This window comes from Ambystoma mexicanum, chromosome 2q (assembly GCF_040938575.1).
Source record: "Ambystoma mexicanum isolate Mex_15411 chromosome 2q, UKY_AmexF1_1, whole genome shotgun sequence".
Lineage (NCBI taxonomy): Eukaryota > Metazoa > Chordata > Amphibia > Caudata > Ambystomatidae > Ambystoma > Ambystoma mexicanum.
In genome coordinates this window covers 986617666-986689754 of record NC_090924.1, presented here as the reverse complement: position 1 = coordinate 986689754, position 72089 = coordinate 986617666, and positions in this window count along the sequence as shown.

Genomic DNA, 72089 nt, shown 5'->3' with positions numbered 1-72089 from the left:
AGTACCAAACCATGTGTGTGTATGTTTTTATAAAAGTAACACAAAAACTGTAGACCTAACATACTAAATAGAAGACAATGAAGATTCTAAATGGTTTGAATGAGCTCTCTACTTTATAGCAGAAAACAAATATGAAATAACTAACCCCTTAATACTTTGCAGCTACTGCACTATAAAACTTGACAACAACCAAACTCCTTCGCGTGCTATCACAAATAATTTGGAATTATTCTCACTACCAAAACCCCTACAACAACTCAATTTATATGAGAGCATCATAATTCAAACAGTGCACCCCTTTCAAGCAATAATATACCTTCAACCAAAAACAGCAAAATTACCTCCCTCTGAATTGGTGAAAGGCATTTGTGGCAAAGTAGTGTATTTACCATTGGATCTAAAACAAAATGTGCACACTCTGGGAGTGCAACGTCCAATGGAGCAATCTTTAATTATCTTAATAAATGGTGTACCTACAAAAGACAAAACAATTTGGCAACAACTGGTAGACTTACCTAAAGTTAGACAAGCCTTGCAAAATCTAAAAGACAATAATGAATACTACAAAGAAATTAATATTGAAGGAAACCACTGAAATAATTCAAGAGTCACCAGAAACTGGTCAATTTGAGCTTCTAGATCCTGCTAAAGTATCCAATACTTTAGACCATTATACAATTCATCCATTGTACTCTAATGACACCGTAGAAGATGCACTAGAAACGTACCAAATGCGACAAACAAAAGGATCACCAATCAGCATATGGGAAAAAAGTATAGAAGCACATGCTTTTCTTCTACTCTTTCCTACTGGCAAAGGAGGAAGGTACGATGAAAGACCTATTCAAATAACAGCATCAGAATACCGCTCGTTACGGATGTATTCTGAAGATCCCAGATTTAGACAAAATGTGTAATATATATTCCACCTACTCTTTGAAAGTGAACTAGCAACTCTATGTTACAGAGTTGCACACATATTAAAATCAGGAACCCACTTCCAAAATATGTCAGCTACACAATTATTACAAAAAGTGCAAGAAAAAGATGAGGTTTTACAATCAAGTATTACAAATCTATTAGCAAACATGCGTTGTACTAAAGAGTACTGGTTCCGATGTCATGGAGATGTATGTTGTATGATAAGAAACCTTGGCACACCCACTTGGTTTGTTACATTAAGTTGTGCAGAATATGCATGGGAAGATTTACATGATTTCCTACGCATATCAAACAAAAACAAAACAAACATAGATATACTAACACCTGGAGAACTTTGTTCTCTAGATCCTGTTAATGTTTCAAGATATTTTCATCATCACTTCATTGCTGTGCTACACTTTATTTGTAATAAAACTGTTTCTCCCCTCGGAGAAGTGCAACACTTCTTTTGGAGAAAAGAATACCAAGCCAGACGAGCACCACATATCCACATGCTTTTATGGATTAAATATGCTCCTAAATGTGGTCAAGACAATGATGCCACTGTGTTACAGTTTATCGAAAAATATGTCACTTGTGAAATTCCATCGGAAGCAACAAATAGTGATCTTCATGCACAAATTTTACAATTTCAAAGACACAAATGTGGCAAATATTGTCGTCGCAAATACAATAACAAAAGGAAAAAATACACCAAATGTCGCTTTGGTTTCCCTAGACCAGTTACAAAAACAGGTCAAGTGAACAACTTCATGTCTTCAGTTAGACATACTGTTAAAGGTAAACCACCTAAAAATACATATTACATAAAAAGAACAGAAGAAGAAAAATATATCAATGATTACAATGCAATCATTGCCCTCTTATGGAATGCAAACATAGATGTGCAGTACATTGCAGACAATTCCACTGCAGTTGCACGATATGTTTCAGCATACTTAACCAAAGCAGAAAAAACAGAGCTTCAAGACTTCTGGAATGACCTGTCATCAGCCAAAACACTGTCTCAGAAATTATACAGCTTGGACATAAAAATGCTCTCCCATAGAGAATGTTGCTCCTATGAAGCAGCAGATTGTTTAACCAGTACTGCTTTGTACGGAAAATCTGAAAATATAGGATGGCTAAGTCTTGGTCCTGCTAAATCTAGAAAAAGAGTTCTGAAATCACACGATGACATAAAAACAATAGCCAAAAACGATCCCAACAGCCAAGACATTTTGAAAAACAATTTGCTGGACACATACCACCCAAACAGAAGTACCACTTTGGAAACCATGTCTCTATACCACATAGCCCAAAACTTCACGTACAAAAACAATATAAAACCTGATAAAAGAAAGGTAGATACAGAGTGACAAATTGTGAAGGCAGCTTAGTAAAACTCACCAAACCAAATTTAATTAATCATATCAAATTGTCATTAAAAATCCTCAACATAAAGACCTATATTACATGTCCCTGCTACAACTCTTTAAACCATGGAGAAAAGAAGAAGAAATACCAGATAACTATGACTCCTATGAAGATGCTTTCAAAGCAAATGAAAGCATTATAACTGATGTAAACTTTACACACTACAAAACAATGTTGCACAATGAACAGCAACACGAAGAAGAACTCCAGGCCCAACTAGAAAAGGACACTCCTGACAGTAGTCAACCTTCTGTAACAGGAAGCCAAGAACCACTGGGACAGCCACTAATAGCAAATGAGGCAGAATTAGCTATGACGGAAGTAGAAAACACCATGTGTCAGTATGAAGATAAAGAAGACTTAACTATACTACAATCAAAACTAAACAATGAGCAGCATAGCATTTTTCAAGAAGTAACAAAATAAATTGTTCATGGTGTACAACATGAAAATATAGAATGCACCTGCCAAAATTACAAACCTATACTACTATATGTCAGTGGTGAAGCTGGTTCTGGCAAAATATTCTTAATCAAAATCATCAGCAAATTCCTTCAACAATTGACAAACAACAAACTGTCAGCTGTTGTCACTGCCCCAACAGGTTTAGCTGCCTACAACATAGGCGGTGTCACTTTATACCGATTACTACTCCTGCCAGTAGAACACCAAAACAAATTAGACTATTACAAACTTTCTACAGAAGCTGCAATGGAACTACGCAGAGTATTAAAACAAATGAAAATTCTACTATAGATGAAGCGAGCTTGGTCTCCAACCTAATGTTGGCTTTGATTCACCTCAGATTACATGAAGTACTTAAAACAAACTACAAAGAGCTCTTTGGAGGAAAACACATTATTGTTTTCGGAGATCTTCTTCAATTGACACCAGTGAAAGGTGAGCCTATTTTTAAAACCTTAGGATACAAACTCTGCCATAAAACTGTTGGCAGCATAGGAAATGTCAACCTTTGGCAACATTTCCAATACAGAGAATTAACAGAAAACATGCGGCAATCTGCAGATCTCACTTATGCCAACATCTTAAAAAGTATTAGAGTTGGTATACTATGTCAAGAAGCACAAGCAATATTTAAAACCCAGCACATTCATGCACTTTATGGCGATAATGCATGTGCTATGGATGTTATGGAACAATTAGCGCATAAAAATGTCAATTGCATGGCCTTAATGCCAACTCTTGCAAGCTGTTTCAAATTCAATGAAACAATGTTAAAAAAAGAAATGCAACCAGTAATTGAAATTAGCACCACAGACAAACTAGACGTACATGATATGACACTACCCATGTGTGAGCAAGCCACAACAAGACTAAATAGTTTAGAAAATTCAATCTCCAACACAGCTGGATTGGAAAAAATATTAAAACTGTCCTTAAATTGTAGAGTAAGGCTTAAACGTAACCTTGACGTGGACCAAGAACTAGTTAATGGAGCACTGGGTACAGTTGTTGGCTTTCAAACATACCCATGTGACAACAACATTAAGTTTGTCAATATTCTCTTTGACAAACTTTCAGAAGTGAAAAGGATAGGACGCTCAACAGCTTGATTCCTTCTCTTCAAAGACATGTATGTACGCAGAGAACAATTTTCTCTAACTCTTGCATACGCAGTCACCATTCATAAATCACAAGGTCTTACCCTAGACAAAGCATTGATAGATATTGGTAACACAGTCTTTAAAGAAGGTATGAGCTACGTAGCACTATCACGCTGACATACACTTGACGGTCTATTTCTAATCAACTTTGATGCAAGTTAAGTAAACTATTATATTCCATGCATTTTAGAATACAATAGACTTCGTTCACTATACACCCCCCATCTGAAAACATATCCTGTTCCACAAAAAGTAAAACGTTGTAAAAGAAAACTAAATCAAACAGAAATACAACAGGATGTCACTGCAAATCCTCCAAAGAGAGTAAAAGAAACAAATACTTCATCAAGTACCACACGCAAAAAAGAACCTATTAGGGAAAGTAAACCAGGTACTTCTTCAAAGAAGGAAGACAAACTCCAAAAGAAATCACTCAGATAGAGAATTACCTGGTCCATTTAAACTCTCAAATATAATTGGTATAAGTTGCTATGCAAATGTAGCAATGAATATTCTATTTCAACTACCACCAATTGTTGACATCAATTACTTACACAGAACAGACCAATTGTGTTTGCAAATGTTAGTACTTCATAGAAACACAACAAACAATCCTGACAACACGTATAGTGTTCATGGAATAAGACAACAATTGGACTACTGTGCTGGAATGGTGAAATTCACTATAAACTCACAGGAAGATCTACAAGAATTTCTAATGTACTTACTACAAGTAATGGAAAACAAAAACATACCTATAAATGAAATCTTCCAGATTTCATACATGTGGAAACATACATGCACTCTCTGCAACAATGTGACACAAGAACAAATCCATAATGAACGCTTTGTGTATGTGTCAATACCTAATTGTGAATCCGTTCCATTTCAGCAACTTGTGCAAAATGAAAACCATGTTAGATTATGAACTACCTGCAATTCGGATAATCGCTCCACCTTACTAATACAAACACATAGTAAATACGTAATACTAATGCTTCTATGTTACAATGCAGATGGTACCAAAAACAACTGCAAGCTGACTGGATTCACACATGGTCAAGTATCACTTGGTAAGAAAACTTTTTTCACAACAATAGGTATAATCTACCACGCAGGAGCCACAACTAATGCAGGTCACTACACTGCATATATAAAAACGAATTGTGGATGGTTCGAATGTAATGATAGTACCATTACTCTAAAGCAGAGATTACCAGCAAATCTTACAAACGCTTATTTAATCTTCTTGAAACCAAAATGTATTAACTAAACTATACTTAAACCTTAACAAAACTTCTATTAAAAAACTATAAACTGTTAGAATATGCCAACAGGTATCTAACTGCCCCAAGATTCTACAACAACTAAACAGATAAATGAATACTACTAAATTATATAAAAAAATAGATAGTTAGAATACGCCAACTGGTATCTAACTGCCCCAAGATTTTACAATAACCAAACAGATAAATCAATACCACTTCATTATAAAAAATCTATAAACAGTTAGAATATGCCAAAAGGATCTAACTGCCCCAAGATTATACAACAATTAAACAGATAAATGAATACCACTAAATTATATAAAAAAATAGACAGTAGAATACGCCAACTGGTATCTAACTGCCCCAAAATTTTACAATATCCAAACAGATAAATCAATACCACCTCATTATAACAAAAATAGACAGTTACAATATGTCAACAGGTATCTAACTGCTCCAAAAATCTGCAACAAGCCAATACATAGAGCATTAGCCAGAAACAACAAGTGAACACTGAAAACAAACAAACAAATAGACTGTAGCAGAACAAAAAAGTTTTTTTTTAATCCAACATGGATTATTTTTTTCTCCCACAGACCCAATGATTTTAGCAACAAACACAGAAACTGAGCAAATTGCACAGTACACTGGTTTGCAATCTACTAAATATGAGGGTAAAAAAAAAATATTGATTATTCAATGTTATAAGTCATTACAAAATACCAATACTAACATGATCTTTTCTTTTATCATAGAAATGAACAAGAAATACATGTACTCCAGTTACTAAACCAAACAGTAAGTATATTATAATAAGTACAACCATTGCAGCAAATCACACCCATAGTGACTTATAACTTCTGTGCTTATAAATTTGGTCTTGTCCATGCACCCAAGACTATAGGCCCTGCCCACAACCACCACAGCATATCACACCCATAGTGGCTTACAACTGTGTTGCTTATAAATGTGTTCTTGGATCCCAAAGTTATAAGTCACTATGGGTGACATATGCTGCGGTGGTTGTGGCCAGGGCATAGAGTCTTGGGAGCATGGCCATATGGCCATGCTCCCAAGACTCTATGCCCTGGCCACAACCACCGCAGCATATCACACCCATAGAGTCAAACATTTTGACTATGCCATATGGGCACTTTTAATGTCCACGGACATGATGAGTGTTCTTAGAACAGATTGAACTTGCCAGCGAACAATACGGACAGCGTCCTTAGGACACTCCCATTTCATTTATTTACGAACATTTCAGGACACCGCGAGTGTTCTTAGGACAGTTTCAGCTTGATTGCAAACAATACAGACAGATGTACCGTCCTGAGAACACTCCCATTTTGTTTATTGACGAACATCCCAGGACACTTCATGTGTTCTTAGAACAGTTTCAACTTGCTTGCGAACATCCCAGGACACTTCATGTGTTCTTAGAACAGTTTCAACTGGCTTGCGAACAGTCATACCGTCCTCAGGACACCCCCATTTTGTTTATTGACAAACATCCACCGTCCTCAGGACACCCCCATTTTGTTTATTGAAGAACATCCCAGGACACATGATGCATTCTTAGAACAGTTTCAACTTGCCTGCGAACGAAACGAACAGACATACCGTCCTCAGAACACCCCCATTTTATTTATTTACGAACATCCTAGGACACATCATCTGTTATTAGGACAATTTCAACTTGCCAGCGAACAATACGGACCGCGTACTCAGGACACTCCCATTTCCTTTATTTACGAACATTTCAGGACACCGCAAGTGTTCTAAGAACAGTTTCAGCTTGCTTGCGAACAATACGGATAGATGTAGCGTCCTCAGAACACTCTCATTTTGTTTATTGACAAACATCCCAGGACACTTCATGTGTTCTTAGAACAGTTTCAACTTGCTGGCGAACAGTACGAGCAGTCATACTGTCCTCAGGACACTCCCATTTTGTTTATTGACGAACATCCACCGTCCTCAGGACACCCCCATTTTGTTTATTGACGAACATCCCAGGACACATGATGTATTCTTAGAACAGTTTCAACTTGCCTGTGAATGAAACAAACAGACATACCGTCCTCAGGACACCTCCATTATATTTTTTTACAAACCTCCTAGGACACATCATCTGTTATTAGAACAATTTCAACTTGCCAGCGAACAATACGGACTGCGTCCTCAGGACACTCCCATTTAGTTTATTTACGAACATTTCAGGACACCGCAAGTCTTCTTAGAACAGTTTCAACTTGCTTGCAAACAATACGGACAGATGTAGCGTCCTCAGAACACTCCCATTTTGTTTATTGACGAACATCCCAGGACACTTCATGTGTTCTTAGAACAGTTTCAACTTGCTTGCCAACAGTACGGACAGTCATACCGTCCTCAAGACACCCCCATTTTGTTTATTAACGAACGTCCCAGGATACTTCATGTGTTCTTAGAACAGTTTCATCTTGCTTGCGAACAGTACGGACAGACATACCGTCCTCAAGACACACCCATTTCATTTATTTTCGAACATATCAGTACACCGCGTGTGTTCTTAGAACAGTTTCAACTTGCCTACGAACCATACGTACAGACCTACTGTCCTCAGAACACCCCCATTTCATTTATTTAGAACATTTCAGGACATCTGTGTTGTCCGTAGTCAAATCGTACACAACAAGGAGATCTACCACCTAAATTAATACAACATTTAACCCATCTCTTACTCCCGCACCCTCCCCAAACAGTCTTACACACCAACACACTCTACTAAATAGCATTTCTCCACCAAGTTTCACTGCGCTGTCCGCGGACGTCCTCAAAATCAAGGTGGCTGGCATTCCCGAAAATCTGACGCGCTTCACGCTCTTCGCCGTCCAATCAGCCAACACGTTGCATGTCCGCGGACATGATGCAAGTCGGTCAGCCAATCAGGACACTGTCCGCGGAGTGAACAGGGAAGTGTGTCTGCGGACCGAACATAGATATCACTAATTTTTTGTGACCTACTTTATGGTCATTTTATAAAAAACTACTGGACGGATTTTCACCAAATTTGCAAAAGCACGCTTTCGAGACCAAGCCGGTTTGGGCTGTAGGCGTGAGCAAAGTTTTTTCCCCATTCAGTCTATGGGAAAAAAAGAAGTTTTGGGACCCCCTTATAACTTTGCCCCCCCCTTGACCAAACCTCACCAAACTTTGCAAAACAATTCAGAGTGGGCCATATACTTTTTCTGCAAAGTTTGATGAGGATTCGTCCAGGGGGAACAAAGTTATAAGCCGCCCAAAAAGTGCTCTTCCTATGGAAACAGCAACTTAACCATAACTACACAGCCACTACCATGGCTGTGTAATATATATGTGTGTATATATATATATTACATGGCCACGGTAGTGGCCATGTAGTTATGGTTAAGTTGCTGTTTCCATAGGAAGAGCACTTTTTGGGTGGCTTATAACTTCGCTCTCCCTGGACGGATCCTCACCAAACTTTGCAAAAAAGTAGTTGGGTCACTCTGAATTATTTTGCAAAGTTTGGTGAGGATTCGTCAAGGGGGGGCAAAGTTATAGGGGGGGTCCCAAAACTTTTTTTTTTCCCATAGACATAATGGGAAAAAACTTTGCTCATGCCTACAGCCCAAACCGCTGGACGGATTTACACCAAATTAGCGGCAGGAGCGGCGGCGTGGTCCCGAAAGCGTGCTTTGCTTTATTTGGTGTAAATCCGTCCAGTAGTTTTTAAAAAAATTACAAAAATGTAAGTAAAAAAATTAGTGATATCTGTGTTCGCTTCGCGGACAAGCTTCCCTGTTCGCTCCGCGGACAGGACGGTGATTGGGCCAGCAGCTTGCGTGATGTCCGCAGACATCTGACGTGCTCTCTCATTGGATGCGTGAACGCGTGCAGTGCGTCTGGCTTCAGAGACGCCCGCCATCTTTGTTCCTCGCATGAGAGGCTTTGTATCCCACCTGCACAGTAAGTCCCCCACCCCCGCTTATGCCCGTGTCTGTCTCCTGTTCCTCCCACCCCCCGCTCATGTCCGTGTGTCTTTCTCCCTTACGCCCATCCCCCGCTCATGCCCCGCTCGTGCCCCGCTCGTCTCTCCCAACCGCCCACCCCCCCGCTCTTGCCCCGTGTGTCTCTCCCGACCCGCCACCCGCTCATGTCCGTGTGTCTCTGCCCACCCGCCGCCCGCTCATGTCCGTGTGTCTCTCCCCACCCGCCGCCCGCTCATGTCCGTGTGTCTCTCCCCACCCGCCACCCGCTCATGTCCGTATGTCTCTCCCCACCCGCCGCCCGCTCATGTCCGTGTGTCTCTCCCCACCCGCCGCCCGCTCATGTCCGTATGTCTCTCCCCACCCGCTGCCCGCTCATGTCCGTATGTCTCTCCCCACCCGCCGCCCACCCCCGCTCATGTCCGTATGTCTCTCACCACCTGCCGCCCACCCCCCGCTCATGTCCGTGTGTCTCTCCCCACCCGCCGCCCGCTCATGTCCGCATGTCTCTCCCCACCCGCCGCCCACCCCCGCTCATGTCCGTTTGTCTCTCACCACCTGTCGCCCACCCCCCGCTCATGTCCGTGTGTCTCTCACCTTCCCGCCCACCCCCTGCTCATGCCCCGTGTGTCTCTCTCCCTCCCACCACCCGCTCACCCCCTGCTCATGCCCCGCGTGTCTCTCCCCTTCCCCCACCCCCCCTCATGCCTTGTGTGTCTGTCTCCCTACCCCCCACCCCCGCTCTTGCCCCGTGTGTCTGTCTCCCTCCCTCCCACCCCCGCTCTTGCCCCGTGTGTCTGTCTACCTCCCCCCCACCCCCGCTCTTGCCCCGTGTGTCTGTCTCCCTCCCCTCCACCCCTGCTCTTGCCCCATGCGTCTGTCCCCCTCCCGCCCACCCCCCGCTCATGTCCGTGTGCCTTTCTCCCTTAAGCCCACCCCCCGCTCATGCCCCGCTCGTGCCTCGTTCGTCTCTCCCAACCGCCCCTCCCGCTCTTGCCCCATGTGTCTCTCCCCACCCGCCGCCCGCTCATGTCCGTGTGTCTCTGCCCACCCGCCGCCCGCTCATGTCCGTGTGTCTCTCCCCACCCGCCGCCCGCTCATGTCCGTGTGTCTCTCCCCACCCGCCGCCCGCTCATGTCCGTATGTCTCTCCCCACCTGCCGCCCGCTCATGTCCGTGTGTCTCTCCCCACCCGCCGCCCGCTCATGTCCGTATGTCTCTCCCACCCGCCGCCCGCTCATGTCCGTATGTCTCTCCCCACCCGCCGCCCACCCCCGCTCATGTCCGTATGTCTCTCACCACCTGCCGCCCACCCCCCGCTCATGTCCGTGTGTCTCTCCCCACCCGCCGCCCGCTCATGTCCGTATGTCTCTCCCCACCCACCGCCCACCCCGCTCATGTCCGTATGTCTCTCACCACCTGCCGCCCACCCCCCGCTCATGTCCGTGTGTCTCTCCCCCTCCCGCCCACCCCCCGCTCATGCCCCGTGTGTCTCTCTCCTTCCCCCACCCCCCGCTCATGCCTTGTGTGTCTGTCTCCCTACCCCCCATCCCCGCTCTTGCCCCGTGTGTCTGTCTCCCTCCCCCCCACCCCCACTCTTGCCCCGTGTGTCTGTCTCCCTCCCCCCACCCCCGCTCTTGCCCCGTGTGTCTGTCCCCCTCCCGCCCACCCCCGCTCTTGCCCCGTGTGTCTTTCCCCCTCCCGCCCACCCCTGCTCTTGCCCCGTGTGTCTTTCCCCCTCGCGCCCACCCCCGCTCTTGCCCCGTGTGTCTTTCCCCCTCCTGCCCACCCCCGCTCTTGCCACGTGTGTCTTTCCCCCTCCGGCCCACCCCCGCTCTTGCCCCGTGTGTCTTTCCCCCTCCCGCCCACCCCCGCTCTTGCCCCGTGTGTCTTTCCCCCTCCCGCCCACCCCATGTGTCTTTCCCCCTCCCGGCCACCCCCGCTCTTGCCCCTTGTGTCTTTCCCCCTCCCGCCCACCCCCCGCTCTTGCCGCATGTCTCTTTCCCCCTCCCGCCCCCCGCTCTTGCCCCGTGTCTCTTTCCCCCTACCCCCCACCCCCGCTCTTGCCCCGTGTCTCTTTCCCCCTCCCGCCCACCCCCGCTCTTGCCCCGTGTCTCTTTCCCCCTCCCGCCCAACCCCGCTCTTGCCCCGTGTCTCTTTCCCCCTCCCGCCCACCCCCGCTCTTGCCCCGTGTCTTTTTAACCCTCCCGCCCACCCCCGCTCTTGCCCCGTGTCTTTCTCCCTCCCGCCCACCCATGCTCTTGCCCCTTGTGTCTTTCGACCTCCCGCCCACCCCCGCTCTTGCCCCTTGTGTCTTTCTCCCTCCGGCCCACCCCCGCTCTTGCCCCGTGTGTCTTTCCCCCTCCAGCCCACCCCCGCTCTTGCCCCGTGTGTCTTTCCCCCTCCCGCCCACCCCCGTGTGTCTTTCCCCCTCCCGGCCACCCCCGCTCTTGCCCCTTGTGTCTTTCCCCCTCCCGCCCACCCCCCGCTCTTGCCGCATGTCTCTTTCCCCCTCCCGCCCCCCGCTCTTGCCCCGTGTCTCTTTCCCCCTACCCCCCACCCCCGCTCTTGCCCCGTGTCTCTTTCCCCCTCCCGCCCACCCCCGCTCTTGCCCCGTGTCTCTATCCCCCTCCCGCCCAACCCCGCTCTTGCCCCGTGTCTCTTTCCCCCTCCCGCCCACCCCCGCTCTTGCCCCGTGTCTTTTTAACCCTCCCGCCCACCCCCGCTCTTGCCCCGTGTCTTTATCCCTCCCGCCCACCCATGCTCTTGCCCCTTGTGTCTTTCGACCTCCCGCCCACCCCCGCTCTTGCCCCTTGTGTCTTTCTCCCTCCGGCCCACCCCCGCTCTTGCCCCGTGTGTCTTTCCCCCTCCAGCCCACCCCCGCTCTTGCCCCGTGTGTCTTTCCCCCTCCCGCCCACCCCCGTGTGTCTTTCCCCCTCCCGCCCACCCCCGTTCTTGCCCCGTGTGTCTTTCCCCCTCCCGCCCACCCCCCGCTCTTGCCCCATGTCTCTTTCCCTCTCCCTCCCACCACCCGCTCACCCCCTGCTCATGCCCCGCGTGTCTCTCCCCTTCCCCCACCCCCCCTCATGCCTTGTGTGTCTGTCTCCCTACCCCCCACCCCCGCTCTTGCCCCGTGTGTCTGTCTCCCTCCCTCCCACCCCCGCTCTTGCCCCGTGTGTCTGTCTACCTCCCCCCCACCCCCGCTCTTGCCCCGTGTGTCTGTCTCCCTCCCCTCCACCCCTGCTCTTGCCCCATGCGTCTGTCCCCCTCCCGCCTACCCCCCGCTCATGTCCGTGTGCCTTTCTCCCTTAAGCCCACCCCCCGCTCATGCCCCGCTCGTGCCTCGTTCGTCTCTCCCAACCGCCCCTCCCGCTCTTGCCCCATGTGTCTCTCCCCACCCGCCGCCCGCTCATGTCCGTGTGTCTCTGCCCACCCGCCGCCCGCTCATGTCCGTGTGTCTCTCCCCACCCGCCGCCCGCTCATGTCCGTGTGTCTCTCCCCACCCGCCGCCCGCTCATGTCCGTATGTCTCTCCCCACCTGCCGCCCGCTCATGTCCGTGTGTCTCTCCCCACCCGCCGCCCGCTCATGTCCGTATGTCTCTCCCACCCGCCGCCCGCTCATGTCCGTATGTCTCTCCCCACCCGCCGCCCACCCCCGCTCATGTCCGTATGTCTCTCACCACCTGCCGCCCACCCCCCGCTCATGTCCGTGTGTCTCTCCCCACCCGCCGCCCGCTCATGTCCGTATGTCTCTCCCCACCCACCGCCCACCCCGCTCATGTCCGTATGTCTCTCACCACCTGCCGCCCACCCCCCGCTCATGTCCGTGTGTCTCTCCCCCTCCCGCCCACCCCCCGCTCATGCCCCGTGTGTCTCTCTCCTTCCCCCACCCCCCGCTCATGCCTTGTGTGTCTGTCTCCCTACCCCCCATCCCCGCTCTTGCCCCGTGTGTCTGTCTCCCTCCCCCCCACCCCCACTCTTGCCCCGTGTGTCTGTCTCCCTCCCCCCACCCCCGCTCTTGCCCCGTGTGTCTGTCCCCCTCCCGCCCACCCCCGCTCTTGCCCCGTGTGTCTTTCCCCCTCCCGCCCACCCCTGCTCTTGCCCCGTGTGTCTTTCCCCCTCGCGCCCACCCCCGCTCTTGCCCCGTGTGTCTTTCCCCCTCCTGCCCACCCCCGCTCTTGCCACGTGTGTCTTTCCCCCTCCGGCCCACCCCCGCTCTTGCCCCATGTGTCTTTCCCCCTCCCGCCCACCCCCGCTCTTGCCCCGTGTGTCTTTCCCCCTCCCGCCCACCCCATGTGTCTTTCCCCCTCCCGGCCACCCCCGCTCTTGCCCCTTGTGTCTTTCCCCCTCCCGCCCACCCCCCGCTCTTGCCGCATGTCTCTTTCCCCCTCCCGCCCCCCGCTCTTGCCCCGTGTCTCTTTCCCCCTACCCCCCACCCCCGCTCTTGCCCCGTGTCTCTTTCCCCCTCCCGCCCACCCCCGCTCTTGCCCCGTGTCTCTTTCCCCCTCCCGCCCAACCCCGCTCTTGCCCCGTGTCTCTTTCCCCCTCCCGCCCACCCCCGCTCTTGCCCCGTGTCTTTTTAACCCTCCCGCCCACCCCCGCTCTTGCCCCGTGTCTTTCTCCCTCCCGCCCACCCATGCTCTTGCCCCTTGTGTCTTTCGACCTCCCGCCCACCCCCGCTCTTGCCCCTTGTGTCTTTCTCCCTCCGGCCCACCCCCGCTCTTGCCCCGTGTGTCTTTCCCCCTCCAGCCCACCCCCGCTCTTGCCCCGTGTGTCTTTCCCCCTCCCGCCCACCCCGTGTGTCTTTCCCCCTCCCGGCCACCCCCGCTCTTGCCCCTTGTGTCTTTCCCCCTCCCGCCCACCCCCCGCTCTTGCCGCATGTCTCTTTCCCCCTCCCGCCCCCCGCTCTTGCCCCGTGTCTCTTTCCCCCTACCCCCCACCCCCGCTCTTGCCCCGTGTCTCTTTCCCCCTCCCGCCCACCCCCGCTCTTGCCCCGTGTCTCTATCCCCCTCCCGCCCAACCCCGCTCTTGCCCCGTGTCTCTTTCCCCCTCCCGCCCACCCCCGCTCTTGCCCCGTGTCTTTTTAACCCTCCCGCCCACCCCCGCTCTTGCCCCGTGTCTTTATCCCTCCCGCCCACCCATGCTCTTGCCCCTTGTGTCTTTCGACCTCCCGCCCACCCCCGCTCTTGCCCCTTGTGTCTTTCTCCCTCCGGCCCACCCCCGCTCTTGCCCCGTGTGTCTTTCCCCCTCCAGCCCACCCCCGCTCTTGCCCCGTGTGTCTTTCCCCCTCCCGCCCACCCCCGTGTGTCTTTCCCCCTCCCGCCCACCCCCGTTCTTGCCCCGTGTGTCTTTCCCCCTCCCGCCCACCCCCCGCTCTTGCCCCATGTCTCTTTCCCTCTCCCGCCCACCCCCCGCTCTTGCCCCGTGTCTCTTTCCCCCTATCCCCCACCCCCGCTCTTGCCCCGTGTCTCTTTCCCCCTCCCGCCCACCCCTGCTCTTGCCCCGTGTCTCTTTCTCCCTCCCGCCCACCCCCGCTCTTGCCCCGTGTCTCTTTCCCCCTCCCGCCCACCCCCGCTCTTGCCCCGTGTCTTTCTCCCTCCCGCCCACCCCCGCTCTTGCCCCTTGTGTCTTTCTCCCTCCCGCCCACCCCCGCTCTTGCCCCTTGTGTCTTTCTCCCTCCCGCCCACCCCCGCTCTTGCCCCTTGTGTCTTTCTCCCACCCGCCCACCCCCACTCTTGCCCCTTGTGTCTTTCACCCTCCCGCCCACCTCCGCTCTTGCCCCTTGTGTCTTTCACCCTCCCGCCCACCCCCGCTCTTGCCCCTTGTGTCTTTCACCCTCCTGCCCACCCCCGCTCTTGCCCCTTGTGTCTTTCACCCTCCCGCTCATGCCCCGTGTGTCTCTCCCTCCCGCCCACCCCCCGCTCATGCCCTGTGTCTCTCTCCCTCCCGCCCACCCCCCGCTCATGCCCCCTGTGTCTCTCTCCCTCCCGCCCATCCCCCGTGTGTCTCTCTCCCTCCCCCCAGCCCCGCTCATGCCCCGTGTCTGTCTCCTGTTCCCCCCACATGCTCATGCCCTGTGTCTCTCTCTTGTTGCCCCCCACCCCCCCGCTCATGCCCCGTGTTTGTCTCCTGTTCTCCCCACCCCCTGCTCATGCACCAAGTCTTTTTCCTGTTCCTCCCACCCCCCGCTCATGCCCCGTGTCTGTCTCCTGTTGCCCCCCACCGCCCCGCTCATGCCCGTGTGTTGTTCCCCCAACCCCCGCTCATGCCCTGTGTCTGTCTCCTGTTCCCCCCACCCCTCGCTCATGCCCCGTGTCTGTCTCCTGTTGCCCCCACCCCCCGCTCATGCCCCGTGTCTGTCTCCTGTTGCCCCTCACTGTAACGCTCACCTGATTCCCGTAGAGGCGCCGGTCTTGACTGGGCGTATACCGTATCTTCAAAGGTGATGTGTAACATACGGCTGGCTCTTTGGGCTGGACCTCTGTGCACTGTATGTCTGACTTGAAGGGTAAGATGTCTGCAGATAGAAAATATGAGATTAAGGAACTGGGTTATTGAATGTCTCTCTCTTCTTCCCTTTCTCTTCTCCTGTAGAACCCCAAAGGTTAACGCTCTCACCTTAGGTAAGTGAACGCCGTGCTCTCCATCTGCCTCGGGGCAGGGTGCTGTAACCAGTTTCTTCACTGGATAAGGGGAGCAGGCCTCTTGACTTCAGAGGACTGCTGTCCGTCGTTTACTGCACGAACGGTAAGTTTCGAGTAATTCTAATGTCTTTAAAGTCTTTAGTAATGATGTTTCTTGTTTTGCAGGGTTCCGGCGATGGCGGATGACGGGCTGAAGTGAGTTGAAGATGGAGCCCGTGTGATGAATAGAAGCGCCTGGAAGCACGTAAGTAAGCGCTTGTTGCCTGCTTCACGATGCGCTCTAACTGTCTTTTTATTTTGCAGGTACAAGTTTGGAGCGGCTGCAGGGTGCCGGAATACCCACTGGGTTAGATGTGGAAAGGAGTAATGGCACGTGAGTATTAAAGTTCCCCAATGTCTTTAAACGCACCTTGTTTTGTCTTTCAGATGCGGGATGCAGCGCCGAAGGCCTCCGGAGCGTGCGAAGAGTTGGTAAGCTTTTGTCTTTCAGATGCCGGAATGCAGTGTGAAGACCTCCGGAGCGCACGAAGAGTAGGTAAGCCTTTGTCTTTCAGATGCCGGAATGCAGCGTGAGGTGTTGGTGACAGCCGATGGACCAGGTAAGTGAAGAGCTGTCACTGAAGACCGTAATGCTAACCTGTTCTTTCTTGTCTTTATAGGTGTTGCTGAAGACTGGATTTAGGATGGTAAGCCTTTTTCCTTAGGCCCAGGATCAGATGCAGAAGACACGATGAGCGTTCTGCTGCAGAGGATGCAGAATAACGCAAAGCAAGATTCATCCATCGGGTGTGGTTTAAATAGCCTCCTGTAGTGCTTAGGTGTCTCCTTCCACAGCCACGCCTAGGTAAGAAAAGAGTTCCTGCTTTCCAGAAGAGTTCCAGTGTTCTGAATCTAGGGAGTGGCTCCTTCCCCACCCAACAGGAAAAGTAGTTCCAAACAGAAGAGGATCAGAGGCTCAACTGGCAGGCAAGTAAGCAGCAGATGCTGCAGGTAAGTCCACCCAAGCATTATGAGCCCGGCGCTTCCAGCGCTGGGACTGGGCATATTTATGAGCCTGGTGCCACTGGCGCCAGGACTGGGTCCAAAAGGTCCCAATTGGGACTGGTTGGCACTCGGAACCTGGGTTATGGATCTGCTTCCAAGGGAGTTGGGAAAACCCTGACCTTTTGGAAGCAGAGATCATGACAGTACCCCCCCTCAAGGCCCCTCCCAAACCGGGCTCCTCCGGGGGTTTTGGCTTGTCAGGAAATGTTCGGTGAAATCTTTTGATTAGGCGAGGAGCGTGGACATATTCAGCAGGTTCCCAGGATCTCTCTTGGGGGCCGTAGCCTTTCCAGTCAATTAGGTAAAATAGTTTAGATTTGGAGATCTTGGAGTCCAGAATGCTTTTGACTTCAAACTCGAGTTCTCCATCAACTAGGATAGGTTTTGGAGATTTAGTTAGTCGGGTTTGAGGTTGCACGGGTTTTAATAGAGAGACGTGGAAGACCGGATGTATCTTCATGTGCGGGGGCAAGTCCAACTTGACCGCTACTGGGTTTACTATGGTAGTGATGGAATAGGGACCAAGGTATCTTGGGTTGAATGTGCGTGGCCCTTTTAGAGGTAGATATTTGGTGGATAACCAGACTTGATCCCCTACTTGATATTGAGGGGCTTCCTTCCGATGTTGATCTGCTCCTTTCTTGTATTGTTCTTTAGCCCTTTGAAGGTGAGAAACAGCTTCCTTAAAGGCTTGGGTGATTGTAGAATGCAGGTAGTCTACTGCTGGTGTTTCAAGATCTTGGAGGGGATCCAACTCCGAGGTTCGAGGGTGACTGCCGTACAAAAGAAAAAACGGGGTTTTCCCAGTTCCCGAATGGACAGAGTTATTGTAGGCATATTCGGCCATCCAAAGGATGTCTTTCCAAGTTTTTTCAGTTTGTTGCAGCATGCAGCGTAAATACTGTTCCAGAGTTTGATTGGTCCTCTCGGTTTGTCCGTCGGTCTGAGGGTGGTGACTGGTCGATAGTCTCACATCAATTTGAGCCGACCGACAGCAACTTCGCCAAAAATGAGAAATAAATTGACTACCTCGATCTGAAATTAGAACCGAAGGAAAACCGTGCAGTCGGACGATGTTTTCGAGAAATTCTCGGGCCAGAATTGCTGCTGTTGGCAAGCCTTTGAGCGGAATGAAATGCGCCATCTTGGAGAATAAGTCCACGATTACTAGAATCGTATTGTATCCGGAGCATGGAGGTAGATCGGTGATGAAGTCCATAGAAAGCGTATGCCAAGGGCGAGGTGGGATGTCAATAGGGCGTAAGAGGCCTGCTGGTCTTTCCTTTTGACTCTTGTTTTGGGCGCATACTCCACAGGACATTATAAAGTCTCTGATATCTTTTTTCCAAGACGGCCACCAGAAGTAGCGCTTGATCTTTTCTGAGGTCTTGGCCATACCGGGATGTCCTTCCATTAAAGAATCGTGATAACAAGAGATTACTTTTTTCTGTAAATCTGTGCTGGGTAGGTATAATCGTTCTTGGAAATACAATAAGTTGTCCTTTACTGCAAAGTCCTTTCCCTGCAGATGCCAATTCTGTATGTCTGCTGGAGTTACAAGTTGCCTGGCTTTATCCTTAACTTCCTCTATGGATTCTGTGGCGATTACACCCAGAATTCTTTGTTCGGGAATGATTGGTACAGGTTTAGGGTTGATCAAGTGTTCTTCCACTCCCATCCGAGAAAGGGCATCAGCTTTACCGTTCTTTGTACCAGGTCGATAGGTAATTATGAAGTCAAACTCGGCAAAGAATAATGCCCAACGGAGTTGTCTAGAGGATTGGGCTTTTGCGGTTTTCAAATATTGCAGGTTTCGGTGATCCGTAATCACAGTAACGGTGTGTCGGGCCCCCAGCAGATAATGCCGCCAAGCCTTAAAGGCAGACTTGATAGCCAGAAGTTCCTTGTCAGTAATCGTGTAATTGATTTCAGGAGGCGAGAATTTGCGGGACCAAAATGCCACGGGATGCAACTGATTGGTTACCGGGTCCTTTTGTGATAGAACTGCCCCCATGGCAAGGCTTGAAGCATCAGTTTCCACGATGTAGGGGAGTTCGGGGCGAGGGTGTTTTAAGATTGGTGCAGAGATAAATTTAGTCTTCAAATCCTGGAAAGCTTGTTCCGCCTCGGTAGACCATTCAAAACGTTTGTTTTTCTTTAACAAGGCAGTGATGGGCTGGACTATTCGAGAGAATTCGGGGATAAACCTGCGGTAAAAGTTAGCAAAGCCTAACATGCTTTGCACACCTTTTACGGAGGATGGTGATGGCCATTTGAGAACTGCATCGACCTTCTTTGAATCCATACGCACTCCGCCAGGTGATAATATGAATCCCAAGAATTCAACTTCAGTCACGTTGAAAACACATTTTTCCAACTTAGCGAAAAGTTTGTGTTGACGCAATCTTTCGAGGACCATTTTCACGTGTTTCCGATGTTCAGATTCCGATGAAGAATAAACGAGGATGTCGTCAATGTAAACAACAACACACACATCTATGAGCTCTCTGAGGACATCGTTCATAAAATATTGAAAGGCGGCCGGGGCATTGCAAAGTCCGAAGGGCATGACCTGATATTCAAATAGCCCATACTTGGTGCGGAAGGCCGTCTTCCATTCATCGCCCTCTTTTACTCGTACCAAGTGGTAAGCTCCTCTAAGATCCAGCTTTGTATATATGCATGCTTTTCTGACTTGGTCCAGGAGTTCAGGGATCAAAGGTAACGGATATCTATTCTTAACGGTGATCTGGTTCAGGGAGCGATAATCTATACAAGTTCTAAGGTCTCCTTCCTTTTTTGGAACGAAGAACAAAGCTGAAGAAGCAGGGGACTTGGAAGGACGAATAAACCCATTTGCCAGGTATTGATCCAGGTATTGTCGAAGGTGAAGGTTCTCAGGCTCGGTGAGGGCATAAATTCTACTACAAGGAGGAGTAGATCCAGGTATCAGGTCTATCTGGCAGTCATAAGACCTATGAGGAGGTAGAGAGTTAGCCTGATCCTTCCGGAAAACATCTTGGTATTCTAGGTATTCGGGAGGTAACTGGGGAGTCTCTGAAGAAATTGCTGCCAGTGCAACACCAGGTGGAGGGTGACAAGTAGAGACACATTCTGGAAACTGGACCGTTCTTGCTCGCCAATCGATCAGAGGATTGTGTTTCTCTAACCAAGGTATTCCTAGAATAATCTGAAACTGAGGGGCCTTGATCACATCGAACACGATCTTCTCATGGTGTCCATCTTGACTTACTAGCGTCACCTCTTGAGTGGTATGCGTTACTGGCCCGGAGGCTATCTCCGTACCATCCACCGTAGTAATGACGTCCTTTACAGCCTTGGGACAAAGAGTTAGATTCATCCTCAAAACCATTTCATGATCCACATAATTGCCGATGGCACCGCTGTCGACGTAAGCTTCAATTGCATGTAATCGATCCGGATTATCAGGGCTAATGAGGACCATAGGTATCACGAAATGCGAGGTCACGGAACTGGTTTTCACGCTCGGCAAGAGGACCTCTATTCTTGTCGGGCGAGGTCGTTTCCCTGCTCAGAGTTTGTAACTTTGGTAACTGCAGCTCCTACTGCCTTCTTGGCAGGTTTCACCGGACAGTCTCGAAGAAAGTGCCCTGAGTTTCCGCAATAGAGGCATAATTGCAACTGTTTTCTCCTTTCCCGCTCCTTTTGTGTTAGAGGACCTTTCAGACCCCCTATTTGCATGGGTTCCCCGGAGTCTACTCCTTTGGAAGGAGTTGGCGGTTTGGAAAATACTCGAGCATCAAACTTGGAACGATCGGCCTTCCTGTTCTGCAGTCTGTGATCTATTTGAACGACTAAGTCTATATAGTCCGAACAATCTTGTGGGGGATTCACTACTTGGGCTAACACATCTTTGAGCTCTCCACGTAGACCTCTATAAAACAGCGCAATCCTTTTGTCCTCAGGCCATTGAGTTTCCACTATCAGTCTGTTGAAAGACGCAATATAAGCCAAAAGGTCTTGATTACCTTGTCGCAACGAAAGAAGCTCATTGTCCAAGGCCTGCCCCTGTGAATGTCTTGCGAACAGTTTTTCCATACTGAGCTGAAAAGCTTGAAAATCATGGAGGACCGGATCATCTTGATTTACTAGAGGGATCGACCAGTCTGCCGCATTGCCACTAAGGTACGAAAGCATGAAAGCTACTTTAGCTTGATCAGTTAGAAAGGCTGCTGGCCGGCATAAGAAATGCAACCGGCACTGATTGATAAATACTGCAAACCTCTTTGGGTCACCAGAAAATCGTTCGGGCGGAGCCAGAGGTACATTCCCAGGTAGGTTGATCTGCACTGGATTCATAGAGGATGTAGAAGGAAGATTTCCCCCAGATGCGGGTAACGGGGTCTGTCCGGCTTGTGACTGTAGCAATTGTCTAGCGAGATCATCTGTTCGCTCCTTGGAAATAATCAGTTCCCTTCTTAGAGCGTTCGTTTCCTGACGGGCTGCATGCACTTCTGCCCTTAGATCCCCAAGTAACTGGGCTAGCTGGTCGGTATCCGAGGTTTCCATAGCGCCTGGACGGGAGTTTTGTGGTAGGCTTTGCGTTCTGTAACGCTCACCTGATTCCCATAGAGGCGCCGGTCTTGACTGGGCGTATACCGTATCTTCAAAGGTGATGTGTAACATACGGCTGGCTCTTTGGGCTGGACCTCTGTGCACTGTATGTCTGACTTGAAGGGTAAGATGTCTGCAGATAGAAAATATGGGATTAAGGAACTGGGTTATTGAATGTCTCTCTCTTCTTCCCTTTCTCTTCTCCTGTAGAACCCCAAAGGTTAACGCTCTCACCTTAGGTAAGTGAACGCCGTGCTCTCCATCTGCCTCGGGGCAGGGTGCTGTAACCAGTTTCTTCACTGGATAAGGGGAGCAGGCCTCTTGACTTCAGAGGACTGCTGTCCGTCGTTTACTGCACGAACGGTAAGTTTCGAGTAATTCTAATGTCTTTAAAGTCTTTAGTAATGATGTTTCTTGTTTTGCAGGGTTCCGGCGATGGCGGATGACGGGCTGAAGTGAGTTGAAGATGGAGCCCGTGTGATGAATAGAAGCGCCTGGAAGCACGTAAGTAAGCGCTTGTTGCCTGCTTCACGATGCGCTCTAACTGTCTTTTTATTTTGCAGGTACAAGTTCGGAGCGGCTGCAGGGTGCCGGAATACCCACTGGGTTAGATGTGGAAAGGAGTAATGGCACGTGAGTATTAAAGTTCCCCAATGTCTTTAAACGCACCTTGTTTTGTCTTTCAGATGCGGGATGCAGCGCCGAAGGCCTCCGGAGCGTGCGAAGAGTTGGTAAGCTTTTGTCTTTCAGATGCCGGAATGCAGTGTGAAGACCTCCGGAGCGCACGAAGAGTAGGTAAGCCTTTGTCTTTCAGATGCCGGAATGCAGCGCGAGGTGTTGGTGACAGCCGATGAACCAGGTAAGTGAAGAGCTGTCACTGAAGACCGTAATGCTAACCTGTTCTTTCTTGTCTTTATAGGTGTTGCTGAAGACTGGATTTAGGATGGTAAGCCTTTTTCCTTAGGCCCAGGATCAGATGCAGAAGACACGATGAGCGTTCTGCTGCAGAGGATGCAGAATAACGCAAAGCAAGATTCATCCATCGGGTGTGGTTTAAATAGCCTCCTGTAGTGCTTAGGTGTCTCCTTCCACAGCCACGCCTAGGTAAGAAAAGAGTTCCTGCTTTCCAGAAGAGTTCCAGTGTTCTGAATCTAGGGAGTGGCTCCTTCCCCACCCAACAGGAAAAGTAGTTCCAAACAGAAGAGGATCAGAGGCTCAACTGGCAGGCAAGTAAGCAGCAGATGCTGCAGGTAAGTTCACCCAAGCATTATGAGCCCGGCGCTTCCAGCGCTGGGACTGGGCATATTTATGAGCCTGGTGCCACTGGCGCCAGGACTGGGTCCAAAAGGTCCCAATTGGGACTGGTTGGCACTCGGAACCTGGGTTATGGATCTGCTTCCAAGGGAGTTGGGAAAACCCTGACCTTTTGGAAGCAGAGATCATGACACTCACCCCCCGCTCATGCCCCATGTCTCTCCTGTTGCCCCCCACCCCCTGCTCATGCCCCGTGTCTGTCTCCTGTTGCCCCCCACCCCCCGCTCATGCCCCGTGTCTGTCTCCTGTTGCCCCTCACCCCCCGCTCATGCCCTGTGTCTGTCTCCTGTTACCCCCCACCCCCCACTCATGCCCCGTGTCTGTCTCCTGTTGCCCTCCACCCCCCGCTCCTGCCCCGTGTCTGTCTCTGTTGTTCCCCCCACCCCCCGCTCATGCCCCGTGTCTGTCTCCTGTTCCCCCCACCTCCTGCTCATGCCCCGTGTCTCTCTCCTGTTGCCCCCCACCCCCCGCTCATGCCCCATGTCTGTCTCCTGTACCCCCCACTGCCCGCTCATGCCCTGTGTCTGTCTCCTGTTGCCCCCCGCTCATGCCCCGTGTCTGTCTCCGGTTCCCCCCACCCGCTCATGCCCCGTGTCTGTCTCCTGTTGCCCCCCACGCCCCTCTCATGCCCCGTGTTTGTCTCCTGTTCTCCCCACCCCCCGCTCATGCTCCGTGTCTGTCTCCTGTTCCCCCCCACCCCCTGCTCATGCCCCGTGTCTGTCTCCTGTTGACCTCACCCCCTGTGTCTGTCTCCTGTTGCCCCCCACCACCCACTCCTGCCCTGTGTCTCTCTCCTGTTGCCCCCCAACCCCCGCTCATGCCCCGTGTCTGTCTCTTTTGTTCCCCCCACCCCCTGCTCATGCCCCGTGTCTCTCTCCTGTTGCCCCCCACCCCCTGCTCATGCCCCGTGTCTGTCTCCTGTACCCCCCGCTCATGCTCGTGTCTGTCTCCTGTACCCCTCCACCCCCCCGCTCATGCCCCATGTCTGTCTCCCGTTGCCCCCCCTGTTCATGCCCCGTGTCTGTCTCCTGTACCCCCCACCCCCCGCTCATGCCCCGTGTCTGTCTCCTGTACCCCCCACCCCCCCGCTCATGCCCCATGTCTGTCTCCTGTTGCCCCCCCTGCTCATGCCCCGTGTCTGTCTCCTGTTCCCCCCACCCGCTCATGTCCAGTGTCTCTCTCCTGTTGTCCCCCACCCCCCTCTCATGCCCCGTGTCTGTCTCCTGTACCCCCCACCTCCCCGCTCATGCCCTGTGTCTCTCTTCTGCTGCCCCCCACCCATGCCCCGTGTCTGTCTCCTGTACCCGCTCACTCCGCGCTCATGCCCGTGTCTCTCTCCTGTTGCCCCCCACACCCCTGCTCATGCCCCGTGTCTCTCTCCTGTTGCGCCCCACCCCCTGCTCATGCCCCGTGTCTGTCTCCTGTTCTCCCCACTCCCCGCTCATGCTCCGTGTCTGTCTCCTGTTCCCCCCCACCCCCTGCTCATGCCCCGTGTCTGTCTCCTGTTGCCCTCACCCCCCGCTCATGCCCCATGTCTGTCTCCTGTTGCCCCCCACACCCGCTCTTGCCCCGTGTGTCTTTCCCCCTCCCCCCACCCCCGCTCTTGCCCCGTGTGTCTTTCCCCCTCCCGCCCACCCCTGCTCTTGCCCCGTGTGTCTTTCCCCCTCCTGCCCACCCCCGCTCTTGCCCCGTGTTTCTTTCCCCCTACCCCCCGCCCCCGCTCTTGCCCCGTGTCTCTTTCCCCCTCCCGCCCACCCCCGCTCTTGCCCCGTGTCTCTTTCCCCCTCCCGCCCACCCCCGCTCTTGCCCCGTGTCTCTTTCGTCCTCCCGCCCATCCCCCCTTCGTGCCCCGTGTCTTTTTCCCCCTCCTGCCCACCCCCGCTCTTGCCCCGTGTCTTTCCCCCTCCCGCCCACCCCCGCTCTTGCCCCTTGTGTCTTTCTCCCTCCTGCCCACCCCCGCTCTTGCCCCTTGTGTCTTTCTAACTCCCGCCCACCCCCGCTCTTGCCCCTTGTGTCTTTCACCCTCCCGCCCACCCCCGCTCTTGCCCCTTGTGTCTTTCACCCTCCCGCCCACCCCCGCTCTTGCCCCTTGTGTCTTTCACCCTCCCGCTCATGCCCCGTGTGTCTCTCCCTCTCGCCCACCCCCCGCTCATGCCCCGTGTCTCTCTCCCTCCCGCCCACCCCCGCTCATGCCCCGTGTGTCTCTCTCCCTCCCGCCCACCCCCCGTGTGTCTCTCTCCCTCCCCCCACCCCCGCTCATGCCCCGTGTCTGTCTCCTGTTCCCCCCACACGCTCATGCCCCGTGTCTCTCTCTTGTTGCCCCCCACCCCCCGCTCATGCCCCATGTTTGTCTCCTGTTCTGTTCTCCCCACCCCCTGCTCATGCCCCGTGTCTTTTTCCTGTTCCTCCCACCCCCCGCTCATGCCCCGTGTCTGTCTCCTGTTGCCCCCCACCGCCCCGCTCATGCCCGTGTGTTGTTCCCCCCACCCCCCGCTCATGCCCCGTGTCTGTCTCCTGTTCCCCCCACCCCTCGCTCATGCCCCCTGTCTGTCTCCTGTTGCCCCCCACCCTCCGCTCATGCCCCGTGTCTGTCTCCTGTTGCCCCTCACCCCCGCTCATGCCCCGTGTCTTCCCTGTTGCCCCCCATCCCCCGCTCATGCCCCGTGTCTGTCTCCTGTTCCCCCCACCCCCGCTCATGCCCCGTGTCTCTCTCCTGTTGCCCCCCACCCCCCGCTCATGCCCCATGTCTGTCTCCTGTACCCCCCACCGCCCGCTCATGCCCTGTGTCTGTCTCCTGTTGCCCCCCCGCTCATGCCCCGTGTCTGTCTCCGGTTCCCCCCACCCGCTCATGCCCCGTGTCTGTCTCCTGTTGCCCCCCACCCCCCTCTCATGCCCTGTGTCTGTCTCCTGTTCTCCCCACCCCCCGCTCATGCTCCGTGTCTGTCTCCTGTTCCCCCCCACCCCCTGCTCATGCCCCGTGTCTGTCTCCTGTTGCCCTCACCCCCTGCTCATGCCCCGTGTCTGTCTCCTGTTGCCCCCCACCCCCCTCTCATGCCCTGTGTCTGTCTCCTGTTCTCCCCACCCCCCGCTCATGCTCCGTGTCTGTCTCCTGTTCCCCCCCACCCCCTGCTCATGCCCCGTGTCTGTCTCCTGTTGCCCTCACCCCCACTCATGCCCCGTGTCTGTCTCCTGTTGCCCCCCACCCCCCGCTCCTGCCCTGTGTCTCTCTCCTGTTGCCCCCCACCCCCCGCTCATGCCCCGTGTCTGTCTCTTTTGTTCCCCCCCACCCCCTGCTCATGCCCCGTGTCTCTCTCCTGTTGCCCCCCACCCCCTGCTCATGCCCCGTGTCTGTCTCCTGTACCCCCCCGCTCATGCTCGTGTCTGTCTCCTGTACCCCCCCACCCCCCCGCTCATGCCCCATGTCTGTCTCCTGTTGCCCCCCCTGCTCATGCCCCGTGTCTGTCTCCTGTACCCCCCCACTCCCCGCTCATGCCCCGTGTCTGCCTCCTGTACATCCCCACCCCCCGCTCATGCCCCATGTCTGTCTCCTGTTGCCCCCCTGCTCATGCCCCGTGTCTGTCTCCTGTTCCCCCCACCCGCTCATGTCCCGTGTCTCTCTCCTGTTGTCCCCCACCCCCCGCTCATGCCCCGTGTCTGTCTCCTGTACCCCCCACCCCACCGCTCATGTCCTGTGTCTCTCTTCTGTTGCCCCCACCCATGCCCCGTGTCTGTCTCCTGTACCCCCTCACTCCGCGCTCATGCCCGTGTCTCTCGCCTGTTGCCCCCCACACCCCTGCTCATGCCCCGTGTCTCTCTCCTGATGCCCCCCACCCCCTGCTCATGCCCCGTGTCTGTCTCCTGTTCTCCCCACTCCCCGCTCATGCTCCGTGTCTGTCTCCTGTTCCCCCCCACCCCCTGCTCATGCCCTGTGTCTGTCTCCTGTTGCCCTCACCCCCCGCTCATGCCCCATGTCTGTCTCCTGTTGCCCCCCACCCCCCGCTCCTGCCCTGTGTCTCTCTCCTGTTGCCCCCCACCCCCGCTCTTGCCCCGTGTGTCTTTCCCCCTCCCCCCACCCCCACTCTTGCCCCGTGTGTCTTTCCCCCTCCCGCCCACCCCCGCTCTTGCCTCGTGTGTCTTTCCCCCTCCTGCCCACCCCCGCTCTTGCCCTGTGTCTCTTTCCCCCTACCCCCCGCCCCCGCTCTTGCCCCGTGTCTCTTTCCCCCTCCCGCCCACCCCCGCTCTTGCCCCGTGTCTCTTTCGTCCTCCCGCCCATCCCCCCTTCTTGCCCCGTGTCTTTTTCCCCCTCCTGCCCACCTCCGCTCTTGCCCCGTGTCTTTCCCCCTCCCGCCCACCCCCGCTCTTGCCCCTTGTGTCTTTCTCCCTCCTGCCCACCCCCGCTCTTGCCCCTTGTGTCTTTCTCCCTCCCGCCCACCCCCGCTCTTGCCCCTTGTGTCTTTCACCCTCCCGCGCACCCCCGCTCTTGCCCCTTGTGTCTTTCACCCTCCCGCCCACCCCCGCTCTTGCCCTTTGTGTCTTTCACCCTCCCGCTCATGCCCCGTGTGTCTCTCCCTCCCGCCCACCCCCCGCTCATGCCCCGTGTCTCTCTCCCTCCCGCCTACCCCCCGCTCATGCCCCGTGTGTCTCTCTCCCTCCCGCCCACCCCCCGTGTGTCTCTCTCCCTCCCCCCACCCCCGCTCATGCCCCGTGTCTGTCTCCTGTTCCCCCCACACGCTCATGCCCCGTGTCTCTCTCTTGTTGCCCCCCACCCCCCGCTCATGCCCCATGTTTGTCTCCTGTTCTCCCCACCCCCTGCTCATGCCCCGTGTCTTTTTCCTGTTCCTCCCACCCCCCGCTCATGCCCTGTGTCTGTCTCCTGTTGCACCCCAGCGCCCCGCTCATGCCCGTGTGTTGTTCCCCCCACCCCCCCGCTCATGCCCCGTGTCTGTCTCCTGTTCCCCCCACCCCTCGCTCATGCCCCGTGTCTGTCTCCTGTTGCCCCCCACCCTCCGTTCATGCCCCGTGTCTGCCTCCTGTTGCCCCTCACCCCCGCTCATGCCCCGTGTCTTCCCTGTTGCCCCCCACCCCCCGCTCATGCCCCGTATCTGTCTCCTGTTGCCCCCCACCCCCCGCTCATGCCCCGTGTCTGTCTCCTGTTGCCCCTCACCCCCCGCTCATGCCCCGTGTCTGTCTCCTGTTGCCCCCCACTCCTGCCCTGTGTCTGTCTCCTGTTGCCCCCCAACCCCCGCTCATGCCCCGTGTCTGTCTCTTTTGTTCCCCCACCCCCTGCTCATGCCCCGTGTCTCTCTCCTGTTGCCCCATACACCCCCTGCTCATGCCCCGTGTCTGTCTCCTGTACCCCCCGCTCATGCTCGTGTCTGTCTCCTGTACCCCTCCACCCCCCCGCTCATGCCCCATGTCTGTCTCCTGTTGCCCCCCCTGTTCATGCCCCGTGTCTGTCTCCTGTACCCCCCCACCCCCCGCTCATGCCCCATGTCTGTCTCCTGTACCCCCCCACCCCCCCGCTCATGCCCCATGTCTGTCTCCTGTTGCCCCCCTGCTCATGCCCCGTGTCTGTCTCCTGTTCCCCCCACCCGCTCATGTCCCGTGTCTCTCTCCTGTTGTCCCCCACCCCCCGCTCATGCCCCGTGTCTGTCTCCTGTACCCCCCACCTCCCCGCTCATGCCCTGTGTCTCTCTTCTGTTGCCCCCCACCCATGCCCCGTGTCTGTCTCCTGTACCCCCTCACTCCGCGCTCATGCCCGTGTCTCTCTCCTGTTGCCCCCCACACCCCTGCTCATGCCCCGTGTCTCTCTCCTGTTGCCCCCCACCCCCTGCTCATGCCCCGTGTCTGTCTCCTGTTCTCCCCACTCCCCGCTCATGCTCCGTGTCTGTCTCCTGTTCCCCCCCACCCCCTGCTCATGCCCCGTGTCTGTCTCCTGTTGACCTCACCCCCCGCTCATGCCCCATGTCTGTCTCCTGTTGCCCCCCACCCCCGCTCTTGCCCCGTGTGTCTTTCCCCCTCCCCCCACCCCCGCTCTTGCCCCGTGTGTCTTTCCCCCTCCCGCCCACCCCTGCTCTTGCCCCGTGTGTCTTTCACCCTCCTGCCCACCCCCGCTCTTGCCCCGTGTCTCTTTCCCCCTACCCCCCGCCCCCGCTCTTGCCCCGTGTCTCTTTCCCCCTCCCGCCCACCCCCGCTCTTGCCCCGTGTCTCTTCCCCCTCCCACCCACCCCCGCTCTTGCCCCGTGTCTCTTTCGTCCTCCCGCCCATCCCCCCTTCTTGCCCCGTGTCTTTTTCCACCTCCTGCCCACCCCCGCTCTTGCCCCGTGTCTTTCCCCCTCCAGCCCACCCCCGCTCTTGCCCCTTGTGTCTTTCTCCCTCCTGCCCACTCCCGCTCTTGCCCCTTGTGTCTTTTTCCCTCCCGCCCACCCCCGCTCTTGCCCGTTGTGTCTTTCACCCTCCCGCCCACCCCCGCTCTTGCCCCTTGTGTCTTTCACCCTCCCGCCCACCCCCGCTCTTGCCCCTTGTGTCTTTCACCCTCCCGCTCATGCCCCGTGTGTCTCTCCCTCTCGCCCACCCCCCGCTCATGCCCCGTGTCTCTCTCCCTCCCGCCCACCCCCCGCTCATGCCCCGTGTGTCTCTCTCCCTCCCGCCCACCCCCCGTGTGTCTCTCTCCCTCCCCCCACCCCCGCTCATGCCCCGTGTCTGTCTCCTGTTCCCCCCACACGCTCATGCCCCGTGTCTCTCTCTTGTTTCCCCCCACCACCCGCTCATGCCCCATGTTTGTCTCCTGTTCTCCCCACCCCCTGCTCATGCCCCGTGTATTTTTCCTGTTCCTCCCACCCCCCGCTCATGCCCCGTGTCTGTCTCCTGTTGCCCCTCACGCCCCGCTCATGCCCATGTGTTGTTCCCCCCACCCCCCGCTCATGCCCCGTGTCTGTCTCCTGTTCCCCCCACCCCTCGCTCATGCCCCCTGTCTGTCTCCTGTTGCCCCCCACCCTCCGCTCATGCCCCGTGTCTGTCTCCTGTTGCCCCTCACCCCTGCTCATGCCCCGTGTCTTCCCTGTTGCCCCCCACCCTCCGCTCATGCCCCGTGTCTGTCTCCTGTTCCCCCCACCCCCTGCTCATGCCCCGTGTCTCTCTCCTGTTGCCCCCACCCCCCGCTCATGCCCCATGTCTGTCTCCTGTACCCCCCACCGCCCGCTCATGCCCTGTGTCTGTCTCCTGTTGCCCCCCCGCTCATGCCCCGTGTCTGTCTCCGGTTCCCCCCACCCGCTCATGCCCCGTGTCTGTCTCCTGTTGCCCCCCAACCCCCTCTCATGCCCTGTGTCTGTCTCCTGTTCTCCCCACCCCCCGCTCATGCTCCGTGTCTGTCTCCTGTTCCCCCCCACCCCCTGCTCATGCCCCGTGTCTGTCTCCTGTTGCCCTCACCCCCTGCTCATGCCCCGTGTCTGTCTCCTGTTGCCCCCCACCCCCCTCTCATGCCCTGTGTCTGTCTCCTGTTCTCCCCACCCCCCGCTCATGCTCCGTGTCTGTCTCCTGTTCCCCCCCACCCCCTGCTCATGCCCCGTGTCTGTCTCCTGTTGCCCTCACCCCCGCTCATGCCCCGTGTCTGTCTCCTGTTGCCCCCCACCCCCCGCTCCTGCCCTGTGTCTCTCTCCTGTTGCCCCCCACCCCCCGCTCATGCCCCGTGTCTGTCTCTTTTGTTCCCCCCACCCCCTGCTCATGCCCCGTGTCTCTCTCCTGTTGCCCCCCACCCCCTGCTCATGCCCCGTGTCTGTCTCCTGTACCCCCCCGCTCATGCTCGTGTCTGTCTCCTGTACCCCCCCACCCCCCCGCTCATGCCCCATGTCTGTCTCCTGTTGCCCCCCCTGCTCATGCCCCGTGTCTGTCTCCTGTACCCCCCCACCCCCCGCTAATGCCCCGTGTCTGCCTCCTGTACATCCCCACTCCCCCGCTCATGCCCCATGTCTGTCTCCTGTTGCCCCCCTGCTCATGCCCCGTGTCTGTCTCCTGTTCCCCCCACCCGCTCATGTCCCGTGTCTCTCTCCTGTTGTCCCCCACCCCCGCTCATGCCCCGTGTCTGTCTCCTGTACCCCCCACCCCACCGCTCATGTCCTGTGTCTCTCTTCTGTTGCCCCCCACCCATGACCCGTGTCTGTCTCCTGTACCCCCTCACTCCGCGCTCATGCCCATGTCTCTCTCCTGTTGCCGCCCACACCCCTGCTCATGCCCCGTGTCTCTCTCCTGATGCCCCCCACCCCCTGCTCATGCCCCGTGTCTGTCTCCTGTTCTCCCCACCCCCCGCTCATGCTCCGTGTCTGTCTCCTGTTCCCCCCCACCCCCTGCTCATGCCCTGTGTCTGTCTCCTGTTGCCCTCACCCCCCCGCTCATGCCCCATGTCTGTCTCCTGTTGCCCCCCACCCCCCGCTCCTGCCCTGTGTCTCTCTCCTGTTGCCCCCCACCCCCGCTCTTGCCCCGTGTGTCTTTCCCCCTCCCCCCACCCCCGCTCTTGCCCCGTGTGTCTTTCACCCTCCCGCCCACCCCCGCTCTTGCCCCGTGTGTCTTTCCCCCTCCTGCCCACCCCCGCTCTTGCCCTGTGTCTCTTTCCCCCTACCCCCCGCCCCCGCTCTTGCCCCGTGTCTCTTTCCCCCTCCCGCCCACCCCCGCTCTTGCCCCGTGTCTCTTTCGTCCTCCCGCCCATCCCCCCTTCTTGCCCCGTGTCTTTTTCCCCCTCCTGCCCACCTCCGCTCTTGCCCCATGTCTTTCCCCCTCCCGCCCACCCCCGCTCTTGCCCCTTGTGTCTTTCTCCCTCCTGCCCACCCCCGCTCTTGCCCCTTGTGTCTTTCTCCCTCCCGCCCACCCCCGCTCTTGCCCCTTGTGTCTTTCACCCTCCCGCCCACCCCCGCTCTTGCCCCATGTGTCTCTCCCTCCCGCCCACCCCCCGCTCATGCCCCGTGTCTCTCTCCCTCCCGCCCACCCCCCGCTCATGCCCCGTGTGTCTCTCTCCCTCCCGCCCACCCCCCGTGTGTCTCTCTCACTCCCCCCACCCCCGCTCATGCCCCGTGTCTGTCTCCTGTTCCCCCCACACGCTCATGCCCAGTGTCTCTCTCTTGTTGCCCCCCACCCCCCGCTCATGCCCCATGTTTGTCTCCTGTTCTCCCCACCCCCTGCTCATGCCCCGTGTCTTTTTCCTGTTCCTCCCACCCCCCGCTCATGCCACGTGTCTGTCTCCTGTTGCACCCCAGGGCCCCGCTCATGCCCGTGTGTTGTTCCCCCCACCCCCCCGCTCATGCCCCGTGTCTGTCTCCTGTTCCCCCCACCCCTCGCTCATGCCCCGTGTCTGTCTCCTGTTGCCCCCCACCCTCCGCTCATGCCCCGTGTCTGCCTCCTGTTGCCCCTCACCCCCGCTCATGCCCCGTGTCTTCCCTGTTGCCCCCCACCCCCCGCTCATGCCCCGTATCTGTCTCCTGTTGCCCCCCACCCCCCGCTCATGCCCCGTGTCTGTCTCCTGTTGCCCCTCACCCCCCGCTCATGCCCCGTGTCTGTCTCCTGTTGCCCCCACCCCCCGCTCATGCCCCGTGTCTGTCTCCTGTTCCCCCCACCCCCTGCTCATGCCCCGTGTCTCTCTCCTGTTGCCCCCCACCCCCCGCTCATGCCCCATGTCTGTCTCCTGTACCCCCCACCGCCCGCTCATGCCCTGTGTCTGTCTCCTGTTGCCCCCCCGCTCATGTCCCGTGTCTGTCTGCGGTTCCCCCCACCCGCTCATGCCCCGTGTCTGTCTCCTGTTGCCCCTCACCCCCCTCTCATGCCCTGTGTCTGTCTCCTGTTCTCCCCACCCCCCGCTCATGCTCTGTGTCTGTCTCCTGTTCCCCCCCACCCCCTGCTCATGCCCCGTGTCTGTCTCCTGTTGCCCTCACCCCCCGCTCATGCCCCGTGTCTGTCTCCTGTTGCCCCCCACCCCCCGCTCCTGCCCTGTGTCTCTCTCCTGTTGCCCCCCACCCCCCGCTCATGCCCCGTGTCTGTCTCTTTTGTTCCCCCCCACCCCCTTCTCATGCCCTGTGTCTCTCTCCTGTTGCCCCCCACCCCCTGCTCATGCCCCGTGTCTGTCTCCTGTACCCCCCGCTCATGCTCGTGTCTGTCTCCTGTACCCCCCCACCCCCCCGCTCATGCCCCATGTCTGTCTCCTGTTGCCCCCCCTGCTCATGCCCCGTGTCTGTCTCCTGCACCCCCCCACCCCCCGCTCATGCCCCGTGTCTGCCTCCTGTACCCCCCCACCCCCCCGCTCATGCCCCATGTCTGTCTCCTGTTGCCCCCCCTGCTCATGCCCCGTGTCTGTCTCCTGTTCCCCCCCACCCCCCGCTCATGCCCCGTGTCTGCCTCCTGTACATCCCCACCCCCCCGCTCATGCCCCATGTCTGTCTCCTGTTGCCCCCCTGCTCATGCCCCGTGTCTGTCTCCTGTTCCCCCCACCCGCTCATGTCCCGTGTCTCTCTCCTGTTGTCCCCCACCCCCTGCTCATGCCCCGTGTCTGTCTCCTGTACCCCCCCGCTCATGCTCGTGTCTGTCTCCTGTACCCCCCCACCCCCTGCTCATGCCCCATGTCTGTCTCCTGTTGCCCCCCCTGCTCATGCCCCGTGTCTGTCTCCTGTACCCCCCCACCACCCGCTCATGCCCCGTGTCTGCCTCCTGTACATCCCCACCCCCCCGCTCATGCCCCATGTCTGTCTCCTGTTGCCCCCCTGCTCATGCCCCGTGTCTGTCTCCTGTTCCCCCCACCCGCTCATGTCCCGTGTCTCTCTCCTGTTGTCCCCCACCCCCCCGCTCATGCCCCGTGTCTGTCTCCTGTACCCCCCACCCCACCGCTCATGTCCTGTGTCTCTCTTCTGTTGCCCCCCACCCATGCCCCGTGTCTGTCTCCTGTACCCCCTCACTCCGCGCTCATGCCCGTGTCTCTCTCCTGTTGCCCCCCACACCCCTGCTCATGACCCGTGTCTCTCTCCTGATGCCCCCCACCCCCTGCTCATGCCCCGTGTCTGTCTCCTGTTCTCCCCACCCCCCGCTCATGCTCCGTGTCTGTCTCCTGTTCCCCCCACCCCCTGCTCATGCCCTGTGTCTGTCTCCTGTTGCCCTCACCCCCCGCTCATGCCCCATGTCTGTCTCCTGTTGCCCCCCACCCCCCGCTCCTGCCCTGTGTCTCTCTCCTGTTGCCCCCCACTCCCGCTCTTGCCCCGTGTGTCTTTCCCCCTCCCCCCACCCCCGCTCTTGCCCCGTGTGTCTTTCCCCCTCCCGCCCACCCCCGCTCTTGCCCCGTGTGTCTTTCCCCCTCCTGCCCACCCCCGCTCTTGCCCTGTGTCTCTTTCCCCCTACCACCCGCCCCCGCTCTTGCCCCGTGTCTCTTTCCCCCTCCCGCCCACCCCCGCTCTTGCCCCGTGTCTCTTTCGTCCTCCCGCCCATCCCCCCTTCTTGCCCCGTGTCTTTTTCCCCCTCCTGCCCACCTCCGCTCTTGCCCCGTGTCTTTCCCCCTCCCGCCCACCCCCGCTCTTCCCCCTTGTGTCTTTCTCCCTCCTGCCCACCCCCGCTCTTGCCCCTTGTGTCTTTCTCCCTCCCGCCCACCCCCGCTCTTGCCCCTTGTGTCTTTCACCCTCCCGCCCACCCCCGCTCTTGCCCCTTGTGTCTTTCACCCTCCCGCCCACCCCCGCTCTTGCCCCTTGTGTCTTTCACCCTCCTGCTCATGTCCCGTGTGTCTCACCCTCCCGCCCACCCCCCGCTCATGCCCCGTGTCTCTCTCCCTCCCGCCCACCCCCCGCTCATGCCCCGTGTGTCTCTCTCCCTCCCGCCCACCCCCCGTGTGTCTCTCTCCCTCCCCCCACCCCCGCTCATGCCCCGTGTCTGTCTCCTGTTCCCCCCACACGCTCATGCCCCGTGTCTCTCTCTTGTTCTCCCCACCCCCTGCTAATGCCCCGTGTCTTTTTCCTGTTCCTCCCACCCCCCGCTCATGCCCCGTGTCTGTCTCCTGTTGCACCCCAGCGCCCCGCTCATGCCCGTGTGTTGTTCCCCCCACCCCCCGCTCATGCCCCGTGTCTGTCTCCTGTTCCCCCCACCCCTCGCTCATGCCCCGTGTCTGTCTCCTGTTGCCCCCCACCCTCCGCTCATGCCCTGTGTCTGCCTCCTGTTGCCCCTCACCCCCGCTCATGCCCCGTGTCTTCCCTGTTGCCCCCCACCCCCCGCTCATGCCCCGTATCTGTCTCCTGTTGCCCCCCACCCCCCGCTCATGCCCCGTGTCTGTCTCCTGTTGCCCCTCACCCCCCGCTCATGCCCCGTGTCTGTCTCCTGTTGCCCCCCACCCCCCGCTCATGCCCCGTGTCTGTCTCCTGTTCCCCCCACCCCCTGCTCATGCCCCGTGTCTCTCTCCTGTTGCCCCCCACCCCCGCTCATGCCCCATGTCTGTCTCCTGTACCCCCCACCGCCCGCTCATGCCCTGTGTCTGTCTCCTGTTGCCCCCCCGCTCATGTCCCGTGTCTGTCTGCGGTTCCCCCCACCCGCTCATGCCCCGTGTCTGTCTCCTGTTGCCCCCCACCCCCTCTCATGCCCTGTGTCTGTCTCCTGTTCTCCCCACCCCCCGCTCATGCTCTGTGTCTGTCTCCTGTTCCCCCCCACCCCCTGCTCATGCCCCGTGTCTGTCTCCTGTTGCCCTCACCCCCCGCTCATGCCCCGTGTCTGTCTCCTGTTGCCCCCCACCCCCCGCTCCTGCCCTGTGTCTCTCTCCTGTTGCCCCCCACCCCCCGCTCATGCCCCGTGTCTGTCTCTTTTGTTCCCCCCCACCCCCTGCTCATGCCCCGTGTCTCTCTCCTGTTGCCCCCCACCCCCTGCTCATGCCCCGTGTCTGTCTCCTGTACCCCCCCGCTCATGCTCGTGTCTGTCTCCTGTACCCCCCCACCCCCCCGCTCATGCCCCATGTCTGTCTCCAGTTGCCCCCCCTGCTCATGCCCCGTGTCTGTCTCCTGCACCCCCCCCACCCCCCGCTCATGCCCCGTGTCTGCCTCCTGTACCCCCCCACCCCCCCGCTCATGCCCCATGTCTGTCTCCTGTTGCCCCCCTGCTCATGCCCCGTGTCTGTCTCCTGTTCCCCCCACCCGCTCATGTCCCGTGTCTCTCTCCTGTTGCCCCCCACCCCCCGCTCATGCCCCTTGTCTGTCTCCTGTACCCCCCACCCCCCGCTCATGCCCTGTGTCTCTCTTCTGTTGCCCCCCACCCATGCCCCGTGTCTGTCTCCTGTACCCCCTCACTCCGCGCTCATGCCCGTGTCTCTCTCCTGTTGCCCCCCACACCCCTGCTCATGCCCCGTGTCTCTCTCCTGTTGCCCCCCACCCCCTGCTCATGCCCCGTGTCTGTCTCCTGTTCTCCCCACCCCCCGCTCATGCTCCGTGTCTGTCTCCTGTTCCCCCCACCCCCTGCTCATGCCCCGTGTCTGTCTCCTGTTGCCCTCCCCCCGCTCATGCCCCATGTCTGTCTCCTGTTGCCCCCCACCCCCCGCTCCTGCCCTGTGTCTCTCTCCTGTTGCCCCCCACCCCCGCTCTTGCCCCGTGTGTCTTTCCCCCTCCCGCCCACCCCCGCTCTTGCCCCGTGTGTCTTTCCCCCTCCCGCCCACCCCCGCTCTTGCCCCGTGTGTCTTTTCCCCTCCCGCCCACCCCCGCTTTTGCCCCGTGTGTCTTTTCCCCTCCCGCCCACCCCCGCTCTTGCCCCGTGTGTCTTTCGCCCTCCCGCCCACCCCCCGCTCTTGCCCCGTGTCTCTTTCCCCCTCCTGCCCACCCCCGCTCTTGCCCCGTGTCTCTTTCCCCCTACTCCCCGCCCCCGCTCTTGCCCCGTGTCTGTCTCTTTTGTTCCCCCCCACCCCCTGCTCATGCCCTGTGTCTCTCTCATGTTGCCCCCCACCCCCTGCTCATGCCCCGTGTATGTCTCCTGTACCCCCCCGCTCATGCTCGTGTCTGTCTCCTGTACCCCCCCACCTCCCCGCTCATGCCCCATGTCTGTCTCCTGTTGCCCCCCCTGCTCATGCCCTGTGTCTGTCTCCTGTACCCCTCCACCCCCCGCTCATGCCCCGTGTCTGTCTCCTGTACCCCCCCCACCCCCGCTCATGCCCCATGTCTGTCTCCTGTTGCCCCCCCTGCTCATGCCCCGTGTCTGTCTCCTGTTCCCCCCACCCGCTCATGTCCCGTGTCTCTCTCCTGTTGCCCCCCACCCCCTGCTCATGCCCGTGTCTGTCTCCTGTACCCCCCCACCCCCCTGCTCATGCCCTGTGTCTCTCTTCTGTTGCCCCCCACCCCCTGCTCATGCCCCGTGTCTGTCTCCTGTACCCCCTCCCACCCCCCACTCATGCCCCATGTCTCTCTCCTGTTGCCCCCCACTACCCCGCTCATGCCCCGTGTCTGTCTTCTGTACCCCCCACCACCCGCTCATGCCCCGTGTCTGTCTCCTGTTCCCTCCACCCCCCGCTCATGCACCATGTCTGTCTCCTCTTGCTCCCACCCATGCCCCGTGTCTGTCTCCTGTACCCCCTCACTCCGCGCTCATGCCCGTGTCTCTCTCCTGTTGCCCCCCACACCCCCGCTCATGCCCCGTGTCTCTCTCCTGTTGCCCCCCACCCCCTGCTCATGCCCCGTGCCTGTCTCCTGTTCTCCCCACCCCCCGCTCATGCCCCGTGTCTGTCTCCTGTTGCCCTCACCCCCCACTCATGCCCCATGTCTGTCTCCTGTTGCCCCCCACCCCCCGCTCCTGCCCTGTGTCTCTCTCCTGTTGCCCCCCACCCCCGCTCATGCCCCGTGTCTGTCTCTTTTGTTCCCCCCACCCCCCGCTCATGCCCTGTGTCTGTCTCCTGTTCCCCTATCCCCTGCTCATGCCCTGTGTCTCTCTCCTGTTACCCCACCCCCTGCTCATGCCCCGTGTCTGTCTCCTGTACCCCCCACCCCCCGCTCATGCTCATGTCTGTCTCCTGTACCCCCCCACCCCCCGCTCATGCCCCATGTCTGTCTCCTGTTGCCCCCCTGCTCATGCCCCGTGTCTGTCTCCTGTTCCCCCACCCACTCATGTCCCATGTCTCTCTCCTGTTGCCCCCCACCCCCTGCTCATGCCCCGTGTCTGTCTCCTGTACCCCCCCACCCCCCTGCTCATGCCCTGTGTTTCTCTTCTGTTGCCCCCCACCCCCTGCTCATGCCCCGTGTCTGTCTCCTGTACCCCCCACCCCCCGCTCATGCCCCATGTCTCTCTCCTGTTGCCCCCCACTACCCTGCTCATGCCCCGTGTCTGTCTTCTGTACCCCCCACCCCCCGCTCATGCCCCGTGTCTGTCTCCTGTTCCCCCCACCCCCCGCTCATGCCCCGTGTCTGTCTCCTCTTGCTCCCACCCATGCCCCGTGTCTGTCTCCTGTTGCCCCCCACCCCCTGCTCATGCCCCGTGTCTGTCTCCTGTTGCCCCCCATCCCTCACTCATGCCCCGTGTCTCCCTCGTGTTCCCCCCACCCCCGCTCATGCCCCGTGTTTCCCTCGTGTTACCCCCCACCCCCTGCTCATGCCCCTTGTCTCTCTCCTTTCCTCCCCACCCCCGCTCATGTCCCGTATGTGCCCTGTACCCCCCCGCTCATGCCCTGTGTCTCCCTCGTGTTCCTCCCCACCCCCTGCTCATACCCCGTGTCTCCCTCATGTTCCTCCCCACCCGCTGCTCATGCCCCGTGTCTCTCTCGTGTTCCCCCCACCACCGCTCATGCCCTGTGTTTCCTTCCTTTTCCCCCCCACCCCCTGCTCATGCCCCGTTTCTACCCTGTTCCCTCTCACCCCCCGCTCATGCCCATATGTCTCCCTCGTGCCCCCCCAACCCCGCTCATGCGCCGTTGTGTTCTTTATACACCCCGCCTTCCCTTTCCATGGTGTCCATCTTGGTAAAAGATTTTCCTTCCTACACAGAGACGCCGCAGGTGTCCTGGCGTAGGAAGGAAAATCTTTTTGTTTTTTTTACCACCCGGCATTCCCACTTTGAGGACATAAGATGTTAGTGGTCTTCATCTATTGAAAAGGATGTTATGGTCACGTTGTACTAATAAAAACCTTTAAAATTTAGTAAAAAAAAATGTTACAGGGACGTTATGGTTAAGTTGCACTAATAAAAACCTATGAAATTCAATGTTTGTTTGTTTGTTTGTTTGTTTGTTTCTTTATTTATTTGTATGGCACACCTTACCCAGGGGCAACAGGGCGCAGGCAAAAGATAATTCGAAGCTTACAATGTTGCAGAAATATACACTTTGAAGTAGTAATAAAAATAATCAGAATTACAGGAATAAAATATACAAATCTTCATACATACAAAGTCAATATCTATGCAGGGGTAAATATGCAGATATGTACAGGGCTGTTAGAGGCGGGTAAACCTAAAAGAATATTCAGGATTACAGGAATAAGAGGTATACAAGTCTTCAAACATTAAAAGTCAATATCTATACAGGAGGTAAGTGTACAGAAGTGTGCAGGGCTGTTAGAGGCGAAGGCAGAATCACGAACAAGAGTATAACTATCTATACATAGGTGTAGAAAGTGCAGATAAATACAAGGGTTATTGGAGTTAAGGTGACTGATGAGGTGTCTTCTAAAGTGCAAGTATGGTTGGTCAGCTCTTAGGTTGTGAGGCAGAGAGTTCCAGAGCGTGGCAGCTTTCACCGGGAAACTGTTCCCACCAATGGTGGAGAGTTTGAATCTGGGAATTATCAGACGGTTGGAATTGATAGTTCTTGTTTGTCGGATGGAGGACTTTCTCTTTACCTTGTCCATCAGATAACTGGCGGCATTGTTGAGGGCTTTATGGGTTAGGGAGGCCAACTTTAGTTTGATTTTGTTGTCTGTAGAGAGCCATTTCTGTTGGCGTCTAGTGGTTGAGATATGATCTCTCTTATTAATGCCGAGGGCAGCTCTCAAGGCATTGTTTTGTAGGATTTGGAGCCTGTGGATAATGGCTTTGTTGGCACCGCTATAGAGGGCATTACAATAATCAAACCTAGATAGTATGAGTGCTCTTGCCAGGATCAGGCAGCTGTCATTGGATAGGAATGGTCTGCCTGCCCTTATTAATTTGCAAGCGTACGCAGTGGTAGATGCTAGTGAGTTAACCTGTTTAGTGAATGACATAGTGGCATCCAGATAAAAGCCAAGGGTTTTTACTTCCCTGGATACTCTGATGAGATTACCATCTATGTTGAATTCGGTATATTCAAGGCCTAGTTTGTTGATATTAGCAGGGGTACCTAAGATGATGAGTTCTGTCTTGTCATCATTCAAGCATAGACCATGAGATGCCATCCATGCCTGAATGATGAGATATACCCTATTCACCAACTCACTGTCCTTACTGTGATCCCCTGAAAGTGGGAGGAGAATCTGAGTGTCATCAGCATAATTAGTGTAGGTGACACCCAGATGGTCCAGATCGTCAAACAGGGGTTTGGTGAAGATGTTATATAGTGTGGGGGAGACGCATGAGCCCTGCGGGACTCCGCAAGTGATAGGAGAGGGGTCTGCTGCTGCTGAAGGGGAGAAGACTCTCATAGTTCTCTCACTCAGAAAGGATTCAATCCATTTGATAGCTTCTGGGGAGAAATGAGCAGCTGAGTCAAGGTGTCTGAAGAGGACCTTGTGGTCGACGAGGTCGAAAGCCGCGGAGAGGTCGAGTAAGAGGAGGAGTGCTGTCTTGCCCTTGTCCCTCAGATCATCAATTTGGGTTTTCAGATCGATGAGGGCTGTTTCCGTGCCGTGTAATGGGCGGAAACCTGATTGTCTGGCGCCTAGTAGCTTGTGTAGTTCTAGGTATTTTTGAATCTGGACATAGGCAACTTTGTCCAAGATTTTCAGTAGGAAGGGTACCGTTGTGATGGGTCGGTAGTTGGTGGGGATGAGGGGATCGAGCGTCTGTTTTTTGAGGAGGGGGAGTACCCAAGATTGTTTTAAGTTGGAAGGGATACTGCCTGAGGAGAAGGAGGCGTTTATAAGTTTAGAGATAAAGGGTGACAGGTCTCTGGCTGCGTCCTTTATTATGTGTGCAGGGCAGATATCGCCTTTACAGTTTGATGGTTTAAGAGAGAGGATGATTTTCTCAACCTCAAGGGTGGTAGTTTTAGAGAAGGTGAATGAGTTAGTGTGTGTACTTGGTGAGGCTTTGGGCGGAGATGTGGGAGGGTTAGTGAGGTTTAGGGAATCTTTTTTTAGATTAATTTTATTTTGTAGGGTGTTTATTTTATTTGCTAGTGCTTGTTGGATGTCTGTGCACCAGGTCTGGTTCTTAGTGCAGGTGTCGGGTGTGGCTATGGGTGACTCAAGTTCCTTCAGTATGGAGAAGAGCTCCTTCATACTTGAGTTGGAGTTGGCAATGCGGATGTTATAGGAATTCCGTTTAGCTAAGCAGATTTCAGCTTTCAATGAAAAAACTTTGTTAAAGGGACGTTATGGTTAAGTTGCGCTACTAAAGACCTATGAAATTCAGGGAAAAAACTTTGTTAAAGGGACGTTATGGTAAAGTTGCGCTACTAAAATCCTATGAAATTCAGTGAAAAAACTTTGTCAAAGGAACGTTATGGTTCCAAGTAAAACCGAAAAACCCTTGAAATTCGCCAGTTATGGTAAGCTAAGCAACCATAACTCGCGCCACCACCGTGCACTGCTAAGACTAACACCCAGGACATCAAAGATGACATCACAAATGTCATTGATGACATCACTGATGACATCACATGTCTGGCTCACTCTTTTTTCTTTTGCTGACATATCTAGGCCACATGGTTTTCTTCAGTAACAGTCAGAAACTAAACATTTTATTTTATTTGTAGATGTATCGTTCAAGTAGGTTCTTACAGTAATTCTGTTAGAGTCCAGTCACATCATATGAAACATATACATACGGGAAGACACAAGCTTGAAAGACAGCAATCCTTTTTGTGCATAAAGATAATCAATAGACTTATGAGCACTTTCTGATAGTTCTGTTATTTTTTTTTTATGGCTGTACTTTCCCTGTGGGTCCAATCACATCAAGTGATACATATACATAGGGTGAATAGCAGCTTTGAAACAGAGCAATCATTTATATGCATGAAAATAATCAGTTAAGTTATGAATTGTTTCTGCTACTACTTGTGCTTTTTTGCTAACTTCACTTTCCCTGTATATACCCATATTGGTATGTGTTCTTGTGTCTTTGTGTTTTGTCTATAGTAATGTTTTATTAGCTACGTATTACATATTTCACAGTACACAAAAATCTATTAAGAAAACAATTATCATTTCATTATTCAACATATTAACATTACGAATATTATACCTTCATCTTGTACACTGCACACCATGTTATGTTTCTGTATCGGTAGCTTAGTATACTAGATAGAACCCCATAATAGAATGCTATTTATATCAATGCATCGTTCAATGCACTAATTAGGGTATGATATTTATTGCAATGATCCTTGTCACTTGTTTCGCAACATTATAATAAGAATCCCTTGTACACATATTTCATGAAAAGTACATACACATGTGATATCATCAGTGATGTCATCAATGACATTTGTGATGTCATCTTTGATGTCCTGGGTGTTGGTCTTAGCAGTGCACGGTGGTGGCGCGAGTTATGGTTGCTTAGCTTACCATAACTGGCGAATTTCAAGGGTTTTTCGGTTTTACTTGGAACCATAACGTTCCTTTGACAAAGCTTTTTCACTGAATTTCATAGGTTTTTAGTAGCGCAACTTTACCATAACGTCCCTTTAACAAAGTTTTTTCCCTGAATTTCATATATATATATATATATATATATTAATGTTATAATATATATTATATATATATATATATATATATTAATGTTAAGTAGCTGTAAGGAAAAATTAGTCTTTATGAGTCTTTATGAGGTAAAGAAGATTCAGATGAAAATATTGTTCCTGGTATTCTTGATATTCTTGTAGACGTGTGACTGACTGCCTCTGCAGGAAGTCTCGCCCCTCTCCTACCTATATGTCGAAAGAGTGAGATTGTGCCATGCAGTTGTGACCATTCCGCGGCGAATTTTAGAGAAAAGTTATCCACTAAGAAAACCTTATCAGATGTACTCCCGCAGAGATGACAATCTTATGGAGGAAATCCCTGAAGGAATATGAAAGAGAGCAAGAAAAAGAGCTGGTGACATTACAAGAATCGATGATGATGCACAGAGAAGACTGGCTGAAGAAAATGTATGATCCTTATAGAAAATGATGATGAAATAAAGAATAGAGTAAACTTTCATATGTAAAAAGAAGATTGCGCATGTGAAGAGCATTGCAGAAAATGCAAGTTGTTCAATAAATGTACAGATGCTGTAATGTAAGTAGATCAAGTAATCTTAGAAGCTGGTTATAAGTAGTGAATAGACTGCAGGGGAAGCCTCCATTGCATATATACTGGACTTCGGTATCACAACTTTAGTAAGCTTAAACCCATGGAGAGAAGAGCCGAGAGCTGTGTTGCAGCAAAGAATTAACCAAGATCATTGATGAGTCTGGAAGGGCTGTCTGGCCTGGTGTCTAGGTTGAAACAGCCAAGACTGGTTATCTATTCTTGAAGGCAGTGAACACGAGATGCTGAATCATCCTTTGTTAAGGTGCAAAGAAAGAACACCATGAGTGCCAAGTTTTATTCATTAATCTTTTAAATGCCAAGGACAAGGTATCTCGCCCTTGACATTACGTTCGTAGTGCCAAGGACTAGATAACTCATCCTTTTTGGCATTCTGTTTTGTGCGATCCCTGCATAACGCACGCCGACATGAAACTGAAAGTAATTTCACTGCGGCAGCCATTTTTGGCTGCCATGGTGAACAGAGAAGGTGAGTGCCCTTCTCCCTCGCCCTCGATCTCTGGCTTTATGGAGCCATTGAGATCGAGGAAGGTGTCTTTGGAAAGGGAGACTCTCGCCTTTCCAACAACACCTTGTTTGAGGCATTGCTGGTAGCGGATCGGGCGCAGAGCGATCGATATGCGCCCAGCAATGCCTCTGCATCACAATGGATGTGTTTGTGATGTGGGAGGGGTTAGGGGGCTGCTTACTATTTAAGCAGCCCTCTCCCCCTGGGCCTCAATACATGGGGCTGCAGGTCTGGGCCCCCCTGGGGCAGATGGGTGCCCATCTGCCCCTAGGGAAGGGCCCAAACCAACAAAAATAAATAGAACATGGGTGGTTTTGGAGTTTGGGGGGCCCACTAGACCACCAGGTGAATTTTCAATGAAAGGGGGGTGCCCCCTCACCCCAAGTGGATGGGGGGCACCTCATGTAGCCCTCCCTGGAGGAAGATATCTGCTCCTAGGAAGGGGCGTCTTCCCCCAGGGATGGCTACATGAAATGCCCCCCCATCCATTTGGGGTGGGGTGAGAGGACCACCAGAAAAAGTGGGACAGGCCCCCAAATGGATGGGACAGTAGGTTTAGGGCACCCAGTGGCAGATCGGTCACTCATGTGCCCATCTGCCCCAAGGGAAGTTGGCAACACAAAAACAAAGAAATAATAGGATTCATTTTAGGGGGGCTGAGGGGCACCGCAAACCACCAGATAATATTGCAATGGAAACAGGGGTGGCTCTCTCCCCCTACCCAAAATGGAGGGGAAGCATCTCATGCAGCCCTTCCTGGGGGCAGATTTCTGCTCCTAGGAAGGGGCATCTGCCCCCAGGGAGAGCTACATGAGATGCCCCCAATACATTTGGAGTGGGGGAAGAGGGCCACCAGAAAATGTGGGACAGGCTCCCCAATGGATGGGGCAGAAGGTTTAGGGCACACTGGGGGCAGATTGGCACACTAATGTGCCCAGCTGCCCCAAGGGAAGTTGGCAACATAAAACAAAAACAAAGAAATAGTAGGATTCATTTTCGGGGGGCTGAGGGGCACCCCACACCACCATATAATGTTGTAATGGAATGGGGGTTGGCCCTCTCCCCCCACCCAAAATGGAGGGGGCATCTCAAGCAGCATTCCCTGGGGGAAGAATTCTGCCCCAGGAAGGGACATCTACCCCCAGGAAGGGCTACATGAGATGCCCCCCATCCATGTCGGGTGGGGGGAGAGGGCCACCAGCAAATGTGGGACAGGCCCCCCAATAGATGGGGCAGAAGGTTTAGGGCACCCTGGGGGCAGATTGGCACACTAATTTGCCCATCTGCCCCAAGGAAAGTTGGCAAAACATAAAACAAACAAAAAACAATAGTTGGAATCATTTAGGGGGGCTGAGGGGCACCCTAAATCACCATTGAATATGGTAGTGGAAAGGGGGGGTGGCCCTCTCCCCCACCCACAATGGAGGGGGCATCTCACGCAGCCCTCCTTATGGGCAGATTTATGCTCCTAGGAAGGGGCATCTGCCCCCAGGGAGGGCTACATGAGATGCCCCCCATCCATTTGGGGTGGGGGGAGAGGGCCAGTAGGAAGCTTCACACAGGGCCCCAAAAGCATGGGGCAGTGCGTTTTGCCCCATGGCAAAGGGGCAAACAAAAATAAGAAAACCCTTGTTTTTTTCTGTTGCTGTTTTAGGGGTTTGGGGGGGTGCACTAGACACCAGGGATTATGACGAATGGAAGGGGGCTAGCAGCTTTGCAAGGAAAAGTGCAGTGCTGACAGTGTATCGCTGGATCTGCGCCTTGCAATGGCACAGCACATTGGTGTGGTGATTACTTCCTGTGCACAGGATTTGGACAGGGGAAGTGAGCACTATAGTAAGTGGGCAGTGGGTGTTTCGAATGAGAGAATGTTGTGAGTAGCCCCTGGTGCTCAGTAGCGGAAGTTGATGATGGGTGCATGGCAGTGTGGGTTGGTTTTTGCTGGGCTGACATAGATAATATATGTGTTTTTTTCCCTTTACAGGTCTTGTGCAGTTCAAGCTCCTCCTTTGTTATGTAAGTATGGAATTTGGGTTTTTTTAACATTGTATATTACGTGGGGGCAGATTGTTAGTGGGGTGGGTGGGAACTGGGGCTGGAGTGTTGGCGGTGTGAGCGGGAATGGGTGCTTGAGGGAGGTATTGCGGTGGCCAGGGACACACTTGCAGGGGCAGGCCATACATTTCCCCCCAGACCAGCTGAACAGTGCTGTTCCCCTTGGAGGGCGGTTTGCCACAATGCCGTCTGCACAAAGTTTATTTTGTGGTGGGGGTTTCCATACGCCCATTGGTCTTATTCCCATTTCCTATCAGTGTGCAGTTCACCCTTCCGTGTCAGTAGATGACTGGGATATGCCACGTATCTGGTTGAAGTAATTGAAAAGTTTGCCGATAGCAATCTGACAGTTTTGATGTTATATTGGCGGCCTGAGTACAGAATGCAATTCTTTTTTGTTTCCTTTGCAGTTTTGGCAAATCGAAAGCTTTTGCTGGCTTATGTAAGTAGTACTAAATTTTCTTTTCTAATTATGCATTGTAATGTGGGGGTGGATGGTTACTGTGGTGGAGGGAATGTGGCTGTAGTGTCAGTGGTATGGGTGATATGGGTGGGGAGGTAATGTGGGCAATGATGGGTGTGGCCTGAATAGAGGAAGTTGGCTGCTTTGTAGGAAAGAAAATGTTGTAAACATAATTACCACCACTTTCTAAAATATGTTTGCCCTAATGATGCAGATGGTCAATTATTCTGAATATGCAATTTGCACTTGGTATGGAGCTCTTTCCTTTTATTGGAATGATCACCATTTGTGTCGTCCAAGTCCAGCAGTGGTCCCAGTGAGCAAAAACAGGGGGCAAAACTGCAACATAGGCCAGCCAGAGGGCCAGGACAGTCGGAGGTGATGTCGATGGCCTTGGGCATCTATCTCCCATGTGGGTCTTTCGTCCTCCAAGTTCAGCAGTGGTTGCAGGGAGCCCCGGCAGGGTCCTCATCCCTTTCTGGAGTGGTAAGCTGTAGTGCTGGTCAGCCAGATATCTAGTATGGTCGGGGTTGATGTGTGTGACCTTGGCCGCCTCTCTGCCTTGTTGGTCGACTGCCCCCAAGTTCACCAGTGGTCCTGGAGCTTTGGCTGAAGCTCTCTCAATGAAACTGTCTAAAATTGTATCCATGTGTGATGATTGGTGCTCATTCTGTCAGGGTGCCTATATTCAGAGAGCATACAATGCACACTTGCTGTGGAGTTAATTTCCTCTGTCAGAATAGTCACCCTGCCAAAGTATCATGGTGCAGTACCTGCAAGTCACCTTACCACCGTGCAGCACAACCGGTGGGCCACAGGAACAGAAACATTCACTAATTACAATTGTGCCAGCACAACTGTGCCATTGGCACAAGGTGACATAGTGTGTCTTTCACATATTTCCCAGAAAACTATGTGGCAATTACATACTGATCTACTGTTCTCTCACATGTGAAGTGCATGTGAGATTGGGGAAAGTGTGCGTCTGGGATTGTTGCAAGATACCTGTGTTGAAGCAATAGTTGTGCTAATTGATAAACAGTATGTCCGGCCATATTCATGGGGGTTTCCCTGTTTGCATTTCCTAGTGAGGATGAGAGTTGTGTGGATTGTTGGCCACTCTTTCATCCAAAGGGCTGCAGGACATTTAAGAGGGGCAACCACATCTGGGTCTCGAAGGGATGCTCTCTTGGTCCACTGGTTTGGTGTCAGGGGAATGCGCCTTCACCAGCTCAGAGGAGCCATCAGCGATGCCCAGGCAAAAGGAGATGTCTCCCCTGACCTTATAGTGGTGCACCTGGGAGGAAATGATTTGGCGTCTATGGGTCGGAAAGGGGTACGTAGCTATTGATGGTGGAACTGCAATGGATATCGCAGAGGTTTCCAAACACTGTGGTTGCCTGGTCCAAGATGATTCCCAGGAGGGATTGGAGAACTCCAGGGAAGGAAAGGGCAATCAATGCCTCGGTGAGGAAACTGAATGGGGAGCTGGCAAGACTGACAAAGGGCAATGATAGAATTTGGACAATTCACCATTACTTCATCAAAGATGAACTGATGTTTCACTGAGACGGGGTGCACCTTTCAAAAAGAGGCATGGACATTTTCATTGCAGACATATTGACATTTGCCCAGACGCCATGTTGTGGGGGAGCCCAGTAACTGATGGACTTACTGCATTGTGTGGCATGGTAATATCATTGTGAGTAAATATGTTGACAGTGAGACTCCGACTTCCTAGTAATTGATTACTGTTCATGGCATCTCAATGTATTCAATATGTCAATTCTGCTTATTTCTTTGTAAACCATCACCACTTTCAGCAGCCTAATTCCACTTGCTGGCCCTTGCAGTAGTTCCATCCTTGTGGCCTTCCCCCTTCCAACACAGAACCCTGTGTGAATGAGCAGGGGGTTTTGTCCAAAGTGTGCCAGCAATAGTCTGGAAGGGCCTGCCATGTACTTTCCTTATCTTCACTGTCTCCGTCATGATTGCCTCTGCCTTTTCAACTCACCCATTCACTAATACATTAGGTGGTTGCTTCTCACCTTCCTTTCCCATCCACCAGCACCCCATGGAGTCGGGAGGATACAATGCACATTGGCTGTTTCTGTATTGGTACTGTGGGTTCAATCATCATCCCCACACTTGTATTTGTGTAATGTATAGCAGAAGAGGACATCTTTCTTAGATTTTTTGTTGTATTTGTTGTGGGTGCAGGTGTGTTGTAGCTGTCTACCCACTTGTAAGAAATGAGTGAGCTGGTCCTTACCATTACACGTGAGTGTTTGCAAAATAGTACTCCGTTTTATGTAGCGTGCTGAGAGTACACCATATTGAAGAGGGCTGCTACAGTTTGTGAGCAGAGTATGGACATTTTGGCGTACTTGTGTGGTGTAGGCCTGTGGCATTGAATACCACTTACTGTACTAGGTTCCATACTTTGAGAAGCACACATACTTATTGTTTCAATCTTTATCTGTTCTTTGGGCAGTGAAGGGTTCCATAGTGACAGTAGTCATGGCTTCTCGTTGAATAATGTCTGGTGCAGAGGCTTTCACTGCAGTGATGGAGTCCAGCTCGAAGCAAGGCACAGAGCTGGATGTGCAATCTTAAACAGATAGTGCTTCTGAGGGTGAGCAGGAAGGTGATTGGGGAAGTGAGTTTTCGATGGATGCTAGTTCTTCCTCCTCATCATCTGATGAAGAAGAGGATGAAAGAGTGCATCTTTTCCCACACTTCCAAGGAATGTGCCATATCCTGACATGGCTGATGAGTCGCAGTGGGTGCCTCTAATAATGGCTCAGCCTCTTGTGCCCCCTTTCACTGGTATATCAGGGTGCAGAATGAATACAGATGGGTTTCAGCCTATTGACTTTTTCAACCTTTTTGTTGATGATGGGTTCATTGCTGATGGGGTTGAGCAAACCAATTTGTACTCTGCACAGTTCATGGGGTCACGGGGTACCACTCTCAAACTCCATTCCAGAGCACAATCATGGGTTCCAACGACCAATGTTCAGATGAGAAAATGTTGGGGTCTCATTCTGCTCATGAGAATATCTCTGAAGCTGTCTATCTCAATGTACTGTTCTACTGAAGCGGTATTTTTCCAGCAACAATGAGTAGAACTAGCTTTCAAGCACTGGAACGTATGTTGCATCAATGACAACTCGTCAGCATTGCCCAGAACTGACCCAAATTGTGATAGGCTTTTCAAACTTCAGACAGTTCTGAAGCACTTCACTCAGCAATTTGCGGAGGAGTATGTTCCTAGCAAGAACATATCCATTGATGAATCATTGATGTTGTACAAAGGTCGGCTAGTGTTCAAGCAGTACCTTCTGAGCAAGAGAGCACGATACGGGATCAAGTTGTACATGTTGTGTGAAAGTAGCACTGGGTGCGCCTACAGCATGAGAGTTTACACTGGAAAAGACTCCACCCTAAACCCGCTGGGCTGCGCAGCCCATTTAGGGACAAGTGAGAGGATTGTTTGGGATCTTCTCACACCATTGCTCCACAAGGGTCGCCATTTGTATGTGGACAAGTTCTACAAAGGAATTCCACTCTTCAAGGAATTGTACCATGTGGGCACACTGGCATGCGGTACAATCCGCAGTAACCGCAAAGGCTTCCCCAGACAACTTGTGTGGAAGAAGTTGGTCAAGGTAGCATGTATGGCATTGCGGCGGGATGAACTGTTGGCAGTAAAATTCTGTGACAAAAGAGATGTGCACATGCTAAGTACTATTCATGATGAAAGTACTTCAGCAGTCACTCTGCGCGGGCAGACTTGGCAAGTGTGGAAGCTCAACTGCATACTGGAAAACAACAAGTATATGGGTGGAGTAGACAAGTGCTTGAATCATACCGTGCTGAACGCAAGTCGCGCTCCTGGTACAAAAAGTTAGCCACACACATTGTGCATATGGCCATGTACAATGCTTATGTGGTGTACCCTGCAGCTACTCCACAAAACAACCTCTCCTTTATGAACTTTGAAACAGCAATTGTTCAATCTCTGACCATGGTCCATGTACAAACTCCCTCCCTTCCAGAGGTAGAAGATGTGGCCAGATTGAAAGATCAACACTTTGCTGATTATGTTCCTGCCACAGCCATGAAGACACAACCTTACAGAAAATGTAAGGTGTGCACAAAACAAGGAATGAGGAGGGATACTCGGGTGTACTGTCTCCAATGCCCTTCCAAGCCAGCCCTCTGCCTACAGCCTTGTTTCCTTTTGTATCATACCAAGGAAAAGTATTGGGAGATCGACTGATATCCGGGAATGCCCATCATTCCTTGAAAGGGAGCATAGGCTCTGAAATTGTGCATGCCTTACAAAGGAATCACACTCCTGCTCCCTGTACCTTCAATAAAAATGCAGCAGCATTTCAACTCACTTCACTTCATTTAGCGTGCCTTCACTAGCATTGCTAGTCCTGCTCCCTCCACTTGAGGCCTGCCTTGGAAAGGCACACCACTCTGGTACCTTTCACTTGAGGCCTGCCTTAGAAGGAAAGGTCAGTCTAGCTCCCTCTGCGCGAGGTGTGACTTGCAAAGGAATGCAATTCAGGCTCCTTTCACTTGAGGCATATCTTCGAAAGGAATGCCACTCCAGCTAGAGAATGTATATAATGCATTTAATCAGGCTAATTTGATTTTACAAGAGAAACAGAGAGATAAACACATGCAAGATAAAGTATGCAGGCACCACGTGAATGTGGATAAGACATTGCAAATAATGTTTTACATTGAGCAGAAGTAAGGAGATATATCTGGGTACATATGGGAATATACCTTATGACTAATTTTTGGCATTGCAGTAACGATTCAGGTATCTACAGAACGGCACTTTGAGAACTTATGTATAATTCATTTTACCATTTGGAAGGCGGGACACTACCCCGAGGTTGGCGCGCAAGCGCAGTACCCAAGAGAGTAGTGCACAACAGTTACGTAATGAAAAGGTATTTTCTGCCCGGTTTAATACTCATTTTTTGCGAGCACAATAAGCGGTTAAGAAGGAGGTTTGATCTGTGAGGAGTTTGATCTTTCAGGAGCCACATATCCCTAATTTGCACTATACGGAGTACGCTGACAGATTATATGTAAGAAAGAGACAGCGAGTCGCGTGCATGCGCAAGGGTGAATAGTGTTTATATACGCTCACGGTGATGGCGGCAACTCTTTTCGGGTAGCCAGTTCATCACTGCAATCCACAGGACGCAAGGTAAGCGTACGTCTAGGAGGGATGAGCACATAGTTCTGCATTAATTAGTAGGGGAACTCAATATGCACATTTATTTCACAGTGAATACTGGCTGCTTTGAGAGACTCAGCAGAGCGGATCAGTGCTCTGGGAGAAAAGGACACACAGGTAGCGAGTCATATCTTTAAAACAAATAGCCAAGTAGACAACTGAATGAGGTACTCTAATGAATCTTCGTTGACTTATTGTATGTTTCTCTATTTTTTTCTTGAATTGCACGTGGACTGCAACTATCACCTGGTATGTTTAATTCACATTACTTATATGCCGTACTTCATATCTTGCTCAAATTGTGGGATGCACTTTATGATGGGGAACTGTTTCAACTGTTTCAATTGAATATGTGGATTATATCATGTGGACTGATGAATAACAGTGTTAATAGCCCTGATGATGGACGGAGGTCCGAAATGCATTGGCTAAAAACTGCATAAACACTGATGGGTCAGGAATAAATAATGAGATTTGAGGAAAAACTACACAGAAACTTGCAATCGTGTCTTACTGGCATTAAAGTGATTAATTGAGTGGAACATCATTTTGAAACCCCGGAAAGGGTTCTTTTAGTGAGCTCACCCAGGGACGGAAGTTATCCGTTTCTTCTTTTTGATATTGTTATTACCTTGTGCCGAGGCTACAAGGTGAGCTCCCACAACAATTGTGAACAATAAGAAATAACTGTGAATTATTGAATATAGAAGTAGTGCCCACCCCTCCCCCTGATTCTGAACGCAGGAAGATAGGCAAGGTGTTATTGGTGGTGTGTTTTGGTCAGTTTGGAGTGGGTAATGTCAGAAATGTGAGTTTTTTCCTCCAAATTTGCAACTTTGCCGGGGCTTGAGGCTAATACATTCTGGGGTGATTCGCAGAAGTCACACCTCTGTGGATTCCCACGGGTGTCCCCTTTTCGGGAATGCATGGCATTCCATGTTTTCCTTGGTGGCTTTGACATCCAAGGCCCAAATGTGCAGGTTGTCCACAAGAGCATAATTTCTCAAAATCTGCTCTGCCGAAAGACCTGAGGTTACCAGTGGTTTAGCCTTTTCCCTTTGCGCCCAGGTAGGTGCAGCCACACTTGCGAGGTACCATTTTCGTCTGGACACCTGTGGGAACGCAAGAAGGTAGGACATGTGTTGTTGGCGATGTGTATCGATGGGTGGGCAGAGTGAAATCCCTGAAAAATTTGATTATTTTGCAACATTTTGGTCTTTGACGGGGGTTTTGGGTAATACATTTGGGGCCAATTCATGCAAGTCACACCACTGTGGATTCCCGCGGGTGTCCTCTTTTCGAAAATACATGGGGTTCCCTGTTTTCCCCCGTGTGTCCTCTTTTCGGAAATGCATGGGGTTCCCTGTTTTCCTTGGTGGCTTTGACACCCTAGGCCCCACTGTGTAGGTTGCCACATTAGCAAACTTTTTCAAAATCTGCTCTACTGAAAGACAAAACCATATGTTTTTTTGGTTACCAATCAACCTGTTCTTGAAAGCCTGGAAAATGGGGAATTCAGCACAACAAACCATTTGTTCCTGGCACTTACAAGGAAAAAAACACAGGCTTCTTTGTACATCATTTGATAGGCTTTTTCTGAAAAAAACCTCCCTACAGCAAACTAGTATTCCTTGGTGGCGTTACATGTGGGAAAAAAATAGGCCAAATGTGGCTGAGATATCTCATGTAACAGAAATGCTACAAGGGATTGAATGGCGACATACCGAAATCACCAAAAAAGGCATTGGCACGGGGGGGGGGCATGACAGTTAAGGGTTTAAAGAAAATTAAATGCAGTAAAATGGACCAGATCGTCGTCTCCTGTCACGTGAACAAAGGATGCAATTCGAAGCGGGTATAGAAGTCGAGAACAACAATAGTGCGTGCCCTCACTCCCTTATATTCCCAGAGGCAAGGATACTTTGCAAGGCCAAGTTCAAAGACAATCTTCATGGCAGAAGGCGTGGGTGATGAGAGACATTGGGCTAATAGGGTGGGGATGTACAGTCAAGTTCACCTCCTGGAACCTGGGGTATGAGCTTACGTGCTGCCAGTGAGTCAAATGTTCCAGACTGGCATGAGCATGCCAACCAATTGTAGAGGGCCGTATAATGAAGGGTCTTATAGTTTGAGAGCCAATAATATGATGTGTACTTAATAATGATGAAGATGACTTGCACTAGTGGTGGGCTCAAGGTGTCCACCTGACAGTAGAGACCCAATCACAACCCAACCCCTTATAGAAAGTATACTTAGATGTTCCCCTTGAGAGTATCACAACCCCCTGTAGGTTTCCCTTATTTGCCACATAGTATGACATCACGTATGACGAATCTTTGCTATATAAATGTGATTTTCTTTGTATGATGCGCTGAGAGAGCTTGTGCGGCATCCGTTGATGTCCATTGTAACTCCCTGTCTTAGACAATTTATAATAAAACAGAAGACATTTGCCATCTTCCTGAGTTGGTTCCATTATTTGGTGTAAGAGTTACTCTGCTTCCCATCCACTGTATGAAACGCTGCCCAAAGGGCCTTATGTTCATTCTTGATAGCTTTAGGGAGATAATTGCAAGGGCAGGCTCCTTGAACAGGAAAACACCCTATATTATTGTTTGGGAGTGTCAGAAGTGGCTGATTCGTAGAGGAGGAGTTGCTTTAGTGTGGCTTGGCACAGTGACACAGTGTACGTATCGAACTTACCTAGGTGCTTTCCTCGAATGGAAATCTGCAGCTCGATCGGAGTTACTGTGTGTGCTTGCTCCCACAGCCTGAGCCAGTTAGATAGCACAACTAGTAGAGCGCTGGCTTTGACATCGTGCAGAGCCTGCTGACGCAGATTTGAATCCTGGTAGGGCTAAACTCAGCCTTTCATCCTTCCGAGTTCGATAAATGAGCACCACACTCCGTGGGTAATAATAAGCAGCGCTCAAATGCCTGATGGTTCGTAGCGCTATATAAATGCAAATTATTATTATTGTTATTATTATCTAAAGAGGACAAATTGAGATCTGCCCTCAGAAAAGTCTTGGGAGGGAGCAGAGCCAGCAGTCAGGAGGCAGAGATGTGGATAGAATTGGATCTGTGGATCCAAGATTCAAGGTCTGTTTTTCTGGATTGTTGCGGGCTTGTTGATTTGCGCCCAGGTGAAGGAGGCAATGGCTGAGCCGTTAGTTGTGAGGGGTTAAAGTTGTGGTGCCTCACAAATTCCTAACGTTTGGGTTTTCCTCTCTAGCCGGCTCCCCATGCTCACTCACCCCGTGCCAGCACCTACATGCTTAAGTCTCGGAGTGTGTACGCAGTGACTATGGTACTTCATGTATATGGTTCCTTCGAGCTGCTCACACCCAGGTAAAGCATTTTGTGCAATTGCACACAAGTATATAACCCAAGTTTAGTGGAAATCTAGTAGTGTGGCTGTCAAGTGTGCACAGCACTCTGCAGTCCGTGGCTCAAGAAAAGGGAAGAGGAAGGCCCGGTCTGTGCCTCGCAAGGAAATCAGAAAGGAAAAAAAAACTGAAGGTGGGCTGTGAGTGAGAGGGCTAATCCCTCTGCCCCTTGGACAAACTAAGGGCCTCCTCCCTGTCAATCTGATAGCCTGCCACCACCAATCTTGAGCTCTACTACACCCCCAAAATTGAAAGGCACCAGGAAACGGTACAACCTCAGGAGTGTGCGAACATCCTCCCTCATCCATGCTGGAACCTCGAGTGGGTCAGCACTGGACAAATCAAAAATCTCTGGCTTTTTTCCAATAAGGCAAACTAAATGTCTCATTGAAATTAGCCAGACCAGTATGTGGGGTGGAATTTACACAGACCATCCCGGTTGAAATCCAGTATGCAAGATATTGGGTCCAGTCTTAGGGGAAATAGAGCACAGACTAAGTATTTCCCCAGCAGAAGGAGTAATAAGTCTTGAAAAAGAGCTTACAGCCTCCACTCAACAGATGGATAGATTAAGCGCTTTGCCACAGACTTTCAAGACCCAAACACAGTTGTGTCCTTCAGAGGTGAGTTTGGATGATGAAGAGGAGGGCTACGAAGATGAAGAAATCATGAAGCACTCTGCAGTGTCACCTCCCACTGATCTCTCGGTGGATATCGGGAACAGTGAAGCGGACACTAGTCCTCTGCTGGTGCTAAACACTGTACTATAGTCATTCATAAGGCTCTATGATACAGTCATCTACCAAGTCCGGGGTAACGCCAGCACCATGAAAGAAATCCAAACCTTATTGGCAGAATGGAGCAAGTCCAAATTGCACGCAGCCATGGCTAAAGGGCAAGAAACCCCTTTACACGACACTGGCCTCATAGCGGAATCGGGACATGGCTATGATGAACACAAATACAGGGGAGCATGCCTCCACCCCGAGGTGTGATGAGCTTACCCACCCTCCCCTCCTCCCCCCCCCCCCCGGCCGATAACAGAGATTGAGAAAACCTAAGCTCAGGCTATGGGCAGTGGAAGAAGGGAAAATGATAATAACACAACGGCCCAGCAGAAGAGAAATAGGGGCTCATGCAAATTTTAAGAAATCTGATTCGGCCACAAGTAATCCGAGAATGGAGACAATAACAAATATAAGCAAAACAAATGTTCGAAATACACACACAAACATATCCACTGGCCTGGGCGACCACAAGATTTAGCCAAAGTCCATTAATAATACGAGGCGAAATAAGGACAAAATGGCTTCCAGGGATGACAAATGGCAGGTGGTGGAGAGGAAGAAATCAAAGAAAAAGTGACGAGACAGTTTGACCCCCGCACCAAAGCACAAATACAAATGGAAGTGGTGACAGCCTCAAATCAGGCGGAGCACAATAGAAACAGCCAGAGGAAAGGGGGCAGAGAATGAGACCAACCCGAAATACGTGGCGTGCATTTCAATCAGAGAGAGGGGTGAATCAGGAAAACGGAGAGCCCATGTCCCGAGGGGGCCGGCACATGCACATTTCAAAACTACAACCTTTTTCACGAACCCCGACTTTTGAATCTGTGTTTGAGGATGAACGAAAGATCCCAAAAAACCGATACAAAATACTGGCTCGGTTTTCCTCAACACCAGACGTCTCATCAATCTTATCATATGATCTAAAATGTGTACAATCAAGAGGACATCCTCCTACATGGTGTTGAGTGCTATCATGTTGATGTGCCCCAAAAGCACCACATCCTCCCGGAACATAATCTTACAGTGACATGTCACTACGACTATGATTGACATTGGACCTCCAATTGAACCTAGCCCGATGCAGGATGTAGATGGCTGGCAGAAACTTTGCCCCAATCCCAACCCTCCGACCATGATTCTAGACTGGATTTATTATGCTGGAACACACATGGTTTTAATTTCTTCTACAAGCACGACAAGTATATAAATTAACACCTTATGGCGTTCTTATTTTCCAAGAGACATGGCTGTTGGAGAACCCTGCGATTGATGGCCGGATAATTAACCATCCATAAACATACCATTAAAGGGCTAAGAGGCCATCCAATGGGCGGCTTGCTCACGGCCATGAACATTTCCAAAAATTGGTCTACAAAGAATCGGCCATGTAAAACTACTGCACTATTGGCAACAGCGATTACGGAGAGCTGGACACAGATGCTAATAGTAAAAATGTATTTCAATTCGATGTCGTCCTCCATAGAGGAGCTGCATGACGAATTGGAGAATGTATTGATTAAGTGGTGTGCTATGTACCCCCACTCTCCTATTATAATAGTTGGAGGCTTCAACTGTGAGTGTATGGTTACGGAGGAAGGTGAAGGCTTTGAGAATGAGGAACACTTTAACATGATTAATCCCACAGTTACTGGGGGTAAGAGAGTGGTCCATGGTAAAATATGGTCACAGTTCCTCTCGAGATGGGGATTCATCCAATCCAACCCACTCTTAAGAGTGAAAGATCCCTACATTGCAGAATCATGGCGCAGTTTCCACAATAGGCTATATATTTCTGAATAATGTGAAGCGGAGAAACATATATGCATTTAAAGGAATGGTTCACCCAAAAAAATGTATTTCAAAAATAGATAGGCAATATAAAAAAAAAACGATTGGCATTTTTTCTTTCGAAAGTCCCTATGTAAAATTTTGAGCAATTCAAGCTCAAAGATAGCATATGGGGGCATCCATTTTGCGAAATGGATGCCCGCCGCTGTGCTCGCTTTGGCTTTTGCGGCACTAATGAAGGAAAAGCCAGCCAGCTGTAGTAAACAAAAGCTACCACTGGGTGGCTTTTCCTTCATTGGTGCTGTTCACTGGAGGATGGGGACCGAAGACTACAGGCAGAAAAGCTGCAGCTGCATCTCGGTAAGTGCTATTTTTTTAATAAAAATAAACACTAGCTGCGTTTTTTTTTCCAAGTTTTCCAGGCTGGAGAAGCCCGGAAAACTTAGAAACAAAACCGCAGCTTTAAAAACATTGTATTTATGTTTGCGGTAGCTTTTGAAGCAACCGCAAACATAAATACAACGTTATTGTGTTTGAAAACGCTGTGGTTTTTCTTTCTAAGTTTCTCAGGCTCCTCCGGCTCGGAGGAGCCTGAGAAACTCAGAAAAAAAAAAACGCAACGTTTTCAAACACAACCGCGTTGTCTTTTTGCCTGCCGTGGCTAACACTTTGGGTCTCCGGTGCTCCCCCAGGGGAGCACCGGAGACCCAAACTGAAAGCCAAGGCAGGCAGAAACACAACACGGATGTGTTTACATGCCGCAGTGTTTCTGCCTACAGCTGATTTCCCATTTGGGGCTCTCGGGCACTCCACGGGGGGCCCGAGAGCCCCACATGGGAAATGCTAAATGCTGCAGTGTTTCTGCCTAAATCTGCTTTCCCTTCTGGGGCTCTAGGGCTCCCCGTGGGGAGCCCTAAAGCCCCAAATGGGAAAGCAGATTTAGGCAGAAACACAACGCGGTTGTGATTGAAAACGCTGCGGTTTTTCTTTCTAAGTTTCTCAGGCTCGGAGGAGCCTGAGAAACTCAGAAAGAAAAAACGCAGCGTTTTCAAACACAACTGCGTTGTGTTTCTGCCTGCCGTGGCTATCACTTTGGGTCTCCGGTGCTTCCCCTGGAGAGCACCAGAGACCCAAAGTGAAAGCAAAGGCAGGCAGAAACACAACACGGTTGTGTTTACACGCCACGGTGTTTCTGCCTACAGCTGATTTCCCATTTGGGGCTTTAGGGCTCCCCACGGGGAGCCCTAGAGCCCCAAATGGGAAAACAGATTTAGGCAGAAACACTATGCGGTTGTTTTCCGCAATGCTAAATGCTGCAGTGTTTCTGCCTAAATCTGCTTTCCCATTTGGGGCTCTAGGGCTCCCCGTGGGGAGCCCTAAAGCCCCAAATGGGAAAGCAGATTTAGGCAGAAACACAACACGGTTGTGTTTGAAAACGCTGCGGTTTTTCTTTCTAAGTTTCTCAGGCTCAGAGGAGCCTGGGAAACTTAGAAAGAAAAACCGCAGCGTTTTCAAACACAATAACGTTGTATTTATGTTTGTGGTCACTTCAAAAGCTACCGCAAACATAAATACAACGTTTTTAAAGCTCCTCCAGCCCGGAAAACTTAGAAAAAACCCTGCAGCTAGTGCTTATTTAAAAAAAAAAAAAAATAGCACTTACCGAGATGCAGCTGCAGCTTTTCTGCCTGTAGTCTCCGGTCCGAGTCCTCCGAGTCCCGGCACCAATGAAGGAAAAGCCACCCAGTGGTAGCTTTTGTTTACTACAGCTGGCTGGCTTTTCCTTCATTAGTGCAGCAAAAGCAAAAGCGAGCACAGGCGGGCATCCATTTCACAAAATGGATGCGCCCATGTGCTTGCTTTTCACATTTTTGAGCTTGAATTGCTCAAAATTTTACAAAGGGACTTCGAAGAAAAAAAAAATGCCAATCGTTTTTTTTTTTATATTGCCTATCTATTTTTGTAATAAAAAATGTTGGGCAAACCATTCCTTTAAAGTGGAAACGATGCCCCTAAGCGACCATACTTGGCTCAGCCTTAACACTAGAGGGGGACGACAGGTGGCACAGAAAGGGTAGGGCTTGCTAATCTGATAATTACTAGCAAAAACAGAGCCCAGAAAAAAGCGAGGATCAACAAAGCCAATTGTAATCTGGACCGTTGGTGGGTCAATCTGACAGAAGACCAGCAGAATAAACTGAGCCATCCTGTACAATTTAGCAATATTTTAGTCAAACTGGGTTCCCGGGGGGAGGATTCAGGGCCACACACGATGGTTCCATTTGTGCAAAATAATGTTTGTATATTTGATCAAAGCATAAATGCCCAGAAAAGGGAACTAAGGAAGAATCCACTACGAGAAAAGGTGAACATCTCTCAGGAGTAGTGAAACTCCTAAAAAGAGAATGTAGTTCATGGCTAAAGACACACAGATTCAAATTATACATTGCTAAAACTCAAACCCTATTCAAAACGTTGGTCGGTAAAAATACCTGAGCCATTGGCGGATGCTGATTCGTACCCACGAGAAGCAATCAAGGCTACAATCCTGCTGCTTATCGGAGGCTGAGTAGTGTGAATGCTATCACAAGAAATTCAACATAGAGGGTCCAAATCCATCACAGGCTGACATTTTATAAGGAACAGCCTGATCTTTGATCTGACATCCTATTCAGACTTGTTCAGTGTATCGCAAGGGGCACAGATGTCTGGCCTCCTGACGCTGTGCTACTGTAGTTCCTATCTTCAAAGGGGGTGAAAGATTGAGCCCAGCCAATTACAGACCAATAGCACTGATCTATGTAAATGGATATATAAGGAGAGAATCCTTAGCCCTCTTAAACTTGCTTGAGGAAGGGAGTGGGCACCCTTATGAGCGCTCTGGCTCTGTCTGCTTGTACCTCAGATATTGGGGGAAATTTCGGTAAAACACTCTATGTAGCTGTACTTGATCTAAGTGCAGCTTCGATAATGTCAATACTCAAATACTATGGTGAAAATTAAGGTGCTGGGGTATTGAAGAGGGCATCTTAAGAATGATGTAACAGCTTTACAGGGATAGCTCAGTAAGCATCTGAATAAATAGTCAGGGGGACATGTCCAATTCCATCCCGATAACTAAAGGGGTGAGGCAAGGCTGTGTAGTGGCCCCAACTATCTTTAATTTATATCTAGCCAATTGATGGAAGAAAAGCCTGGCATGTGGAGTATTCTCGCCTAAATGGCAAGATCTAAAAGCGAATGTTATCGCCTATGCAGATGACCTAATATTAATGGACTACACCCCGGCAGGCCTTCAGAGGCGTCTCCACAGTGTGCAAGCTTTATTGGAGACCAATCACATGAAAATTAACCCACTTACATTTTATGCCATGACATTTACTACCAAACGTAGAGGCAGGAGATATGCTTGGCAAGTAAATCGTACTCCAATTAAACAAGTCACTAGCATACATTATTTGGGTTTCCCGATATCGACAAAGGAACATCTCATTACTCAAAAGGGGAAGATGGAGGGGAGACTTACTGCATCAATTTCACTGTTGAAAGTCATAAACAAGAAGCTATGTGCATATTCTATAGTGCCTCTAATTGAGTTGTACAAACTGAAAATAACGGCAACAATATTGTATGTGTGTGAACTTATTTGCAGACCAAGCTTTCCTAGATCGCTTAGAAAGCAAAATGTGAAAGTCAGTTCTAAACTTACCAAAGTCCACCCCGATCAGCATAATTAGGTTAGAACTGGGTCTGACATCATGGTGGGCACAATATTTAAAAATACCTCTGTCCCTAGTGTCTAAAATAATGGAAGGTGAAGAACATTCTTTGAGCTTTTACATACAAAATTGGATTTGTACGGACTCCCAACATAAATCCTTCCTAAAAACATCCTATAAAAAGTGTAAGATCTACGCAGCTATGATGCAAGTGGAGTCCGAAGATAGCGCGTACATAGTTAAGGAAAAAATAAAGAGATGGGACAGAAATTCAGACCATGAAGATCTTAATAGGCTGCAATTATATAGAAACAACACACATCTATGGTTCCCGGCAAATATGCCAAAATGTAACATAGAAAAATTCCCTCTAAAAAGCATAGGGACTTATGCTTAAGATTTCGGTTGAATATTTTCCCAACAATGGAAGTTATGGGGCCGAAACTCAAAATCTGTAAAGAAATGAGAGGCTGCTGCGCATGTGGCAGAGCTCCAAACGAATCCCTGTATCACCTGGTCTTGGAGTGCCCGCCATTCCCAGACCAAAGAATCTGTCTACTGGGAAATGTTACCTACTCGAACCATTGGGCACTGTCAAACAATTTTTGGGTGAGCCTAATGACGACCACAAATGAGAGTCTAATAATAGCCCTCACTACTCTGCTGGCTAATATCTTCGAGGGACTAAAAAACTAAATGTTGCTGGGCGAAGCAGATTGAAGATCAATTTAGGAAGATGATTTCCCAGGCTACCTAGGTTCCCAGGGATTATGATCATTTTATACATGATTGAGTGTCAGATTATTTAGAACGGACACAATTTAGGCTGAATAGGAATATTGAGTCTGTGTGGAAATAAATAAGTGGGTGATAGCAAAATTGATGAGACTAGCCAATGGAAACATGACTCGATAATGTGGCTCTACAATGCTTTATATGAACATGCCACAACAAGTACATTGGTTTTATTTTGTGTTGTAGTGTACATTTTATTTTGTGGAAGTGTTAAATTTTATTATTTGTTGAAGTGTAAAAGTTTATGTATAAACTAAACACACTTTTTCTTAAATAAAAAAATAAAAAAAAAATAAAAATCCTGGTATAGGATTGCTATTCAGAAAAAACAGCCAGAAAACACAGCCAACAGGTATTTCGACCATCATGGTCTTTCTAAAGGTTGATATATACAAAAGTTCAGAAATACATTAAGGAAGGAGATCATAATACAATATATGTACATCGTTAGGAAACACAAGTGAACAATCAAGTCCCATTGAAATGTAAAAGAATGGGTACATCACAAAACACATAAAGACAGGTATTGTTAAATTCAATTCATACAACACTTTACATAACTATGTACAAATATAAGGAAGGTGGGATAGAGAGGGAGAAGAGAAAAACAAATAAATAACAATGGTTAGTGTTTGATTTGCATGTATATTCATATAGGAAGACTCAATCAGTATCATTTGCCTAAGTTAGAATTTCATACCCAATTTAGTTTTTCCAAATATAATTGGGTTAATGAATGTATGTAGTAGTTCAGAACTAATGTCTGATTCCTATTCAATTCTTCCTTTGTCTGATGACATCTGGGAATAAAAATACTGATGTATACCAACATTCAGAATAAGTTAAGAAAGGAGATCATAATACGATATATACACCACTGAACAATCAAGCCCCATTGAAATGTCAAAGAATGAATACATCCCATGATATATAAATACACTTATTGTTAAATTCAATTCGTACAACACCCATTCTTTAATATTTCAGTGGAACTTGATTGTTTACTGATGTTTCATAACGATGTACATATATTGTTTCCTGATCTCCCTTCTTAACTTATTTCTGAACGTTTGTATTTATCAGTTTTGAGAAAGACCTTGATGGTCGAAACACATGTTGGCTTTGTTTTCTGGCTGTTTTTTCTAAATAATAATCCTATAACAGGAACAATAGTCACATCTGAATCTTCTTTAGTTCATAAAGACTCGTTTTTGCTTAAAACTACTTAAGATTAATATATCTATATAATTATATTAAGTTAACTGTTTATGCGTGATTGTGTGTCACTAAATTGGAGCAACATCAGGAAGACACATGATTTGGATACTGGATTTGAATAGGAATAGCTAATGGTTTCCAATGGAAGCAATGCTCAATCATTCTATACCTATCTGGGGGAAAGAACTGCAGGTGTGACAGGAGTTTGTACTGCTGCAGTGCCATTTGAAAGAAATTTGCAAAGGGTCCAAATTCATTCTGTTATCATTTGTATACACCTTTGTACCTTTGGCAATGAGGTGTTGGGCATTGCAAGGTTTTCTTTATTGTTTAAAGCGTATCTCATTGATGAATATGGTATGTGTTTTAGAATGTCTAGAAGTGCTATTTGATTTGTGAAAATTTAGAAAGGGGTGAGAAAGTGCATTTCAATGAGTGCATTATGATGTTCACATTAAAATGAACTTTGGCAATAGGGTGTATGTTGTTCTTGGTGAAAATGATGAGTTTTTCTCTGAATCACATTATTTGTGTGTGAAACGGTTTGGAGAATATGGCACTTACAGTCTATATAACATTATTTTTTAGGTTTGTAGACTGAGGGAGGTGTTATCATTTCAAGATGCTGAAATGTTTTGGAGTTATTGCTTAAGAGTTATTGTAAGAGCACTAGCAAGAGATCATGATATTCTAGAAAGCCTATAAGGCAATTCATAATATGTATAACTGCATCGTGCTAGATGGCCTCAAGAACACACCAACTCTCAAAGCAGTTCAAAGGTGTTTACTTTGAATATTTGAAATGGAACTCACTAAGGGCCATCCCTTTCTCTCTCATCTCAAGTGGGATTTTCGATTCCTAACCAAGGCCTCTCTGAACACAAAGATGGTTACTAAGGAGGCCCTACTGTCTATCATCTGCCTCACTTTTGATGGGTGCCTACATGCACCTGCCTTATCTGTCTATCTTTCTCTGAGAATTTCCAGGTGGATCCTAGATCCTAACGGGTCTCACGCAAATCCCCAAAGATCTTATGAAGTTGTGCCTTTGGTCACCCTCATCTCACGTGGTTTTTTCCTCTTGCATCCTTGTTATCCTTTCCCAGCTGTTCTCTACTTTATTTCCTTTTCATCTAATCCCCTTCCTCCTTGTCCTCCCACTCTCCTCTTACTATCCCCATCTCTACCTCTATCTGTTGCTCATGGCAAAGGTCTGTCGGAGGTCTGCATTGATGGCCCACAGGAAATGCAATTTTTTTCCCAAACTTCATGCACGTGTGCTGTGGAGCACTCAGTTTGCAGATCTGATGCATGCACTGCTCAGCAAACCTGTGTCATCCACTGCTGGCTTGCCTGCTGTTGGGCTGCTCATTCCCCCTCTGCCCTAAGGACTTCAGGGTCTTGGGGTTCTTAAAAGGGGGAAAGAAAACACTGTTCAGAACTGGGCACAGTAGATATGGGCTGGTCACATGCTGTAATTCACAGCTGCATCCAATTACAGGTAAAAACGACAGAGACTCGGGCTCTCCCAAATCCTTCTCTCTGCCTCTGGTGCAGAACTGGCTCTGGTAAACCCTCTGGAAGCCTTTGCATCCCAGGGTGAGAGAAGCCCACATCCCCTCTTGACAGAATTACTATCTACATCGTTGGTTATAGTGTGATTAAGTTGAGCTGCACTTTCTTTTATTTATGCCTGTTTATAAGAATGTGCTCAATAGTGTGTATTTTGCAATATTCTTTAGTATTTCGGTTTTAACTTTTGTGATGGCAAGGAATGGGGTGTGTTTCTATATTTAAAAAGTGTACTGGTTTTACCATTTGCAAATGTTGGAATTGGTATTGCAATTGGTAGTTTGCACTTAAAATAATCTTGTCGTGTGCAAACGTTGATAAAATGTAAATTGTTACATGCAACAGCATATTTTATCACTTGACATTCCAAAAAGAGTAATCAGGTAGGAATGGCCATTTAAGTATGCATATTATCTATGTACGAGTTGATATATCTTTGATTTACTAAAGCATCAGGATTTCAGCAGATGTTAAAGTCGATCATGTTTTTAAAAAGAGAATCCGACTTAAAATAATTGTTACAACAATTATTTTATGCAAGCATTTTAGAGTAACTTGAAACTGTGCAAAAGACATGGGAAGATCATTTATTCAGCTTTCATTTCTCTAAAGTATGAAGTATCAATTGCACTTGAAAATGCTGAAACTAGTGCAATTGGGTCCTTTGGTAGTACATTTCATCACTTGCCTTTGAATTGTGCATTACTAGTCTATGCAAATAATGACAGCAGAGGAATTCTCAAATGCAGTAGTACTTATTCCTTTAGTGATTACCACTTGATGTTTAAAAAGATTGTGTAAAGGAGGAGCCAAGTACCCCCACTCCAACTGCCCCACCTACATTACCTGAAAAATATGAACCAAAGTATGTGACGTACACAGAACAGTTAAACCAGCAAAGAGAACAGCGTGGATTCTGTGCAGTACCCATAAGAATACCTATACCTAAGAGAATATGGGAGGTAAAGTACCCATTAAGGAAACCATACCTGCATACAAGACAATATGATGGCCATTTGAACGAGATTCCTGAAGAAGCAGAGAAACTAAATGGCAAACATGAATGGTGACGTCACACAAAATCAAACTGACACCCATAGAAGAGATAAACAGACCAGAGGATGCAGAGGATTTATAAAACATCAAGAAAGTATCAAGTATATATTTGGCAGACAGTTTTATTCTCAGCTCTACCCTGATGAGCGATCATAAGATACTTGAATTGAATTTGCATATTCTTATAGAAAAGGTGCCCTCCAAGCGGATGTCCTTTGATTTGGCCTTAAACTCAGGGAATAATAGGATAATTTGGCATCCCAGTAATGTAATTGCATGCAATGAACGTTTCTGCAAGGATCATGATGTTACTACATTTGAAGAAAAAAAAAATAGGTTTACACATAACCATTTTGGTCCTTATTGAAAAACCCTAATTGAAAATTCGGTAAAGAAACCTAAAATGCAGGCTTTTAAAAGCCACATCCACAAGTATGATTCATTAGTGCATGTAAGTAAGATATTATTATGTTGCACCATAAGGCAAATCCATCTGCTAGAACTTTCAGAGAATTCGAGAATAGAGGGAATTAAACACGCAAAGCAGATATACAAAAATTGGATCGGAAACTACAAATCTACGTTGCTACAAGCTGGTTATGAGGAAATGCTATGCTCTCTAAAAAGCAATTCGGTTAAACACTTTTGGCAGCTCATAAATAGAACCTGTAAACCCGCGGTAGTGCGGAATCTTAATCCAATTGATGAACAAACATGGATAACACATTTTGGAAATATGTATGCGAGTACAGAGCTAAGCGAACATCTTTCACATAATAGGGAAACACGGCTGTGGTCGGGCAACTTCTCCATTGAAAAAATTAGAGAGAGGATAGTCAAGGCAGGCCCCTCCAGAGCAGCAGGTCCCAACGGCTTATCAAATGCCCTTTTTAAGGGTAATCCGGATAGATGGTCGAAAGCACTCTTTATTCTTTTTGAAGATATAAGCAGAACAAAAGTCATCCCTAATTCATGGAATATGAGCTATATCATTCCTATTTATAAAAAGGGAGACAGATCCTTGCCTTCAAACTCTAGGCCAATAGCATTATTAGATTCAGACTCTAAGATATATGCAAGCCTTCTCCTTCATAGGATCGAACAGTGGGCAACCACAGAAAAGGTTTATTCGCCGTATCAATTTGGTTTTAGAAAAGGTATTGGCACATTGGCTGGAGGGTTGGAAATCTCCTTCCTTCAAGAATTAGGTTGGCAAAAGGGGATGAGTCCGGTAAATTTGGCCAGCATGGATCTATCCCTAGCATTTGATCGTGTGAATCGTTCCATATTATGGAAGAAGTTGTCCTTAATGGCACTCCCGCGATACCTTTTGGACACTCTAATTCATTTACACGAAGGATCGATGATACAAGTCCGATTGAGCAGCGATGGACGGCTCTCTCAGCCAATAAAGCCATCAAATGGGCTCAGACAGGGATGTATTTTTGCCCCGACCCTATATAATTTGTATACATCTGATGTAGGGCCGGTGCTGGGGAATACAGCCTTTATCCAGCCGAAGTTGGAAGGCAAGAAATGATGCTGGTGCTCTTATGCTGATGACTTTTTGCTGTTTGATAGATCACCAGAAAACCATAATCTCTAAAAAGTTGGTATGTTGAGAATTCTAAATTGGTCATCAAATATTCCATGATCTATCTGGGATTTTTTGTGAATGTAAATGCAAACGGTGTCCAAATCGTAAATCAATTTTTGTCGAAAGTTAAAACCTGTACTACCCAAATGCGAGTAGTAGATCATAAATTTGGAGGATTCTCCTACACGCCTGTTCTGAGATTCTATAAATTAAAAGCTATCCCGAAAATACTTTACGGGAGTGAAATTCCATTCATAATGGTTAAACTGGATGTGAATAGGTTAGAGGCATCTATGCTTAGAAAAACTATCTCCTGCTTACCGAATTGTGTCTCAATAGTAGCTATTCGCTATGACTTTGGGTTACAATCATTTCAGAGTATTGTGGAGTGGAAATGTCTTCAGCTATTTCGAAACGTAATAGCTCAAACTGAAAATAATTTGCACAATGAATTTTCTGAAATGCTGAAGCAGGGTGCCCCCAAATCAACATTTTTACTTAAATTAATGGAAATGTGTAACATATTGCTGAGCTGTGTAGGAGTGCCTTTGACTACTCTGATGTTGGACCCCAAAAAAGTGAAACAACTCTTGCAAAATGCTGATTGGGCAACGACAATTCAAAAATATCTCAGTTCATGTTGTATGCTCATATGGTCTCATATTATAAATATATGGGTTCTATGGAACCATATTTATATCTCTTTCCCTAATAGAGGGTGGAGAAACTGCTATGAGATTCAGATTTAATGTGATGCTCACTGGAGAAATAATCACTGCAAGAACAAAATCAGTGCATTCCACAATAACTTGTACGCAATCTAATGACCATGAGTCTAAAGAGACACTGAGACATTTACTACTTGAGTGCCCGGCTTTATCTTCAAAGAGATTGTTTTATTTTGCTAGATTTGTACCTGACGTATCTAATGTGGACTTAGACCAAGTTTGGAAATGTATATTATCTGACAAGAAAGTCTCGCTGCAACTAGCAGATGTCAGATTCTTGAAAACAGAATGTGATTTATCGTAATCTCCTTTTTAAAAATTTTTTAGATATATGAATTCTGAGTATTTTATCACCCTTTGAAAATCTGTTGTTTTAAAGTTATGAACTTTGAATATATCGTTTTTTTATCGTTTTTTATTATGTCTGTTTTATTGTATTTCGTATTGTAGATTTGCTAAATGGCTACTTTTTAGAAGGATTTGTATTTTTTTAGAAACAAAGTTTTATGAAATTCTGCTTGATTCTGAAGGTGAAACTAATTATTTATTGTATTTTGCCTTCTGTTCCTCCAAATAATGTCTTATGCAATTCAATCAGATCTTGTATGTGAAATTGTTAATTTATTTATGTGTCCTTGTATTTAGTTTTCTTTTTCCTTTTCTTAAATTTTGACTGTATACATTTGTAAAGGTTTTTTTTTAAAGCCATATACAAATAAATAAATACATAAATAAAAACAAGACAATATGATGGCCATTTGAACGAGATTCCTGAAGAAGCAGAGAAACTAAATGGCAAACATGAATGGTGATGTCACACAAAATCGAACTGACACTCATAGAAAAGATAAACAGACCAGAGGATGCAGACGATTTATAAACCATCAAGAAAGTATCAAGTTTAAGTGACATCTTGCGATCAAGGTGAAGAAACCTATGCCACAGACCTGATGAAGATTAGTTAGTTTAAACGTGTACAGATGCAATGAAACGCAAGCAGCAAAGCAATCAAGAAGCTGGCCACATGCTTTTGAATAGTTAGATTGCGGCAAGTGCCTTCATATTCATATATAGATACATATGGGCAAGTAAAGGATGGATGTTTCCACTACGCTTATAAGCAGTACTGAACAAAGCAAGAAAGTCTGAATTTTCAGTGTGTCGCAGTTAATAAAGCAATTGAATGCACAAAATAAATCTCAGTTAAAGGAGTTTCCAGAGCAAAGTGAGCCAATGTCTTATCAAACTGGAATTGGGTGACATTGGATACAATTAATGTGAAGGAACAGAGGCTCCTGTTCAGAAAGGTCAAGCAAAACAAAAGACGTCAGAGGACTATTGGAGAATAAAATCAAGTACATGAAAAGGCTCAATTTCATGGTGTCCTGTCACGAGATAAAGGGAAGTTGGACGAGCAAGATGGTCACACCTAAGCACGGAGGCCGGCTGTGCCCATACTTCTTAAAAATTCTCAGAACACAGTACAAACTCAAGGCCAACTTCAGAGCACTAATTGACACAGGACCATCAAGGTGATGATGGATGATATGCTAAATGGTGGGAAGCTGGTGCTAGGATGAGCTCACCGCACCTGGTTGTTCAGTCTGCATGCTGCTAAACGTAGGTGGAAAAGTATTGACGGGGGTTAGAAGCTAACCAATTGTAGGGGACCACGTAATTAAGGGTCCTATAGCTTGTGTAGCCAATGGGACATCGTAAATTTAGTGACATTCGTAGTGGCCATTTTGAGGATAGGGCTTACTTGCCCCACCTGATGTTATGTATCTTATCACCTTCCTCCACTGCTCTATACAGATATAGAGCCTATACTTAGAAATACACTTAGACCCAATCACACCCTCCGTTTTTGTAGTTTGCCACATAGGATGATGTTGGTAATGACGGAGGTCAAAACGTCAATGATGACCATTTTTGAGTATAACAGCCCAGTTTTTTTATGAAGTAAGTAGAATCAGAGGATCGAGCGATTGCTGATGTTCATTGTGCTCCCTGTTTTAGATACTTGATATTAAAACAGACGAACTTTGCCAAACTATTTGTATCATCTTGATTATTGATGCATGAATAAAATCTGCATCCCCATCCATCTCAAGGGTAGAGCTACTCATCTTAAAGGGCTGTCTGAAGGAACACCCAGCTCAATTGTCACATGAAAAACACAGTTTATTATTTTGATAAGATTCATTTTGCTTAAAGTAAACATGTATAGTGTCTGTGCATCGTACTTTTTCGTAGATAACTACTTCATAATTTTAACATGATTGATTAAATTTTTTTAATGGTTTATTGTTAACATACCTGCATGACTTATACTTAGATGTTGATGGCTGTAGATCCTAGAACAGTAAATCTGTAAATGTTTGACTCACAGCACAAATGCACTCTCTGTGGTGAAAGATGTATCTGAACTGTTGAGCTGAGATGAGAAGATCAGACGAAGCATTTTCCCTTGTGGCTGCTTGAATCCGGCTGATATTAATGAGTTGGACATATGTGGGGGCAAGGAAAAAAGGTGACATGTGTGTGCCCATCAAGTGATGTCTGCGGGTCCATGCAGTTGCTCACGGACATTGTGTGTACCTTCAGGGAACATTACCATGCCCTTTTTTATACCCTGCAGTGAAAGAGGACTCTCAATGACTGTGCACACTTCTTTTCATTCTCTGCATTGGCGAAGAGATGGCGAGCAACAAGAAGATTGTGTGCTTCATTGAAGACTTGTGGGTTTATTGGTTAGAGGTATATGCAAAGAGGGTTTGTGTTTCTCATAATTTTGGTTTGCAAAATGTGTAATGTCTGTGGTATGGAGTTCATGGTATCAAGAGGAATTGCTAACATGTCAGCAAGTAGTCAAGTGCCAAAATCCACATATGAACAGTATGCATTTTCTTTGTTTTCATTTTTGATAGGCTAATATATGTTTGGATCTCTGATGTCTCTTTTTCCTTAAACCACATTTATCTTTTCCAGAATTGCTCAACGGGCAAGTGTGAAAAAGATCAAGAGTCTTTTGTCCCCAAAGCTGGACGTAATTTGAATACATCATTCTCTGTCTTTGAATTGCTTCAAAGCCACTATGTGCCCTCTGTTGAAAATGCCAACATTTCCAATCATGTTTTTCTTCCAAAGGATAGAGAACATCTCACTGATCATGAGATTGTGTGATCTTTCTATGTAATATTCAGTATGGAGTATGTCTCTGTTTGACAAAGACACCTGACAGGTTTTTTTAAGATCATCATTGTTGGTATATGAGTTTGGCTATGCATTATTGCCATTCCATTGCCTATTATTTGTTCGCCTCGGCCACAGACATGCCAGCCTGGCTGTGGACATCCATGGAATGTGTATGGGAGCAGATACACTTTTGTTCCCGCTTTGTCCATAAAAGGCAGCTCTGGTAGAATCTTTATTGTATGTTTTTTCTTCTTTCTTTTTTTTGTGCACATTTTTGTCAGGAAACACCAAAAACCATAATGTAAACTGTGGAAAAGAGGAGGGAATGTAACTAGTGGCATTATAAAGATAATTATGGTAGGGGCAGTTCTTTGAGTGCACATTGGATGCAGCCTCAAAGGCACTCCTGAACTGCCCCCGTCCCCTGAAGATATTGGGCTTCATTCCAAGTGTGGCGGTCCAGAAATAAGGGTGCCGGTTGCACCATACCGGAACCCTTTCCGGACTGCCACACTCCAACTCTGCCATCCGGGGCCGTTATGCCCGGCAGGGCTGACCTTCTGGGCGCAACGGCCCTGGTAGGCAGAGTTGTCACGGAAGCACCGGCACCGTTAGCAACAGTGCCAGTGCTTTCGTGTCCCCCTTCCCATGAAGTCCTATGGGACTCCATGGGAATGGGG